At 34.0% G+C, this 60948-nt stretch overlaps 5 protein-coding genes across 5 annotated transcripts; 3 read left to right on the forward strand and 2 right to left on the reverse strand.

Annotated features, from left to right (window-relative positions):
* Positions 1–2225: 2225 nt before the first annotated feature.
* LOC120340496 (otogelin-like protein) lies at positions 2226–7257 on the reverse strand. The gene is made up of 6 exons (XM_039408773.2): positions 6881–7257; positions 6164–6274; positions 4380–4472; positions 3331–3641; positions 2760–2877; positions 2226–2522 (listed from the first exon to the last, which is right to left on the reverse strand). Exons 1-6 carry the CDS (start codon positions 6951–6953, stop codon positions 2506–2508), a joined length of 723 nt encoding a protein of 240 aa, XP_039264707.2. The 5' UTR covers positions 6954–7257; the 3' UTR covers positions 2226–2505.
* Positions 7258–10820: 3563 nt separating this feature from the next.
* Positions 10821–14532, forward strand: LOC120340491 (uncharacterized). Its single transcript, XM_039408768.2, has 6 exons — positions 10821–11031; positions 11242–11367; positions 11582–12293; positions 12699–12878; positions 13320–13448; positions 13647–14532. The coding sequence occupies exons 1-6, from the start codon at positions 10914–10916 to the stop codon at positions 13996–13998; spliced, it is 1617 nt and encodes a 538-aa protein (XP_039264702.2). The 5' UTR covers positions 10821–10913; the 3' UTR covers positions 13999–14532.
* Positions 14533–20320: 5788 nt separating this feature from the next.
* On the forward strand, positions 20321–29359 carry LOC120340486 (uncharacterized). The gene is made up of 16 exons (XM_039408762.2): positions 20321–20666; positions 21293–21435; positions 21677–21802; positions 22051–22224; positions 22439–22559; positions 23275–23358; positions 23648–23839; positions 24408–24480; positions 24949–25068; positions 25342–25478; positions 25953–26092; positions 26281–26416; positions 26932–27164; positions 27828–27962; positions 28276–28335; positions 28570–29359. Exons 1-16 carry the CDS (start codon positions 20594–20596, stop codon positions 29266–29268), a joined length of 2646 nt encoding a protein of 881 aa, XP_039264696.2. The 5' UTR covers positions 20321–20593; the 3' UTR covers positions 29269–29359.
* Positions 29360–30582: 1223 nt separating this feature from the next.
* LOC120340498 (uncharacterized) lies at positions 30583–32627 on the reverse strand. The gene is made up of 3 exons (XM_039408775.2): positions 32520–32627; positions 31984–32127; positions 30583–31440 (listed from the first exon to the last, which is right to left on the reverse strand). The coding sequence occupies exons 1-3, from the start codon at positions 32597–32599 to the stop codon at positions 31281–31283; spliced, it is 384 nt and encodes a 127-aa protein (XP_039264709.1). The 5' UTR covers positions 32600–32627; the 3' UTR covers positions 30583–31280.
* Positions 32628–39314: 6687 nt separating this feature from the next.
* On the forward strand, positions 39315–60299 carry LOC120340485 (meckelin-like). The gene is made up of 28 exons (XM_039408758.2): positions 39315–40365; positions 40767–40846; positions 41088–41184; positions 42181–42265; positions 42843–42969; positions 43842–43895; positions 44490–44629; positions 44982–45078; positions 45956–46042; positions 46566–46631; positions 46939–47101; positions 48554–48644; positions 50385–50499; positions 51184–51240; positions 51783–51881; positions 52470–52568; positions 54205–54297; positions 54367–54522; positions 54742–54798; positions 55264–55404; positions 56285–56365; positions 56884–57000; positions 57252–57368; positions 58026–58050; positions 58530–58618; positions 58879–58981; positions 59389–59531; positions 59629–60299. Exons 1-28 carry the CDS (start codon positions 40182–40184, stop codon positions 59707–59709), a joined length of 2844 nt encoding a protein of 947 aa, XP_039264692.2. The 5' UTR covers positions 39315–40181; the 3' UTR covers positions 59710–60299.
* The last annotated feature ends 649 nt before the right edge of the window (positions 60300–60948 follow it).

Genomic DNA, 60948 nt, shown 5'->3' on the forward strand with positions numbered 1-60948 from the left:
GTTAAAATATGTGTGTTTAATTTATGTTTTCATACAGACGTCACAATTTCAATCACCCATCAGTCAATTTATATTCTTGCTTACTGCTTTGACACACAGCATAAATCATCACACTGCAACTTTTTTGATACATTCCTTGACAAATCATCACTGTATTGAGTACCTATAAAGAACATTTACAACTTCTCTTTTTTATGCCGAACAATCGTAGCACAAAGCGGCTCTCTAGTAGACTACATCTACTCATGGGAGCTTTAAAGTATATTTAAAATCTTACTGTCAATGTGCTTTCGAGTGCTGAACCGGTGCTAGGGCCTTCCCACTCAATTGATTATTCTTCTATTTTGTTTTGTAATCTGCATTCTATCAGTTCTATAGTCAAGTAGACTATATCGTGTAATATTCCATGTGCACAACTAACTTGAATATTTATAAGTCACTCACTTAATCTTGACGCGAGACAGCGCCGTCAGAACACAGAAAACGCAGAAAGTCGCACGATGATTTTGAAGCAATAATAAACTGTCAGCACCAAGTCAAGCGTGACCAAATTTCAACACCGGGACCAAATTTCCGGAGTTACACGGGGTTGGTATAACGCCTCATAAAATACCATATTAAGCATGTCCCTGTGCATGCAATTATTATATGCGAGAAAGTCTACGTCTCTACCACATAATTTCATAGCTTTTTTTTTTTCATAGAAATTCATAATCTCATAGCAATCACTCTCCTGAAGCTTCCGTTTCATGGTTTCCGTTGGAACGTTTCGTGTTATTATCTTTTTTATTCAACCATTTATGGGTTTCGTGGTGGAGGTGGAGGCGTTGTAAACCTTGTCGGATTTATGGTCTATTTTGCCACAATATTTTCTTCCAGTCCTGCTAAAGCTCATAGATTTGTTGGTGATCAGTGAACCCATTTATCTGCATTCTGCTGTTGCATTGTTTTTATGTCAAGTTTATTTACGTATCTCTCTTCCTTATCCAGTTTAATTTTGGTCTAGATAATTTCCTATTTTAATATGAATAACATACAGTATTTAGAACGCCCAGTCTGTTTTGACCTTCGCACGTGTCGTCGAGATATGTTTAAGTTTCGGCCTGTCCTTGCTCGCAGGAATACCCGAATGGCATTTGGAATTCCAAGGTATGTGGGGCATGATAAAAATATGTGGGTAGTTGTATCTGGGGTTTGCTTACGAAGCTTGCAGTTCAGCTTTAGCGGTGGAAGTTTTCATTTTCACGTGTTAACCCGTATCTCAATTTTCTACGACCAAAATGATAGAACTTTTAGGGCCGTTGATGGATTGGCCAATTTACAAGAATGCATGTAAATTTAACCGGTGTGTTGGTATATTCCCTAGCTATGCTAGAAGGATCGCTACGTTTTGTAAAAAAAACTATCTCTTACCAGATACAGGCAGTGAGAGAAAATTAGACGAAGGATTTTTCAAAGCATGCCTTAATTGCGTAAGAGACGATAAGCTGTTTACAATCGAGTGTGATACATCTAATTTTGGCGCTCCAGAAGTATGTGCACCCAGATGGCGCACAACCTGAATCATAAACTGGTACACATACTATGTTCAGGTTGTGCGCCAAGATTTCTGGAGGTCCCTAATTTTGCCATATATATAATCTTAATTCAAGAGTAAAAGTTGACGCCCAGTAGTCTTGATGTCAAAAATATCCTCACTCATTTTGCCAAAAAGGCATGTTCTGTCACAGAAGCTAAATGGACACAATCTGTTACTTTTAGGTTAAACTTCTAAGAAAATTGGTGAAATAGAAAATTTAACTTTGCTGTCCTGAACTTGGTATTCTTAACTATAAGTCTAATACAGGTTTAGCAAACTATGTGGGCTCAACATATAGTTTGTGCATATCTCAGCAGAAGAATGGGAGTAAAAAGCGAAGTCCACAAAATTCTCAAAATATCTCGCTTGGCTCACAAAGCAAAAATCTTCCTCATTTCACGACCGACCTAAAAATGTGTGCAAATTTTGCAAGGTTTGTTCTGAACTAAACCCAAGATAATTCAAGCTTCTGTAAAATTCTTGAAAGTTTTTGAGGCATCACAAAATTTGATATGTATCCCAATGCCACGAATCAAAAGAATCACTCAAACTGCTGTGGTTTGTGGGGTTGAAGGTAGGCTAGGCTATATCACATTGTAATTTCTCCAATCGAACACATGGGCAACTTTGTAGAGAACACTTATATCTGGACATTCTTTTATTATTAAATCATTAAGACTCTCTCGGAGATAAATAACACAAAATAAGTTAAAATAAATTACCTTTCAAGATAAGAAATATAGTAATATGATTATATATAACAAAAGTGAATGTTAAAAATATAATAAAATGTCAACAAACAATCTGACTAAATATATATATATATAAAATGTAGAAAAGCAGTCAATTAATTCAATGTTGACAAATGTTTTTCTAGTCGTCTCGCCGATGGCCTTGTCAACTGATTCTCATACACTCTTAAAATATCACAGATCTCTTGTCCCTGTAACATAAAACGACACAAAATTTAAAAACAAAACGTCATTTGTGAATTTTTAAAGTATTCCGACGGGTTTATACTAAAATATGGACAAGAAAAGCAAAAATCTGAACACATGCTCTTGTATATGGTGACTATTGTACATCTATCAAAATGCATGATCAAGACTCCCGAGTTTAATGAATTCTATTAGGAATTGATGAGAGCAAATAATAATTGTTTAAGAAAAAAATAACTCACAAATGAAGCTCGCACACACTGTATCTTCTTTGTCGTCCACTTTAGATAGAACTATTTTTCTCGACTGATGTTTCAGAAAATAGCCTTGTTTCGTAAATGATTCGAAGGCTGCGTATCCCTGTTTGAAAAACAACGACACAATTATAATCATGGCAAATTTTGTGAAATCTCACGACCCAAGGATATAGGGTTGTGATGGCAAAATGAAATGACTTATATGAAACAATCATTTTTACATAACATTTATTTCCCCAGAAATTACATCAAAGTGAAAAAGCTGCGCTTGTTTGACATCATCGAGTTTGTATAATGTGGTCTATCTTTACTTGAGCAAAATGATACTTCCCACATATGCAATTAGTATTGAGCAACACCTCAATGCCAAATATGAAATAAACAATAAAATATACTGAAAAAATAAATTAGTAACTTTTTTGTTTTTATTAAAAAAACAAGCAACCCAAGAACACCGTGCGTCTCAGGGGATCAAAATTTCTTCATATTTCTCAAATTTAACGCTTAAAGCCTTCCAATATAACACTTCCAACGTAATATTCAGAACAAGTTTTACCCTGAAAAAGTGATTCTCTCGGAGCCAAAAAGTGGCACGATCTTGTTCCAAAGGAGTGTTTTCCAACATATCACCAGTGTACACATGCGTGCCGTTGGATTTGATATATTTGTTTCTATCGCCTTGCACGAGAATGGATACTGTGTTTTTCACGCCGTTAACTCCGGGAGATTTAACATATAGCGCCAAGTAATAATATGATTTCAGGGTCACTTGTTCACCAAAACCGACATGTATGACGTAGTTGGATGGGTCGTAAGAATGTAATAAATATGGTCCATTTTTTCCTTCTCTCAAGATCGGTGCGTCAGCTAAAATATGCAAAATGGAATTATTCAGTAAATTTCGTTTAACTAGCCAACTTAAAATGTAAAATAACAAGATACATAAAAAACACTTAAGATACACAAAAAATATTGTATGACGAACACAAATTTCAGAATAGGTTGGAATGACAGTACACGTATAATATTAGCTAAAGTCTATGATAATACTATACCGAATTCCTGCATAGATATTAATACTTTATCATTTACTACTTCACATGTAAAATTTGAACTGCACAAGAAAATTGATGGAATAATTTCTGGAATTGGGAGTGCTGAAATTTATTTCGTTTAAATTCAACGTATCTGCCAAATAATTTCATATCCTGAAAAGGCAATTATTCCAAAACATTTCAGGCTCATTGCGTGATCTATATAAAATTAGCAAAACACTTCAGCAGGATATATTCATATAGGCCAAAAAAATTTGATTTTCGTCATTTCAAGAAAACTAATGTGATTAAATAGAAGTCTATTTCTCCGTATTTACTGTACCCATTTCAACGTCCAACAGTTAAAACAATTAAATGTAGTGAATTAATCTATTCTATTTTTTTTCTTAAATTCGGTGTCCAATCTTTTAATATATACTTAGCGAAAATAACGAAAAACTGATGTATTTCTCAAGGTTAGCAAAAGACATGAATGTGTTGTCGAATTGAACGTGTTTCGTCATACAGATTTCACTTTTTGAACTTGCTTGAATGGTTGTACACCACTTACCTTCGCAGAATCCGATGGTGGCGTTATAATGAGGTTTTTGAGTTTCATAGTCAAAAACACATTTTGTAACTGTCGGTCCCCGGAGATGATATCCTGTTGAGGGAATAGTCAATTAATTTTTTTGTAATAATGATTATACTAATTACGTCATCCGACCTTTGGCATTTTGGTCAATTCCTGGGCACTAATATGGAAAAAATATCGTTTCACAAACAACGGATCGGATGTACTGATAATCTGTTTACTGATGTTTTTTTTTTCGAGTAAGTGTTTATTGTTCTGTAAAATTTAAATCACGATATCTCAATAAATCTGAAATTCCAATACTTTCGAGGAAAAATCTCTAGACTCTTAGTCAACGGCATTGTTTTCCTTTCTAAATATAAAATTATTGAATTAAATTTTATTACATATTATTATAAGTAAACATGTTTTGAACGTTTTAACATCCGCGAGTTCATGAGATTAATCCAAAGATAAAACCCACGGAGTTCAAGGTCCATATTGTCTTTCACGGATTTTCAAAATGAATGCACAAAAAACTCTCGTTAAATATAGATCATAGCTATGTAAATATATACAAAATACCCATTTTCATATTCGGTTTCCGATGTTTTATAATTCCTTAGGTGGTCGTCGTTAGTTTTCGACGTTTTTAACATAAAATTGACTGCCTTCGTGCCACCGCGAAGAAAGGGGGTGTGGCAAAATATGAGTGTTTGTGGAAATAACAATATAGTAAAATAAGAAAAACATGGTTTATTTATGGTATATGATAAGGATATTGTGAGTCATTTTAGAGAATAGCTTAATGTTATAATTACAACATTTATAATTGACAATTGTGAAAGTGATCGCGCCTAGAGGTATGTTTTTTCCGCGGTTTTATTTCATCGCACGACTGTTTTGTGGAATTTCTAACGGAAATGTTACGTCATCGATGATTGAGAATGCTGAGAGTGCCATTTTTATCGAGAATACTGTTCACAGCAAGGTCACGCGTACTCACTCAGAAATATAGGAGATATATCTCCGAGCAAAGTTACGGGCGATCACCGACGTTCGAAGAGAGAGAATTATAACGTAGAACTACATTTTTGGCGTTAGTGAATACCGATGAACAAATAGGATGTAGCATGTAGTAGTTCTCGAGCACTACAATGTAAGCCCGGCGTTGATGATAAGTTGGCGCCTGAATATTTTTACAAGCAAGCATTAAAGCTTGAATGACTATCATGTAGTTCACTACAGTGGTATCACTATACCCAGTGCGGTACTTCGGGTTTCGTTGAAGGTGGGGCAGGGGCATTTAAACTTTGTGACGTCATAGTATGATTCAAATTTTGTATTGTGTCTTACACCAAGACAAAATGCAGCGTTACATATAGTATTAGATTTCCCGAAACAGTCTTCATTACGCTACACGGGAAATTTATGTATGACATAGGATAAGATTTACATAGTCATCCCGAGGGAGAGGAAAGTCGATAACACGCCTTAATCATATGACGAACCACGGCCTCCTGTTCGATTACCAGTCCATGTCGGGTATGGGATTAGTTAGTTAGCCAGTTATTTGTTTTCAAATGCATGGACTTGATGTAAATAATAAATGAATTTTGAAACTTTAGCTTTGCTACAAAATTGCAGTTGGAAACAGGCGTTTTTGGTAATGACTTCAATCAAAAAAAATCAATCTGAAAACTTTTACCCCTGAGCATGATATGAACATGCGCAACAAAGTCAAACTTTTTATAGTAAAAAAAACACATTCCGGTTCTCACCTTTTACGCACGAAAACCAGCATATACTTCCTATCTCTGCTTGATGTCTTTCGAATAGGCACCATTTTGTTCCGTAAAGGGGTGTTTTCTGTGGTTCACAATTTTCGTTCCCTGTATTAAAATAATTATTTAAGGCATTGTAACTCTACACTCGATTTAAAATGCGCATTATCGTTTCTGATGTAAAAAAAAATAATGAATGGAACCATGTACGATTTATGGACTCAACCAAAATCCTGAAACAAATGATCTAATCAAATCATTAATATTATATACGTAATATTGGCGCTTCGATGTATAATCAACAAATTTTGAATTTTTCTAGCATTCTGACCCAAATCTTTATTCAAGCAAGCAAAAGGACGTCAGCAGTAAATTCTGATAGAGACATAGGAACATTGTCATTTCGATCTACGATTTCTGTTTCGCAGTTTATTAAAATTCTTAGTGAAATCAGAGGAAAAAATTGAGTTTTTTTGATAACTACTTTTATTCTCAAATAGCATAAAATATTTTTGTATTTTTGAAACTTTTTATGCCATTATTCGAGTTTAATTTTCAATTTAAATTCTTCATCATTTGCACCCCAGCAAGAAGATTGTCGAAGCATTTTCCGAATTAAAGTTGATATTGAAAAGTTTACGTCGTTAATTGTTCAAATTGACATAATTTAGTAACAAATCTTAAAAATACTTTAACGTCAAGTTCATCACTTACCTCTATGATGAGATGGAGCAGCGATTGAGCTGGAAAAGCAAAATGTTATCGAGACGAGATGAATAAGGTTCATTATGCTGTTTGCAATACACGGGTTCAATATACGATACAATTTATATTCTTTTCAGCTAAAATCTCTTGAAATGACATGAACTGTATGTTGGACGAAATTGGCAGAATTCCATGAAATTCCATTTATATATGAAGTGCTGAGTAACGTTTGGACCAACATGGAATGTGATGACTGATTGCATCACAAATTGCCCCAAAGGTAAAAGACACTGTTTTGAATTCGTGGTTTGGAGAAAGGTTCTGCGTGGCGATAATTTTTCTTAAAAGCGCCACTTGTATTGCTATATTGGTCATGCTTCGTTCACATTTTTATCCACAGAATTATCAACGTTGTATCATTTAGCTCTCTCGCGTTTTTCTCATGACTTTTGCTTTTGTTTTGAATTGTTTACTTGCATCTTCTTGTTATTTAATGTTATTCATGACTGAATTTGAGTAAACAGCGAAAAACTACTCATTGGTCGTACGAAAACAGACTGAAATATGATAATATAGTATTTTCCGATGATTCAGCCTGTCGACTAAGGATGACGTAAGCTGAAAAAACAAATAATTAGAACCATCAAGAAAATTTTTAAGTACCTTTTTTGAGATATTTACTTCTGAAATGTCGCGTGCTCACTTAAATAGTTATTACTTGGTGTCGGAATCGCGATGAAAAATCTATTTTTATTAGTTTTTTATTTTATTAAAATATTCGGCATAAACTGAACATCAATAGGTTTTGAGAGCCTTCAACATTTCAAAACAGAAATCGACCGCAAATTATTAACTTGAGTTGGCGACGCACTACTGTGAGCGATTTCGCATTATAGGCCAGTGCGTTTCATGATCTGCTATTAATTAGATTATATGCCAGCTGTAAGAGGCATCGGAACTGACAAATCGTACAGAAATTTTAAGCACATATCAGTATCTTCGAATACTGTTATGGGGATATTGGTAATTACTTGCCAAGCGAAGGTCATAATATAGCCTATTTTATAATACTACATGGTTTCATCAAGATACATTTCATTACGGCATAGTCAATTTGTTTAATCGGAAAGATGGCCTGTCCTCGCACACATTCCTACAGAAACAATAAGAAGAAATCGTGTATCAAGTTTGTTGAACTCAATAAATCATGCATTGACAATAGTGTTCTAAACAACAACAGCTGATTTGTTATATATTATATCGTGTTCTCATTTTCATTCATCGGTCTGTGATAACTTACCAAGCGAGTCCCTGCATATATTCCGCAGTTTTCCATTTCAATTTTTTTTTTATTAAACGTTATTTTAAGGAAAACTAATGTTTAGATCTCTATTGTTATAAATATGGGTTGTCACTGAAAAGGGTCTTGTACAATGTTGACTGTGATTTAAATCATTTACCTCAATACCCCACAAACCATCGTTATGAGGTGTATTTTTAGAATATAATATAAGTTTAGAATATTTAAAAAGCATAACATGTCGCTATAAAAAGGCAATGGTAACCTAAAATTTGCCTTTTATTTTGGTTACTTTAATTTTTTTCATACGTTCCTCCCTTTTTTCTGCATTTCTGTGTGCCACTGAGAGATTTTTTTTTCGACATCTTTCTGACAGCCTTCGTAATTTTGCCGGTGCGATCAAACAAACAACAAGACGCCGAAAATCGACGACTTCCTGGCATTGTTACGTAACAAAACAATTCGAGCAGAACTAACATCAACGTTATAAGATGTGCATTACGCGGGGGTTGCGGGGGTGGATGCTACGCCACTGCATCAAACTATTTCCTGGTATTACGTTACTGGTATAACACAGCACTCCGGGGTGAATTTATCAATTTATATATCCCTAGTGCACAAGGTCGTCTTCATACTCACTGTTTTTCAGTTAAGCATCAGGGAACATGCATAATAGACCCTTCGACCGGACTTCCGTCATCGTTACTATGTTCAGATTCGATACCACTCATTGTATTCAGATATGATTGCTGAGGACATAAAATGTCTAAATTAGTCCAGTTCAGCCTTCAGTCTACCCTAGTTGAAATAGCTGAGTACCGTAACTCGAATTTTTTTTATACCGCTCGAACTACTACCGTGTTTCCTCGAAAATAAAACCTACCCTGAAAATAAGCCCTAGTGGTATTTTTCGGAAGAAAATTGAAATAAGACTCAGTTATATTTTCGAGGAAACACATTAGTATTTCAGAACATTTTAATTTTGGAATACTCTGATGGTATACCGACAAGCGAAACAATTTATTAAGTTGCAGCGCTCGAGGAAGCCAGATTCTGGAGAGGAAATAAGGTTAGGCCCAAGATAAAAAAACATGAAGTAACAATAGACGATTTAGCAGCCGCTAAGACACTTTTGTCACTCTGACATATTTACAGGCATGGTTGTGTACATTGTTTCGTTTTTTAGTTTAGTTTTGTCAAAGGTCGGGGAAATATTCATCAACCAAGTAGATTACAAATTTTAAAGACTTCTAGACGACATTTTTGTTAGATCCAACTGGGGAGAAGAAATCAAATTACCGGGTTGTGGCAGTAATCACTGGGGAATATTCTAATCCGTATTTTCTTCGAAGATTTGGTATTTACGCCGGTATTGTTAAATACTCTTCCCTTTTATTATGCTATGTTTTAATTGGTAATTAAATTTGTGAAGACGATGAATTTTTTCCACTTTTCCAGCGAAGTCGTCTTAGGGTGTGATAGGAATTAAGCATTATTACATTATATTGGAATATTAATCAGAAAACACAACATAGTCTTGTGGGATGTCATTCGCATAAATCAGGTTAGATAATTAAGATTCAGCACTCAAAAGAATAGTTTATTGGGATCACTAAAACTATTTTTCATCGCGCATGATAAATATCAGCATTCGATCTCGGGATAATACTACGACCTGGTCATATTTAGAGTAATTTACTTTTGCAAAGTAGTCCCAGTCGTCTGTTTTCCGACAAACAACTTTAACTTACGTGTGTAAATACAGCATTGATAAAAGCAAAGGGAATACTCGTATATCAATATAGTCAAATGTTGGAGGGAGCGAATCAAAATGAATTAGATCAGGCTTGCCCAACCTTTTTGTGTCGCGGGCCACTTTCGCACGGCGAAGTTCATTGCGGGCCGCAAACGTATGTACCAAACTCTAATACCAGCTAAGTTTTGATCTACGTTAGCATTTACATAATACATAAAAGACAAGTTTATTAACATAAAATCAATGATGTTAATAAATAAATAATGATTACGGACTAGGGTTGGGAAAAATATTCGAATATGGTATCGAATATTATAATAGCAGTTTACTATTCACACCAAAATCACGAAACATATCCGAGCCTATATATATATATAAAATACTAAAAATTTTCGGTCACAAACTCATATAGGGCGGGCCGCATGGGGCCCCCGGGCTGGGCAGCCTCGAATTAGATTTTTTAAGATATCACAACTTAACTGTTTGATGTTTGTACGACGGCAATTCTACTAATTACTTCGACTGAATACGTTAATAAAAAGAAGTCGCGCAAAAATGTTGCAGTCTTACACTCTCAGACTTTAGAGAGCCAGCGTCATGCTTTGGATGATACCGACAACGCGCTTTTGCCCCAGGCTAAGTATAGTGCAAATGGTTTTGCTCGATAACCTCAAATACTATCCTAACTAAATAATCTTAAATATCAAACGTAAAGTCCAGGTAGTAATTGGAAGAATCAAGGCAATTACCTATATTTAAAGTATAGAATGTCCTATATCATGACAAATGGTGTATAATCCACTATAAAGACAGAGTGTAGGTCAATTTGAATCAGGGTGCAAAAGATAAATTAGATGAGTACAAAATATTATATTTATTTGCAATGACGTTGATAACCGATTACTATATGTTTTTAGATTCTCAAAAATGAGGTAGATAATAAAAACTGTATATACCGAAATATTTTGGTTTCATCGGTTCCTGCCATGTCACCGTTCGATATATTTCGCTTGATTATACCAAGTAATCCTCTGCTATCTGTGACACTGTTGCTGTGCTTTTTTAATTATTTATTACTTCTAATGAACTATAATTACAAGCAAGGTAAGTCTGAATATTTTTTAAACGAATAAATATAGTTAGGTCGTTTATACTTGTTTAAAAGTATATATGCCCAAAAGGTCTAACATTTGTCGAAATGTGTGTCCAAAAGCAAGAAAAGTTAAAATATCGAAACTGTTGAAAGCATTAACAAAGTAATAAATGATACGAATGTGTGTTACTTTCCAGCTGGTAAATCCTTTTTGTTCTTAGTTTGCTCAGACGAAACGTTTGCGTCTGAAGGGAGGAGCCGTCAAAGGAGAGGAGTAAACGACTTTGATCATTGGAATGTTCAAGAAAAAAATCAATTCTGGGTTGTGGAAATGGCAAAATATTCAAGTAGGTCGAAGGTTTATAGTTGCATATATATATATTAAGTTTGACATACGGTACAGAGTATGGCATGTAATACTACATACTCATACGGTACGACGGAAACTTACGTGAAACTTTTCCTAATTAAACTTCGACAAAGAGTAAAATTTTCAGTATTTTGATATATGCTATCAAAAAAAATAGCTTGAGAAATTGAATACAAATATTTCACATGTAGCTTTCAACTGGGAATCTGAGATGGAACGGCTTTTCGAAATTATACCAGTGATGGAAATGAGAACAGATAGCGTGACTCCAGATGATGCCGAAAGACAAATCCCTATTGATCCCAATGAGCCAACGCAATGGGGCCAAAATCTTTCAAAAAGTCACAAGTTGCCGCTTGTTACGGAATCTACTAACGAAGAGCTTATTGCTCTTGAAATGAAAAGAATTAATAGTAACTTTACAAATATATATCAAAATCTTAATAAACAGAGCAATTCAAAATGGCATTTGCTAAAAGAAAATGCGTTATTGAATGGTTTACTCAATTGCAGAGAAATTTCGCAGCTAGAGTATAGTCGAAAAGACCCGCGGATTAAATACAATTTCCGTAGTTTGTCAAAATGGAAAGGTGACATCAAAATTTCATCCACTGTAAGCGTTCCAATACTTCTAAGAAATTTCGTCAAAAAGAAAACTCCACCAGAATCATCTATAGAAAAGATGAATTATCCCACGATTGCAAGAAAAAGCGATAAACAGTATTTTGACAAAAGCTTTGAACGTGCTAAAACTAAACTTCTTAATCTGTTGAAAATGCAAGGATGGTATGGAATACCACGTTTGTATGGATTGTGTATCACGTCATCAAGTGGAGATGACGTTACAGACGCAATATTAAATCCAACTAAAGGAACGCCTATGAAGGTCTCGGATAAAATCAGGTATATTTTGAGCAAGCTTGCACAATGTATCATAATAAAAAAAACTCCAGACATTCATATATATTGCATCATCACGATTATTTTTGTGTGTTTACATCACCGATATGCATAAAAATCAGAATGGTGATAAAAACCTAATTCCCATCAGATATTTACTTATTCACTGGAATCCCTTGAGAAACTTTTGATAGACTAGAAAGATCAATTTAATAAACGATTTTATCTTAAATAAAGTATTATAAATTGTATCCAAAATCGACGACAGTGTGTAAATAAAACGAGTCACGTCTGAATTTTAATTCCGAGTAGGAATTTCCCTCCTCTTTGATGATGTATATACAAAACTCTACTTGAATCCACATCTTGCATTGGAGTTAGGCACTTATAATTCTTTATCTCTTTCAGATACATAGTTGCAAGACACGATGAAGGAACTCCACTTTGTGATTCCTATTATGCATCGTTTGAATGTCAGCGACTTCACCCAGTTATGAGGTTGACGAATACAATGGATAAACCGCCTCTGGCGGCAATAACTATAATGTACAATACCGCAAAGCTTTTTGAGCAATTTTGGAAACACGGGTAGGTCCAATGTAAAGAATACTTTTATTTTGTCCATGGCAGCACTGAAAACAGTGAAATTTAATATTTTGGGGCATAGAAACTTATACGATTTCCGTATTCCGACTATTCAACAATTTATAGAAAAGAGAATGTAACACAGAATGTCCTATTTGATGTAGAACGCTGCAACAAATAAATATAAGTATTCTACCTGGTTTATGTAATAAATTATATCAATTTTTTTGTTGTAAATAACAATCATTAAGATTTGTACAGTAACTTTACTGAAAATATTTGCAGTGAACAACGTGGTACTTGTCTTCCACTACCATCTCTAAAATTTAAGTAGTTTACAGAGAAAGTCCTACATTTAATGTGTCTATATCGACTATTTCAACAATTGTTTACCCAATAGCATATGAATGTTTCTTTATAATTATACTTCACCATCGTTTTCAGTGCTGTATTATATGATCTGCTCGGAACAGATTTCAAAATTGACTCGAATTTAGATGTCATGATAACGGATACTAGTTCAGTAAAATTTCTACCAAGAAATGAATGCTCAGAAAGTTCACATATACAGAGGTAAAGTATTTTTTCGAAATTAAATAGAGCGCGATGCCAGAGCAAAATAAATTAGACAGACTTGACAATTAATCATCTTGGGAGGACCCGCTTGCTCGTGGAAAGGCATGACACACTTGGTTCACAATTATATATATATTGGAGGTCATGTTTCCATTTATATATTTTTTCAATTATTCGACCTTTTTTATTTATCAGGTTGCTCTCGGATACAATATGTACTGAATCAACACAATGTGAACTAGTTTCTTGGCAAACAAACTCTATTTCTCTGAAACTCGGTATGCACTGTGGAGAAGTGAGAGGTTATTGTAAAAAGAACCGATGTTGGGGAATCGATTCACACGTGCATGCCTGTATATTATCAAGATGGTTTTTTACCAAACTTCATGCTGTAATTCCTACCTCTTGGTCACATGATGAGGACCTAAATAATCTTATTCAGTGTGGATCCAGTAACGCGCCAGATGAAAGATGTGATTGGACTCAACTAAAAACGGGCCTAAAACAGATATATGACATTGCAAAGAAAGAATGGGCTCCCAAATGAAGAAATCTGAAACGACGTGACTTCCATATACACGTCTTTTCATTAACACATTAAATAAAATTTCTTTCACGTATACGTAAGTTTTTCTAAAAGAAGATAGAAATGACAAACTCATAACAGAAACCACATACCATATATTTAAGTTATATACAAGCAAAATACTTCGTTAATTCGTGACTGTGTATAACATTAGGCGGTGTAACCTAATATTATAATTCAGCGTTATTTCAACGTTATCAAATCTATTGGCAGATAAGTTGATCATTATTGACAACGTATTTTTGGTGATGTATCTTGCTTCAATCACTCTTTCGCCAAATAAATAACTTTTGTCACTGCCGCACACTGTGTTTTAAGCAATTTAGCCATATATGAATGCTTTCTCATTAACTCATTAGTCTCTGATTGTATTCTAATTTATAATATATATTTATGATTTTTTTTTCTTGGAAGAAAAATGGGCGACAGGTACGACACGATTGTGCCATAAGTGCCGCAAGCATAATATAATATTGATAAGACAGACAATGTAAATGAAGTGAAGGTAACGTCTCTAATGAAAAACACCACGAAGACAATATCAACAGTAGTTAGTTTATGTCCCAGGAAGAAGTTGGTGAATTCCATGATTTGGGCCAATGATAGGGTAGTCGACTCTTGTGATAATATTTTACTCACGAAGGGAACAGAAAATTGCCCGACTTCTGCGGTTGTTAATAACTATAAATATACTTTGAAATTGATTGGGAGTTGGGCAGTGAAAGAAGAATATATCATAGTTCAAATCTGAAAATGAAAAATCCAAACAAAACAATATATACATCAATCAAATAACGAATAATAAATGTTTGAATAAGTTATATATATCTTGTTTTGTCTGAAGGTAGACCATGATATATTACGAACTTATTCTAATTAGACGCTGTAATCTGTTTCAAGCAGTCTTGTTGAAGCTACATACATAAGCAATTCACAATTTCCCAATATTCTCAGTTGCAATTTTTATTTGAGGATTGTTCGTTAAAGATAAGCTTTTACTTTCTACTACATAAGATTCACCGAATGTTAACCATTCAGTAGGGCCTATGAAATGTATTTACGTCCAAATTAGGAATTTCTGAAAGGAGTTTGAAACGTTGAAAATTACATCGTCATTCCCAAAATTCATTCTTTATCGTGGCTTTACATTGTCGTTTCTAGTTTCGATTGAGACAAATTTTTAGTAAGATATTTTTTGGACCAATACGTCAGTTTTTATTACCATCCAAGTATGGTGTGTGGGGACTGGCCGATTTTAATTTGAAGATTCAAATAACAAATTTGCCGGAACAGATTGACATTTTTTGAACAATTTATTGAAGCGAAGTAGCCTATATACAGTTGTCAGCCGAACATACATTCCACCTGACGAAATATTGCAAATGTGACTCATGTGAAAAGTAATGAATTTTCATGTTTGCTCGAAGCAAGCCCTATAGTACTCGCATAAAAGTAAAAATAGTTGCTGGCGAATGCTGACCCACCAACAGCTGTGAAGCTTCGTTCAGGCGACAGAGTTGTCAGTTCAAGCGGTAATGCTCCGGCCCTGCTTCTAGACACTTTTGAATTATATTTTGAAGTTTCTTCGCCTTCTAGACATCACTGTATACATATCGCGAATCAAGGTCTGTGATTTGTTGAAATAATTTTGATATGCCCAAATGACAAGACCGCACATATCCAAATCATGGAATTCGCTATACCCTAACCGTATATAGTCCAGCGTTTCCTAAACTTTTTTGGCCACGGAACACTTACACTTTTTATCTCGCCTTGCGGAACACCAAAAAATGAAAGAGTAAAAATGATAAAGAAAACTGGTGTAATGTAAACTGGTTCCCAGTGGGTTCTCGTGGCGAGTTGCTGAATGCGCCGCGAAAACTAACAGAATTGTGTTAATTAAACATACCTAAAATATGATTGAATATTTTACATAATGCATTTATTATAAATGTTTTTTTATTTTTTATTTAAATGCTGTGTATAAGAATCAATGCGTTTAGTTTACCATTCTATGTCGTTTACTTCCAATACGTAGTGTTTGCCTCTAAAGTTACGTCTAATGGAGGTAGAAGTACCCGCCGCAATTTTGCGAGCTGCAGACCTGCCGTTTATTTACCTACTGAATAGAGTTTAGCAAAAATAGGTAATTTTTCAGCATTTCAATGTAAAACCATCAGGCGGAGATGGAGGAAGAAGAGTTGATCTTTTGCCTTTATTCTTTAGAGTTTAGACCTACTTGTTTGCCTATAGCAAAATCAATATCATTGCAGTAAACTTGATAATGAACTTAACAGTCAACAAGCTAGGCCGATGGTTAACGAAAATACCACTACCCCACCCTAGTTAGTCCATTTTAGGCCTAATGTGACGCGATATCAAACGGTCAATTGGGCGACAACTTCACGTTCCATAGATCGCCATGACGACCCTTTTAGACGTATTTTTGATTCCTTTTCCACGGAACACTTCGAAGATGCTTTAGTGTTCCGCGGAACACAGTTTAGGAAACGCTGCATAGACAAACCAAAAACAGCCTTACATACGATAGATCAGGGTCGTCCAACCTTTTTGGCCGAAGGGCCACATGTAGTCTACTAATAACGGCGCAGCCCACTTAACATGGCAGTTATGTTCTAGTTTTGCTACACTAACTACAGGTTAATGAAAAAATGAACAATACCATCAAACCAAATTTTCACAATTGTTAGAACAATAAAACTGTTGTTTCCCAACCATTGATGGGGCGCCATCAGGGGTTATTCCCGAAAGTTTCGCCAAAGACAAGCCGAGACGCTTGATTACTTTTATCACAGCTCCCAACAAATCAATGCCTCTAATGCTAGTCGTACTCCTAATAGGGATAATGGCTGCAAGCTCTTCGGTAATTTCAAATCATCATCAACTCCACGCGAGAAGATCGCCAAGACATTTATACAGTGCGGGCCACTCGCAATGCTTCCGCGGGTCACATATGGCCCGCGGGTTGGACGACCCTGCGATAGATAGAACCACAGTCGAAACTAAACGCAATAGATGTTATGAAGTTGTTGAAAGCATGTTGCCCCATTTCCATTGAACAACTGAAAAGGGGAATATATGGGTCAACCGACTTCAAGTCTGTGATAAAGTTGTGTACTTGCAAAACAGTGTTCAATGATGGAGGGCACTTCCGAACAATCAGCTACATCTAACGGATCGACCCTAGAAGGCCTTATAATTGTTTAATTAGTTATTTGAACCTTGTCGGTGCCGCTGATTGATCTCCAGCTCTGGTTCCTCACGGCTCCCCTTCATCAATTTTCTTCTTTCGAATTTTACATGCTAGTTTCAGAATGAAAAAAAAAGTGAATTTGATCATGGCCAGAATCCATTTTGAAGTTGAAGTGATTGGCGATCAAGCAAGCAAGTTGTCTTATAGCACAAATGATTGTTAAATGAATGTGATGTTACCGTATATTGCTAATTTGTAGATTGTCTCAGAACTTGCAAGTCACCCGTTAACCCTTCAGCTTCAACGCCCACGTGAATGAAGATGCGTTAAAAATCTCTATATGTTTTTATTCGTATATTTCCACAACACACAGAATATAAATCTTATAACATTTATCCAGACTAGCTTAGAATGGTTTACATCGTCTTCTCTCACATCGTCCTCCTTCGAAAGATATCGGAGTCGTATTTATACGTCGATCGTACATCTAATTAAATACTGTAAACGTGAGCTCGTGATTCACGTTATAAACAGAAACTCCTATTATCTCAATAAGGGTAATTAGGTACATCGTACGGATGGGAACTTAGAGATAATTATTTCAATCAGTGTCAAAGGTCTTGAGAATATAAATTTTAATTTGATAATGAATGGATGGAACATGTTGTGGGTCATAAAACTGGCGTAATTTGATTCCTACGAAAGTCTTTGTTCGGATTTTGGGAAAAATTAACTTTGTTTTGATGATTTCAACATGAAATGGGGTACATTTGGGGGTTAGTTGCTATATTATCTCCCCATCTTACTAACTGGAAGTTTAAAGATTTGGCACCCTCAAATAAATTGAAAATGTATAGAAAAATACAATACACAATGCTAAAATTAATGATATAGGTCAAAAAAAAATATTTAAATGTATATGATCTATAATGAGACACGACATTGAAATGAAGAAGAGTTTATAGAAAGGGTAAAGGTTGTAAAGTAGAATTACAGAAGGATGGCGTATTTTCATTTTAAAAATTTTGGTTTGGACGGTTAAAACATATTTTCAATTTAATGTATTTCGCTAAGTTAAAATACTTATACTCGTTTTATCGCATTGTTACGATTTTGTAGACCTAGTTGGTCAATATATATATGCTTGTCCCATGTCGGGAAGAAAAAACGCATTTTTAAGTTTATGCCATCTCAGGGCTTTTTTGAAAAAATAACGCTTTTGGATACAATTTTTGTTTAACGAGCTTATTATTTCACCGTTCTATATGACGGCTTTGTAAATAATTAAAAGTATGACTCGCTCGAATCTACTTTTAGAAAGCATTTTAATTCTAACGAAATCTATTTAATCGAAAAGAAATGCTAACCACAAATATTCAATAATATAAATCTCTTGAAAGGTTTTGAAATCGGAATATTCAAAGTTGTTACCATCAATTAATTTATAAAAATTAAAAGTCGAATGAAACGCCATGTATATATAAGAAGAAAAAGAAGTACTTTACCTTAGTAATAGTGGAAGAATGAAAAATGTCTGTCTCAATGAGGAGAAAAACCTGCAAATCATGAAACAAATTGTAGAATAACATGCTCCTGATTTGTATATCCATTAGGTATGCGCGAAAATTCCTCTCTCTATTATTCGGAATAGAGCGCGTAATTTACCGTAAAACAGTCCATATAGTTCATTGTTTTCAACAGTTCGTTTTTGATTAGGTTTTTCACCTCGAACATATATCATGTTCTAAAAGAGTTCATTTCGATCGATGTTCAATACAGTCCATATTCATGATTTTAACGTTTCCAGAGTCCGTTACCATAGTTCAACTGTTTTCAATTGAGATTATTGTTTTATCATAATTTTCTTCATTATTTCGACTTGTCAGCAATTTGCTACTTCAATCGTTTTTCCAGGCAATTTGAATCTCCCCGACGTTCGTAAATTGGTCGAATTTGATTTTCGCCCGTATTGTAGAGACGGTCTCTCGGCAATTGTTGAAAACTTTCGCTTGGTCAGCTTTTTCGTTGATTCCGTCAAATTGTTGCCAGTCCTGATTGTTGTCCGTACTTGTGGTTGAACGCTGTTGATCTGCTCCGTTTCAGAAGGTTAATTCAAGTCGGCTTTGTCACCATTTATAGCACAAATGATTGTTAAATGAATGTGATGTTACCGTATATTGCTAATTTGTAGATTGTCTCAGAACTTGCAAGTCACCCGTTCACCCTTCAGCTTCAACGCCCACGTGAATGAAGATGCGTTAAAAATCTTTATATGTTTTTATTCGTATATTTCCACAACACACAGAATATAAATCTTATAACATTTATCCAGACTAGCTTAGAATGGTTTACATCGTCTTCTCTCACATCGTCCTCCTTCGAAAGATATCGGAGTCGTATTTATACGTCGATCGTACATCTAATTAAATACTGTAAACGTGAGCTCGTGATTCACGTTATAAACAGAAACTCCTATTATCTCAATAAGGGTAATTAGGTACATCGTACGGATGGGAACTTAGAGATAATTATTTCAATCAGTGTCAAAGGTCTTGAGAATATAAATTTTAATTTGATAATGAATGGATGGAACATGTTGTGGGTCATAAAACTGGCGTAATTTGATTCCTACGAAAGTCTTTGTTCGGATTTTGGGAAAAATTAACTTTGTTTTGATGATTTCAACATGAAATGGGGTACATTTGGGGGTTAGTTGCTATAGTCTCACTAATCGCTAAATTTGTTTTTGAAGGCCCATAACAGCATTGAGCTGAAGGGTTCAGATTAGATTTGAATAAATTTAGTGGTCATTACTTTGTTTCACCCTTGAATGGCACATGGAGGCACTATTTTCGAAATCTTTAAAATCATTAAATTGCCCCAAAATATGCAAGCAGTCGCCAGAACAAAATGAATTTAATTTTTTATTCATACCTAAATAACTTAACAATCCGTAACTAAAAGACAAATAATCTACAAGCAAATCTAAGAGCAATTAATTTACAAAAACTAGTTAATGTTTACAATCATGCTATCTGAGAGAAAGGGTGTATGGCAGACTGCTTAATATGAATTGTTACGTCACTGTTGAATTTTCCTGCTGATTATGCATTGTTACGGAAATAAACAAGGAAGTCTGTGCCCTGGAAATAAATATTGCAAATACAGTCGGTCCACTGTTAATATAACGCAGATAAATCTTTATGCTCAAATTGGACAATAGGTGAACAGTTACGGTACCATAGGTGTTTCTCGAGGCAGTAAGGTCAGAGGTCGGGGAACTATCGTAGTTTTTTTTATCTGGTGACCTTACGCATAACAGATCGAACCAGGAAATGAAAAATGGCGACCGAGGAAAGAGACGATCTAGCAGAAATCGAACAGCCCAAAAGCATCGATTTGTTACTGCGAGCAGGTATTTATAGTATAATTTGGGATTCAAACAAAGTTCCTTACTAATAGACGATGCTGTGAATACAGAATTGAAAGGAAATACAAACCCGGAAGCTGTGATTTTTACCGGTTCACGTCAGTTTTTTACCCGGAAAAGTTATGAACTTCCTGGTTTGAGATTGACGAATTACGCATACCGTAGTTGTAATTGGGTTCGTCTTGATCATTCATATGCACGATTTCATGTCCAAATTACAGAATTATTCTATATTCTGAAAGCACGGTACCGGTACTACATATTTTGCACAAAATTTGGAACAACAGAACTACCCATATTCTGATATTGCTGTACTGATGTACCGGTACGCTACCTTACTGCTGTACTGTACTTCCATACCTATATAATCACAGTACGGTATTCCATAAAATGTGAAGTACTTGAAAGTTGTGAATACGGCAGAAGAGTGCTGAAATTAGTTTTTGTTGGTATTATGATCAAAATGTTGAATTCTTTCCTGTCATGAATTAAAATAGCTTCTGGGCTTTGCAACTGAATTAATGCTCTTTACATCCAAACCTAACAATGCAGTCTAAATCTTCAATAAATATTTTGTTAACCATTCAGTTAATTTTACATTTTCTATTTAGTTCAAGTGAGCGCTGTCGATACAGGAAAAAGCAAGAACAGCAGGGAAAATCCAGTTTTAGCTAATGGAAGTAGGCCTACTTCTGCTGGTTATGGATTGATCACTACAGAAGAGTCTCATAATATAGAATTCCAAAACCTCACGGTATGAGTTTTTGATGAATGAATTGCTTATTTATAGAGCTTGATAATTAATCTCCAGAATGTCAAGACATTTCCAAATGATTGTAAAAGCTATGTCATACTTTTCTATGTAGTGATAAAACATTGGTTGAATGTAGTCGACTCATCTTGCTGTCTTGGGATTATTACATGCATATTCAATAATGAACCATTTCATTTTTTTTCACGTAGACATATAAACACATACAAATTTCACATTTCAGGTGAATGTAGAAGACTTCGCAGATGGCAATGCAACAGATGCCTTGTCATGCATTGGTCTTAGCGAAGATGTTGTCACAGATATCACCGAGTGTTCGGAATCAGAACTTGTACATCATGCTACCAATGTATTATGAAATTTGTATTTCAATAATAGGCTATCTCATTTATTTATGTCCAATGCATTTGGTTGTAAAATGCGACAGAACACCAAAAATGCCTACCATAATTTTGAGAATTTGAAAATCTTTAATGTGGCCTTTTGTAAGCTAAGTCACTTCATATAGTGGTAGGTGCTTGTATTATAATAATTTTTAAACTAAATTCCATTTCATTTTTAAAATTATTATTCATAAGTTATTTCACTTTTATTCAGGCATTTGAAACTTCTGGAAATGTTGAAGTAGTTGTTGATGAGAATCCTGCTGGCCAATATTCGGGCCGTTCTGCATCAGCTATTTTGGATGTTGATCCATTATCATGGTCCGAAGACGACGTTTATATCTGGATGCTTCTTGTTGCACAACTCTTTCATTTGGATAAAGCAAAGGTTGGATGAGTTCTTTGATGGTGTTATCAGATGAAGCTTGATTAAATGATAAATGAATTAATTAATAAAGTACATTGATTTACAATGTTCCTCATCCTGATATATTCCATCACATGAGGAGGTATATATTAAAAATTTAATCGTGAACACATAATGAATTATTAGAATACTACGCTCACTTCATTGGCTAAAGGTTTTTTCTTTATAATTTTAGGTAAAGAATCTTCACATAAATGGCAGAGAACTTGCAATGATAAGCAAACAGGAATTTATTGAACGTTTGCCTCATGGTGATGTATTGTGGGCTCACCTTGAATATTTGAGATTGCAACATGGTATGTCACTGCTCTGAACTCAATCTGTTACTTTTTGCATCCTTAATTCATAAAGACTAAGAGGATTTGGACACAAGTAGCCACTGATATATAATTAGCTATTGCAAATTTTAATAGGACGGGGATCTTTACAGCTAGGAATAGCCTACTCAGTGAAGTGGTGGTCATAAGGGTTGCAAGCCAACGCATGGTACTCATAGACCAGGCCATTACATCAAACGATAGTCGGTGGTATTTTGAATTTTTCACTTTACTTGTGCAAAATCATGCTATCTAGAGTAGGCCATATTGCTTTTTAGCTGTAGGTTCTGCCCAGATGTGGTGACATTAATAAAATTTTGAGTTGATGAAAAAAACTATTACAGAGTCAAGTTAAGAATACTTTTTGGGGTCAAAGAATTGTCTATTTCCAACAAGTATGGTTGTAGAATAGACTACAACACTCACTTTAAGATATTTAATGATAAAATTTTTCACCCACAAATAGATGATTGCTGGACTCCTCGCCGCCTTAGGGAGGTTCACGTATCCGCTGGCCGGGTATGGCTCCATGCCCCATCAAGTCCATGCATCTGAAACAAATAACTGGCTAATTAATCTCATATCTGACATGGACTGATAACCGGACCAGAGACCGTGGTTCACCATATGATAAAGCAGTCCTATTGGTTTTCCTCTCCCCCGGGATAAATATGTAAATCCTATCTTATTTTAGCGCCAGAAAGCACAACAGACAAGGGCAGAGCGAGAAATCGACAGAACATGAAGAGGTCTAATAAAAATAGTAAATCAAACACAGGTGAATCTTTAATTTATCTTTAAACAGATTTGTTATTTCAACCTATAATTAAGGATCTTGATATTTTTGGAAAGCATGATTGCCAGAAGTTGTTATTTACTGCTTAGTGTTAGTTAGTTTACTGTTAGTTACTGATTTTCAACATGTTACCTTTGTGAAAGAATTGTGATATATACTTTATTTAAAGCACAAAAATGCATGTTTCACTAATAAAACAGTATGGTATTAACGTAACAGTATACAGGATTTTCAAATTGAGCTCATCTTCTTCAATATATCTAATTATCAGCTCCAAAAACTAAATATTCAAAACAAGAACAGAAGAGACTTGCATTGGAAACATTGAATGCCATCACCCAAGATAAAATAAGCAAATTTTCGACTGAAGATTCAAAACTGAGTTTTGCTGACGATGGCATAACAGATGCAAAAAAGAGAAAAACGTCTGGAAATAAGATAAAAACAACAATGAGACATAAAAGTATGTTCACCCTCTCTTATTTTACAGCTTTTTTTTTAGGTGTTGCAACTGAGAACTCAGTTGTGTCATTCTTCTGATTTCTCCAAATCTTTTAAAATAGCTCATTTAGTTAGACTAGGCCACTCACTCAGGTCTCAGATAGGTAAATATTTTCTCCCCCCCCCCTCCCTGGCTATGCTCCTTCCTTTATTCATTTTGACTGTTTTTATTCAAATCAACAGCACATGATTCCTAATTCAATTCAACTTCATGCTGTAAGGTAACATGCCTAAAAATGTAGTAGTATTTCACATGTTTGCAAATTGTGATTGGTTTAGAGTGTGGAGTAGAACCATGGATAACACATTTAAAGGACTGTTGCAGAGGGATATTTAGAGAGCAAAGGAAATATTACTGATTGAATATTTATGATAAAGCAAAATGGGAATATCCCCCTCCATTACGCATTAACAAGTTTTATTGAGCAAAAGCAAATTTGCCAAGAGCCATATTGACGACTATTTGATGATTTTTGCATATTATTCTGTAAGTTTAGAGTTGTTTTGTAATTTTTTTGGTAAATTTTTAGGCTCAAGCTATTTTCTATGGCAATTCATGTTGGCTCTTCTTCAAGACCCGATCACTTGTCCTAGGTTCATCAGGTAAGAAAATTTGATTATATTCAAAACGTGTGTAACTGTATTCTGTATAGTGATATTTGTTTATTTTAGGTTAGTTTAATGCAGTGCTTGAAGCAGGGATGTCCAATGGTCACGTAATAACATTTGCGTTTTTCTGAATCAAAGAATAGTTTCAAGAGCAAATAATAAATTAATGCCTGCGAGGTTAGTGTCCTGTCAGACGCCCAGCAACTATCTGCCATCCTATTGGCCCGTTTGTTTGCTGCGAAACAATTTATACAAATATAATGTTCAAGTTTTCTGGGGACTAATTTGGGCATTTACAGGTAAAATGCGTCCCTATGTACGGGATTTTCAACTTACGAAGGGGCTTCCGGAACGAATTAATTTTGTAAATAGAGTTTCTACTGTATTTGCTAAATTAGAGTTTGCATTGTTTATTCAGCACTACTGTACCGTTCTTTTAAATCTTGATTTGTTGTTTTCAAGATGGATGGATGTATCGAAGGGAGTTTTCAAACTTGTTGATACAAAATCTGTTTCGTATTTGTGGGGAAAACTTAAAAATAAACCAAGCATGAATTACGAGTCACTGGGAAGGGCATTGAGGTAAATAAACATAAATATTATGTTATTTTGTTCATATTTTTATGTTAACTACCATGAGTTGGTATTGGTCGTAATATATTGTTTAATGAAAGAAACGTTATTTTGTGAGGCGAATTTGATTTTTTGTGTTAGTTGATTCTGCATGTCAATATTTAATGGAATATTGAAAAATTATTTTGTCTCGATATTCTTGACAAAGTAGTCACCCGTGTTCAAAGCCTTGTTTGAAGCTATCCAGGTCTGATTCTAATAATATTTTGAATTCTTTTTAAGGTACTATTATCAGAAAGGTATTATGAGAAAGGTTGATGGAATTCGGCTCGTTTATCAGTTTCGTTTTCTACCTAAAGTTTTGCAACTTGTTCCTGATGACATCGAACAACAATCACCAGAAACTGTTGATTTATCAAGTGAGGCCAATATACTATTTCGGCAACACACAACGGCATCAAAGTTTACACTATATCATACATTTAATATTAATAGAGGGGGTATTAGTTGCAACTTATGCTTTTAACAGTAATCATATGTTGTATTCAACTATAGAATGCTGTTTTCATTCAGTTCTAGGCATCATAGTTATGTCTACAAATTTCTTTTTACAGGATGACCCAAATAAACAGAGTCCAAGTCATTCGGAGCATATTCTAGAAAAGGAGTGGGGGGGGGGGGGGGCAAATTATGGACCACGGGTCGGGTCTGGCAAATAAGAGTTGAATAAATTTTCACTATAGTAAATAGAAATCTTTTTTGGGGTTGCCTAAACCTTGCTGTATTCAGTTGGAGTTCCTAATTTATGTTTCTAATCCCTTTCATTTTTTTTCTATTTTGGTGTTAGTTTTAGTAAATATCCATAAAAAATTGACGCAATGATTTTTTAACAGGGGTGACAGATTGGCCAGAAGCAGAAAAAGAATATGTCAAACATTTACTTGTCGATTACATCGTCCTACCCTTATCTGATGGAGCACCAGAATTATTGTCATATATTAGAATGCCCAGAATTCGACCACATGTTCAAAATGTATGTTGATTTAGGAATATTTGTAAATATTTTATGAAAATACCCCAAATTCATGAAGTTTTGTTCATGAGTTTTCTATGAAGAAGAAAAATTTCTTACCTGGAACTAGCTTACAAATTAAACAATTATTTTTTGAGGATAGTTGTGAAAAGTATGAATTTATTTGTACAATATCTTCTTTTTTTTAGCTTTCATCAAAACGTTCTTTCTGTACTGGAAATAATGCTGCAAATCTGCAACCCATCGCAAGTTCTGGAATGTTTTTGCAACCGAAAAACCAGTGGTATAAATTGGAAATTGATCCTACAAGTTCAATTAGTCAGGGTAATTATATTTACTTTACTAAACAGTTGTTGAATCTGAATCAAGACTTATTTTATTCTGAACACAAAATGCAATAGAGAGTATGATTTTTGTGTTTTGCCAACCAGAAGCTGATCATTCTGACAACAAAAACATAAAACACATATTTTTTTTGTAATGACAATCGGCAGTATCGAGAAATAGAAAGTGTTGAACTATTTCTTTCTACTCAAGTTCAGCGAGCCATATTGAATCGATTGAGTGGGCCATAATTGGCCCACGACCGCAGTCTAGGAACCACTGGATTAGAAAGAGTTACTATACAACCATATATAGTCATGAGATCAACTCCATTTATAAGTGTTGTTTTTACGCAGTTTGTAAAGTTGGATTTATAAATGTGATTCCATTTTTATATCAATAAATATATCATAAAGGCAGTGTGACGAGGTTTATTATAAATAGGGAATTTATGAAAATCTCATTGATCTGTGAAATTTCTTTTATCTTTTCGATAAATATAATTCTTTATTTAGATCAAGGGCGACAGGTTTTTTTGTGTCAGCCGGGTGGAGCTGGCATAAATGCATCTGCTGGAGCAAAGAAGGATAGTTTAGACCAAAGTACCATACCACCTCAGGTTCACATTCAAACTTCAACCTCCAGTCACCTTTGTCATATATCACTTGATAGTCAAGATAATAAAGTGACAGAATCATCAGTCAAGACTGCAGATGGAAAAAGGAAAGTTCATTCTGGATCAATCTGGGTTTGTCTTTTGCTCCATTTTTTTATCTGGTAAATTTACTAACTAATTTGATCCTTAAGAAGTAGATTCAACGGATGGAAAAGTAGAGAGTAAGAGTTTCAGTATGGGAAATTGTGTTCTGGTATAAAATGTCTAATGTCAAATTTATATTTCAAAAGGGTTCACAGAAATTTTTAATTAATTTGATATTTTCGTGTAATTCTAAACTGAATTGAATTATGGAATACTCAAACTCTGTGCGGTTAATGCCATGAACAAGATGTTGTCATTATAGGAATGGGTTGAGAATTTATCAATCTACCCACAGTTAAAATTTTATGGCCGTGAGTTTCTGAATTGACTTCCAAGTTTCTGTGTCTATATTAGGACGTGTCCCTTTCAATGGCTATGTTGTGAAATCTCTGAAAAATTCTTGCTCAACTTTATTAGCAGTACATGCTCTTCATATATTTATATCATAAAATATAATATTCTCTTCTTGTATCATCATCTCCAATTTTGAATAATTGCATTGTACCAAAAATTTGTTACCTTGTGCCTTGTTTTCAATGTTTTAATTTTATACCTGTAGAGGTGTACGTAAACGGTGTTGGTTATTCTCTGTTAAAATCAGTTTTTTTCATTCTATGCAATTTGCCTAGTTATTATTGTATTGATGATCAGGTGCCTGGAACTTGCATTATGAGAGAAATTGAATGGACAGACAAGACAAAGGAGCAGAATGCTGCATCTTTCTTGTTGTTACAAGCATCGTTAAAAGCAAAGAAGGATGTCAAATCTGACAATAAACCTCTGCAGGTATGAAAATATTAGGTTTTCTCTTGGTAATCGATCCGATGTGTCATTGGTAAATAGCCTACTAATTTATTTGATTGCAATCCTCCAGAAGGAAGTTGTTTTTCGAAATAGTATTTACCATTCGATTTTATCATTTACATTCAAAATGTTGCCTTTGGTGCTTGCCTATGTCACTTGTCACCCGTGTTTAATTTTTAAGTGCATTAAAAATGTGAAAATGCTTAATTTTGTGGATACAGTTTATTAAATTGTGAACTATGAATAATCTCGTTTCCCATTCTTTATTTCTAACATTTCTATATTACTCAACCAGGTTGAAGTTCTTACTACATCAGCAGAAACTGATAGCAGCTCTGAAGAGACTAGTTCAAAGGTATGCACCATTTTTGAAATTTAAAGTTCATATGATTGCCTAGCTCCTGGTACAAACCCTATGCTAAAGATAAAGTGTCGCAATACATTTACAAAATATTTGAAATATGATTTACATGGAATCTGCTCTCGAGCTATATACTTGACTGTTAGGGCACTGTTTAGCGTCGGATTGGTTTCATTCATATTATTCACATATATACAATGGTTGAATGGCCAATATCAATTTTTGCAGGGGAAAATGAATTCAGCACCAACAACGAGTGCAACCAATTTACCCAAGTTTGTAGGGGTTGTCAAACCGATTCCGGTTGTAGGAAAAGCAATTCCGATTGGCACAAAACCTTTAATCATAAATTCGATAGCTGGTACAAATGCAATATTACCAGAGAAGAAGCAAAATGTTTTATCAAAGGCAAATACAATAAATGTCGGCGTACAAAGTTCATCAATTAATAGTGGTAAGGCTGCTAAGACTATGCATGGATCTCAGTCGTGCAATGCAAGGCGAAGGCAACTATCTTCGGTTTTGCGGTTACCTGCAGCAGAGAAAAAGACAATTCACAAAACCCAGGACCGGGCGAAAGCTGTCACAAAGAATGGAACTCTTGCCAACGTCATCCATACTATTAAAAGTTCAGAATCAAACAATTTGGCAGGAGCGAGTAACAAAACATCTAATGCAGCATCGCCTAGACCGCCTTTACCCCTTTCCTTGGTGAATAAACTTAAATCTGCTGATTCCGTTGTGACGTTGCCACTGTCAACAACTGAAAGTGGAAAACATATTTTGACTCTTCCTGTGTCAGCTGCAGATGGTGAAGAATTGGGTGACAAGTCTGGTACTAAAAGCATTTCTTATCAGGTTACTATGTCTGATGATCAGATTATATTGACGTTAGATAACAGTGCTGAAAGCAGTGGGGAGTGGTGATAACTATTTGGGTTATTTATATGGATGTTCGTACTCTAGTTTTTTTTTGTTTAATATTATTCTTTCATGTTATAAACACTGTTGGAGTTTATATCTCAATTGAGTCTTGTCTGTGATGGTATGGGTTTGGGGCTATAGATCGGTGCATGGTTTATTTTGAGGGTACTTTATGTTAGCCCCTTGGCTTGTGGTGTGAGCTGAAGTCTACAGCGGATGGTCGGGTTTTCTCGCAGCAATGAATGCTATTAATCTAGCTTGTTAATTACACTCGCTTCATTATGAAAGTTGGCGGGAGTGTTGGGCAGTAGCGCTGAACGTTCCTCCTACTTAACTTGTGTTGGTAACCTGGAGTTTGCCTGACCTTTAGTATTAATGCCGGGCGTCTTCGACTATTGAAAAAATCATATAATGTTCGCAGACAATATGAATATATATGCTCTTACAAAATTGCCCTTTGGAAAACAGCGTATCCGCGCGTGTGATTTTACGGCAGCTACAGACTACTTGCGGCGTTCAATATTTTGAACATTTACATTTGAATGCATACTTTTGGAATGTAGCCTACCTTGTATTCGTTTGGGCGCTATATCTTGCTCACAAGCAAACGTGGAATAATCTGAGGCACTACACAGTTTTTTAAATTTTCCGATTTCGTATTATATATATTCTACTTTTAATTTGTTTATCTACCGTAGTCGTTGGGTATAAATCCATAACATGCCTTCAGGGCTGCCTGCAGGCAAGCCAGTAAATCAACATCTCCATTTACAAATCGACGTCTAAACGATTTGAAACAAATATGTAGTATACTTTTGTCCAGATTTCACATTTTTGACATTGCGACATTGATTGAAAAAATAGCGAATAAATTGGATTGATAAATTCCTATGAAAAGATGGCATTTCCCTCAATATTGTACAAAATACCAAATTGGCGACAACAGACTACTAACTTGACATCATTGTAAAGCGTAAAAAAGACTGGACTGTAACTGAGCGAAAGTCCATGGCTTTCCACTAGTTCGGACCACCTCACCGGTCATCCCAATGAAATAAATTAAAAAATCCTATCCTACCCGACCTGCAGATAGGTGCTAACTGGAAGAGGAATTGCTACAACGTGAGATCTTAATAATTGACGAGGTATGTTTACTGGGAGTTCATGACAACTGAATTGAAACACACAATCATAAAGAGGTTTGGGGCCATCAACAAAAGAACATGTTTAGAAACGTTTCTGTAGTTTACTATTCTTCGATGTTTGGTTTTTAAAAACTAAAAATGATGACTAAATATGTATTTATATACGTACATACAAGATTTACTTCGTAAACTTTATTGACTCAGGTAATTTCATAATTTAAAATGTACAATTGTGAAACAACTCAAAACATAGTGATCGTAAAAATACAAAGGGTCGAAACGAAAATAAATTTACCAACTGATATCAAAATAGGGATGTATTATTGTTCACATATATACTCCACAAAATATATATAGATATATTTAGTTTGCGTTGAAAAACGAACCATTACAATCTATAATTGATTTCAGGCAGTATATATATTTATGTAAGGGAGTAAGACAAACTATGCAAGGAAATAGATACGCGTTTCTATCGTTTCCCAGTATATATCACAAATACAGATAATATTAAAACTTGCTACGGGCCTCGGGACGCTGAAACTGATAAAATATTATATCCATTACTTTTCGTTTTACTAATATTACACATTTATCAATAAACATCATTCGTAGGACTCTATTTCCTGGATTTACAAAATGAAATGAAAAATATTGTTTAGAAGGCACGTTATCCAATAAATCTAATGGAAAAATTCATCAGTCTAGCTCTAGCAATACGAGATAAATTTTGCGGAAACCTTGACCTAAACGCAAACATTATGCAAGTTACCACAATTTTTAAACAATGTGAAGGATAAATTAATAATATTCAACAATGAAGCCATCAATTATACAACCAAGAAATAAAAACTCGACACGCAAAATAGTTCAGCTTATCACACAGTCAGCCATGCTGTCTTTGGCACTTTTCTTTTTCGATGAGTGAGCGGCTTGGTCTTTGGGAAGATATCGAGTTCCAACACGACGTTTCTCCATTTCAGCGAGGCGGTGAGCGATAATTAGATGTTGCTCTTTGTAATCTGACATGCTGCAATAAAAACGAAATGTCAGTTATTACCAAATTTCCGGTTCCACGCAGAGTAGAAAAACTGATATTCTTTATGTGTTTCTCGAAACAAGACCATACATATTTCGCGAACTCGAAGGTAGTAGAGTTAGACCATGTTACGTCAAAGAGAAATTACTGGAATTTGCAGTCCGAAATTAATGTTAACTTATTTCGAATAAGTTCTTAGAAATCCATAATAGTAAAAGGAGCATAATCACTGAGCTGTTCGGAAGTATAAGAGATATACCTAAAATCACGACAAAGAAATTTAACTGTTAGGGCCTACTCTAAAAAGTTGCTGATATATTCATTTATATCTTGTCAGACAAATGTTTGTTGAATCTATTCGTGTTTCACTTACTATTTGAATTACTGGTTTTACAGAAACATTTGTCAATTTAAGAATCACTAAAATATAATCACTAAAATATAAATTACGGGATTAGAAGTTATGAGTATGAACAACTGAACATTTGGGGATGATAAAAATATATAGTGTATAACTTATATAATATAACTTACGTTGTTGGTACATTTTTCTGCTTTCTTTTCTGTTGTCGAACATATCTGTAATCTTCGATGGGCATAGTTTCTTTCCATGCTACCAGTGTTCTCGATCGTGGATTTGTGTGGTGGGGTGAAGCACCCATACGCATCTTGAACATTCTAAAAACAAGTCAAATATTTTTTGCTTGCAGATTTAAGATATGAAATGTCCGTTGAAATCAAAATGTAACATTTGTTGGAATTCAGCCGGTTCGCATCGGTTCTATAGAACCGTCTCACGGAATATTATGAAATCAGCGAATCGGTTAGCATTACTGTCAATGACCTTTTGTAACAGAACCAGGTGAAAAATATGACTTTTGTGATTAACCCGGCTGACAAAAAAATTGAATCCCACCACTGAAAATGTTGTACCGCTATACATATTTTGTATGACGATTGGTGAGTATATTGATAATTAATATTCTACAAAATAATATTTATTTTTCAAATTTTCGATATTGAATTGATTCGATATTGTTCAATTATACGGTTATTTTGGTACGACTTACTCTTCTGTTGCTGGATCTTCATCTTGATCATCAGGATGCAGGGAGAGAGGTGGGGATGGAGATTTCTCTCGGATTGACATTGTTATTTTAATTGTATTTAACTTTATTCTATAATGAAATAAAAAAGGAAATTACAGTAATCCACATTGATAAGAGCTAGCATATAATATGATCTGGGAATACTCAAGAAATGAACAATGTGGACAAATCTCGGAAATAGAGCTCAGGCTAATTCATTAATTTAGTAGACTGCTCACGCGAATATCATGCGAATCTGCGTACTAAAATGTCGGAAATAAAAAGATATTGAAATGTTAACAGCAGTAATTTGCATAATTCCACGTACATATATGGCCAAAAATACTGTCAAAATGGCCTATAAAGCTTCGATATGCTCTTTCTCTTATATACAATTAGTTGATATTTACGGTGAAAATTAAAAAGATGGGTTTGTGGACGCCAAATACCGCTCCAAGACTTAATGCATACAGTATTTCCGACGTATACTTAGTATTTTGCGTAATACAAGTTTTCAATATTTTTCATATTGTAAAATTGTGGTATATCCCGATATCAAATTCTTGGCATGTCTTTCTCTCACTGAAAACTGATCTTCTATCATTGGCATTTTTGTTTCTAAATTAAATATACAGGTATTCTCACCTGAATGAAAACTAAATCATTCGTCTTGTGTCTCTAAGTTCAAATACCAAAAAGAGCTTCTTCTTTACAACAATCAACTCATAATGAAAAAAGTATTCAGTGACGGCGTCATCGCAACAGCGATAAATTTTATCACCAACCCCTGAGGCATTTTAACGCAAAGTTACGACTGGTCTTGCTAGTTTATCACGCGAGAAGTCGCGTGTCTTGTTATGTCGTTATTTCATTGGTTACAACATGATAAAGTTCCTAAATCACATTGACTGAACTGCCTAATTCTCGGTGGTTCCTGGTTCATTTGGATTATGGAACAAAATGACGAAAATGTTTAATTATTCCAATGCGAGAGTTTGGTGTATGACAAAGTTTTATCTCTATTATAAATTTTAAAATCATATATACAATAATTTTGTTTGGAATAATTATGTAATATCCGCAATTCAATCATACCGCATTCTTTTGTGTGAATATATATATAAAAGGCCATAAAAATCTCATATCCGGTCGCGTTCAAACTAATTGAATAATCAGTATTGAATTAATTTATGAAAAGTAGTAACCACAACATGCAGTTGCAACTGAATATTGAGGTCATTTTGTTCTACCAATAGTAATATATCTAGAGTAGCCACATAAAAAATATCTATTGAATACCATTAGTAAGTTGTAGACTACTTGAAATTTTTCCTATGAGAAACCAAAGAACGTTCACACAGTGATACCTGAAAACAACATAGTCATTGTAATACCATGATGCAATTTTCAGCGAAGATAAAGATTGTCCCATACAAAACTCAACTCCTTTTTTTTAAAGCTAGATAAAGTCAGTCATTTGTGTAAATGCCAAGACATAGGTAATATATACTTGACGAGAAACCAACAACATAAAGTTTCTTTTTTTAGAGATGAAAGTTGAAAGGTAAAAAGTCTAGCCAGTTTTTGGAGTTTTGTTGAGCTACCGAAGTCGGCATCAGATATTCAAATACTCTAAGCTCGAACAAGTCTGTAGATGAGCGGTCGGGCCATAATCGATGGCCTTCAGAAAGCCGAAACAAGCCTTGGATTCAAACAACAATTTGACAGTCAAACACCATCTTGCTGGTGGTGATGTTTGGCCAAATCTTCTTGACGACGAAGTTATGAGACGGTTGAGATGTTATCGGCCGTTCCATTGATCACTTTTAGTCAAGCTTGATCATGGCCAATATGCCGAGTAAGCAATACCTTGAACCTAAATGCTCATATTAGACATCATCGACATAAAAATATGTAAAAAGTAATGACAGGCAAAGTACAATAAGCACCCTAAAATTGTACCCAATGTCAAACAGTCAGTTATTTTATATCTGCCATTACAAAATAACAAGTGCACAATTGGCACAAAAACGTAGCCTACCACTTCTTTTAGCATCACCTTTTAATCTAAAACCTTACTTAAGGTTTTGTTTGCTCTCCTAATTCTATTATCAGTTTTATTCATTTTGTTTTTATCTGATATTTTATCGTCTATTATGCTGATTAGGGAGTCGAAATGAGCTTTTTTTATACCAGCAGTCCATGTCGGGCGTGGAATTAGTTAACCAGTTTTTCGTTTCAGGTGCATGAATTTTATGGCGCGAGAAAGCCGTACCAAACCGGCGGTTACACGAAAGACCCTACGGCGGTGAAGGGTACAGCAATCCTCTCGTACATAATTACCTCCTACGGGATTCTACCCCACGCAAGGTAATCAGGGGTGCGATTACAGAGCGTATTCCTAACTCTTTGTACGATACACCACACATGAGCAAATCGAGAGAGAGAGATTTATTTTTAATCAACCAGAAAAAATAGCAACAATAAAATACAATAACATATGCAAAGTTTTTCGGTATTGACTAGGAGGAGCGATACGACCGTACGGTCATCAGAGTCAACTCCCCCCATATTCACTATTTTAAATATGTATATAAGACTTATTAGGTTAGTGTATGGTGTAAATGGGAATAATTGTTGTAAAGTTGCCTGGTTTTCTACAAGATATATATATATATATATATATATTCAGGTTTGACTATATAATAGGGTGACCATATTTTCAATCCCTAAAAGGAGGACATATCGTTCGGTAGAACCACATCTCATCTGTGCCCGAGATATACATTATATATCTACTGAATTCTCTAGGATTAAAAATAGAAGTGACAATGGACGATGTGACGACAGTGAGTTGATGCATTTTTGTCTTTTTTAAAAAAACATCTGCGAAATAATCGATTTATTTTTCCTTAGCCCACAAGTATTTGGAAGTTCCTCTAATCCTCGTCAACATTGCTGCGTTATTTTGTGCAATATCGTAAAACTGGCTGCAAGAAATGTCGTTAAAATTGTAAACTAAAGTGAGTATGCTAGCAACGGACTCAAATAGAAAGTTTTCGCGTTCTTTCGACCACTGTGGTTGCATTAAAGAGAAAATGCGCGAAAACGTTGGCGTTATGCGAAATAATGCTGAAGTAATATTGTGCGATCTTTATCAGTTCGCTGTAAAAGTCCTGGTGCTGCAGGATTTGAAATATTCTGTCCATCTTTCATGTGCCATGAGTTTACAGTAAGAAACTGAATTGGAATGAAGTTGCTTTTCTACGAACTTGCATAAAGTTTGGAATTGGTCGAATAACTTGGCTTCATCAATCGAAACATTTTTTGCAAGCAGATACTCAACGCACGGTTCAACAATTCTCATCCAGTCAAAGCATTTGAATTCCTCAAACGAAGCTGTCCATTTTTCGAGGTATTGTACGCAAGACTCGTACAATAAAGCCACATCTGAGAGAAATACATCACATTCACGGCCTACGCAATTCAGATTTAATTTGGATTTGTATGAACGTGTGTTTTTTTCTCTCTTCAATCGTAGATTTAACAGTGCTAAGACAAGCTTTGATTTCAATAATTGAGGATTTTGAATGTTCAATATGCCTAATTTGGCCATTAAACACAGCAACAAACGATTGCAAATGTTTTAAATACAACTCACTCACAGGATTTTCATAAAATCTTTTTAGAGCAACAGGTGGCTTTTCAATAGACCGGAAATATGACTGCAGGGCAGGGTGCACCTGAATCATTCTAGATAAACTTGAATAAAGTGATAGCCACCTGGTCACGCAGTGGGGAAGTAGTTTTTTATACTGTGTATCCACAAAGTTACCATAATCCTTCAGTTGTTCTGTGCGTACAGTGTATATGCTGGAATATTGGTACGTTTTGTAAATAATATTTTCCACATCAATGCTCGTCTGATTGGTTTCATGGTGTAAACAGTTATTCAGAACATGTGCAGGGCATCCTACCCCAATCAAATTTGGCAGGTTGATTTGCAATCGAGAAAATACGTTATTGCCCTTTCTAAAAGCCAATCGGCCGAAGTTAGTATTACAGTTATCGGCAGTAAATGAAACACATTTCTTAAACAGATTCATTTTGGTCGAAGTTTCTTTAATATCATTCGCAATTGTTGAAGATTTCTCATTCGTGGTACTTTTAACTTCAAGCAACTTAGACTGCAACCCACCATTTTCCCAGTCATGATATTGTACAACTATCGCGAAAAGTTTTGTAGCGTTATGATTACTGCCGTCTGTCGCTACTCCGAGATACAAAATATCATGTTGTTGATTAGTATTTAAGGCATGTTGAACAGTCATCGGGGCTAGAATATTATTCACAATAGCTTCAACTTTTGTCCGACCACAAAAATATTTTTTTGAAATATTTGAATCTGGAAAAATCTTCTTCATTAGATTTGACGTACAATCGTTAGATCTGAAACTCTGGTGATGTTTCACACAGTGAAACGCCATTATAGCTTCGGCGACAGCGACATTTCCTTCTATTTGAGTCCCAGGCGCACAAAAGTAGTCGGTCACCTTGGCTGATGATGTCTCTCCTCTAACAGATGTTTTATGCTTGGAACTCTCAACGTGCAACTGTAAGCTGAGTTTGCCCTTATTCGCCACAGAAACGAAAGTACCGTAGCCACAAGAAATGCACTCCGCTTCGCTGTCAGTTCGACCTTTTCTAAAGCATGGGTACTTTTGCTTTAGTTCCTGAGAGAAAAAGGTTTTCCTTTTCTGCATAATTTACTGGGTTTACAAGCGCAAGGATCTGCCACAATCGAAACTTCACGGAATTGCGATATACAAAGTGAAGTGACGTAAAACAGAATTGCACAATAAATGCGATTTTTACGTCATAAACGATTGTGCAGATCAATTATGCATTTAACCTCTAGGCAGGCCTGCACAACATACGGCCCGCTAGATACTTCTGTGCGGCCCGCGGGTAATTTGGGAACACGCCACTTCTCAGGTCTAACAGCCTAAGCCGGCATTGTTATGCAAGCGCGCCGCTACTCCGATCGTACTCGAAATCGTGAGATTTATGTTTTGCACTAGTTTCAATAAATATCGAACGTTGTGTGAAATTGGTGTGCCCTCCGCGACCCTTGAAATTCGTCGCTCGATCTCTCGCCCCCTAGTTTGGGAAACCCTGATTTAGATATCTCAGTATTCAAACTGAATCACGCTTAAAACAATATCGATATACAATCACACACCTATTAGTGCATATTAGCAACCTATTAATAACTCGTTATTTTTTACTAGCAGGTTATGAAACTGAAGTTTCTTTTTGAATCAAATTTAGAACTTAAAAAAGAAATTCTCGCACAAAAGATATTGCTATTTACTGTAAAATTTCAAATAAATTGAAGCAGATTTTGTAAAAACAATGTAATTTAACAGTCAAAAAAGTACAACAGAGGAAGATCTATCTATTGCTACTAAACGGATTATTTGTCCAGCCTACAATGGAAATATCCAATAATGGTGGATATGACTAAATAAATTGTCATATATATATTTGGGACGATTTTACAAAACGGAACCTGAGTGAAATATTTTCCTGCAGTCAGTTTATACTGCAACACGCAATACCTAATTCTAATAAAAAAGAAATATTGAAAATGAAGGGTGGGTTTTCAAGGTAGATGAACCATTAAATACATATTTGCCATCTCATATGCAAAAATACTGTACCTTGTTTTTACTTAAGAAAATAAGATTCTTCATATTTTTAAGCTCCCCAGTAATGAAAGTGTTTCATTAAATTTAACTGTTTCACAATATTATTTTGATTTGTAGTTCATCTTGTGAAATATGTATGTGGCAAAGTTTGCGGCCCGCCGGGCCTTCAGATTTATGCTTCTGGCCCTCGTGGGAATTTGAGTTGTGCAGGCTTGCTCTAGAGTAACCCCGCATGTTAACATAACGCAATGCATTGCTTGTCAGTTGTCATATCCTGGTCATATCTAATGATGATTACAAGTCTATATTTACTTTTTTTAACACATCAAAAATTTTTGGTTATATATATCATAAGGAATTTTAAAATAGTTAATCCCGTCCAAAAGGAGGACATTTTGACGTTTCAGAGCGTCCTCGGAGGACGGAAAAATTTAAGCGGACAAATCCTCCAAAAGGAGGACGTATGGTCACCCTACTATATAATTGTTTGAGCTTTGTACCCAAATCGGTACCGTGTTAGCCTATATGATACAGATCTAGGGTTAAAATCCACACAAGGTCCATAGAGTTTTTTTTTTATTACAGAAGACTATCTAGCAATAAATTATGAGGAAGCAAACAACAAACGCGAAAAAAGGTGTACAACAAAGACAATTTGGAAAAACCATATACAAAATACAAAGCGAGAAGTAAATGAACTATTTTCACAGAAGTGAATCAGATAGCATTGTATTTCCCCGACAATTCGAGTGACAACGTCTGAAAACGGCATTTAGTCAGGCCACATCCTATTAACTGCAAAAGAAAATACTTATATCGCACAATGGACATAGACTTGCTACCGGGCTGGCAGGCCACTCAGGCGCAGGACCTTGGTCATGTTCGTCAGAAATGTTTTGTTGCGATATATTTATACTCATTACTAGGTGTCGCTAATGGGAAACCTCCTAATTATCGCGCCTCTCCACATTCCTTTAATTAAATCTGTTGTTGTTCTATTAATGGCTTTTTACTTTTAGGTTAATTTCATACATTGAATTGTTACTTCGCTATTTTGCAGCTAAAATTCAGTAGGCCTATCAAGTATTCGCTAAATGAATGGATGAAGATACCGCTATTAAAAAGAATCTACGATACCTGGAAATGTTATTTAGTATCTAATGTGTATTTGCACAATCAAATTCAGGTGCAACTTTGCTTGAATGCGTTTATTATATTAACCATTTTTATACCCAACCTGTATTATGTAGCCTACGTAATTCTACTTCTAGCAGAATTTTTCTTTGCCCAAAAAGTTGATGCCTAATCGAGCGTGGCAAGGCGTTACGTTATATCAAGCGGTTCAGCGAACACAACAACATTGTACTTTCAGATCTTTGGTGTATCAACAGAGGGACGAATAATACATTAAGGTGGAAGAGTTTACCCGGAAAGTATTATTTTCCACTGTCAACTCTTTGATATATATTTGCTCTGTTTATTTAAACAGAGCCATGGTTGGTTAGGACGATTAGGCTGATTCTAATATCGGTTTTTATTTAACTTATTTCGTTTTATTTATCACCTTATTATTTAGTTATAATTTTTTATTTTATTCGTTTTTTTATCAATTATTTTATCATTCGGTAAAAATAAAATGAGCTCGTGATGAACTTCTACTTGAATAAAATGAAATTTTTTTTTAACATGGACCACCACTTGTGATTAATTCAGTAATTGAAGTTTAGCTTCACAATATCAATCTGTAAATCTTCAGATTTTTGAATGGTCAGTGAGCCTGAGAGATATCTCTGGAAGAAAGGTTCGTAATGTTCAACAAGACTTTTCAATTACCGTATCTGTATATTCTAGAAAATAAACTATTACTATGTTTAACTGATCATTGTTTTTTTTATGAACCAGTGACAATTGTTAATACAACATTTCGAAGATAATGTTCAGTTTTTTCATCTATTCGATTTTTCTTCTGTATATCCAATTTCAATGTGTGAGATGTCAACAGTTTGGATTCATTTCCGTGCAACCATCAGCTTGCTCTACTGAACAATATTACAATTTTGGAATTTTACAATGTGGAAATTGCCAAGATCCAGTGGGGATGCTGCCAGATTCTTCAGGTGAATGCGAATAATCTTAAAAAGTATTTTCTTAGTTTTTTGCATATCTCAATATCTCGGCGGTGTTGCGCTTTGTGCTAAGCATTAAGAATATGCTTGCCACCGCACCCCTGTTTACCCTGTGTGGGTTCATAGGTACGAATCCTGTGGGGTAAAATTGCGATAGGACTGCTGGACTTCACGCTGTCATAGGGCGCTTCAAGTAACCGCTCGGTTACGTCTTTCTCTACCATCAAATTCATGCATCTGAAAAAATTAATTGGCTAACTAACCCCATACCAGGCATGGACTAGTAGCCGAATGGGAGTCCGTAGTTTCCCATGTGATATAGCTGCTTATTAACTTTCCTTTCCTATGGAATAAATATGTAAATCTTATATTATTGATTATATATTTTTCAGGTTACTCATGCACATGCAGACCAGGTTATAAAGCAGACATCAACAATGTCAGAGTTCTGTCTTGTCAAGCATGTTCAAGCGTAAGTTATTTTTTGTCTTCCTACTAATATGTCTATTCAAATATTTTTTTCACATTTACAGTTTTTTCTAGCAAGTTATATCAATACTAGATTTTTTAACTTTCATTTATTGATTTCATATAATGATAAATCATACTCCATCCAAAATTTTCGAGTCATTTGTTTTGATTGTTTAATAGTTTTTCACCTGTTAGTTGTGAGTAATTGAACATGAAATAATCCTTAATAATGTTGTAAACAGGGAATAACAACTCCAGATGGATATTTCTGTTCATCATGCTCAAATGGAACGGATGTAAATGGACAATGTACATGTGCAGTGGATCAACAATTGATTAGTAAGAAAAATGATTTTTATTTATTTACATACAGTAGTACTTGGCACATATTGAATAAAACAAAAATCTTTAGCTTAAGTTTTCATATTGTTTTTTTTCATAACTTTTCTGTAAAATGATTTTCATGTACTTTGGCCAAATCATACATATATGGGGTTTGCGGAATATTTTGAAATGACTCACACTTCACTGCATACGATAATTTCTTCAAGTAGGGCTGATTGCTATAAGAAAGTATTTCAAAGAATTGATAATGAACTAATAGAGTTTTGAATTCAGTTTGACATTGTAATAGGCAGTTTGACACCACAAGCTAACGAACGAACTAAACGACACTTTGTGTATTTCTGTTGTTATCATTGATATTCATTTATGTAATATGTTTATATATGAGCTACTTTATATGCTTCATTTCAATATTTGAGAATCTTTTAGGCTTATTGTGGCTTTTAAAATTGGTCATACATAGCGACACCCCTGTTTTGGTATTGCTGGAAAACCATTTTTCTCAAAAGTACTGTCATACTGTCAGTATATTATATTCAGGACAAACCAGAAAGCCCCATTCAATATTTTTACAATTATTTTTCTTGTGAAACACCTGATTTCATGTGAAACACCTGACTGATTTGATTAAGAAGTATCACACCTATTAGATTACCAAATTAGGTTTCATAATAGGCTCATTGTATCAAGTTTATCAGATCTCAGAAATCAAAGCATGATTCTGAAATATTCAATTAATATCAAATTACTTCTGTGTCAATTATTTAAGATTGTCCATCCATCCATGATCTTGGTGTATGTACAAATAGATAGTGCCATGAGTGTGCAATCACTAGTATTGAGTTATGCTTCTTTCATACAAATTTCATATAATAAACACACATATCATATTAACCACGAGTTTTGTTAATATGTTCTTACTTAAATGCTTATTATAAATCAGTTTCAATTTAGTAAAATGAGAAAAGTAAAATATAAAATTGTTTTCAGTACCTTCATATTCTTCAGTAGTAGATTCTGTTGGAACTTGTTCATCTTGTTCTTCAACTTCTTTGGTGAACACTGGAAATTTGAAGTGAGTTAAAAATAAATGAAATATTGGTTTTAATTGTAAAATATATATTCAGTAATTGTTGCTTTTACTTTCTTTTATTTCAATTCAATCATTACTTTCGTAAATTCTCTTACACTTACTTTGTTCTCTCATTTCTTCTATGATAAATAGATATGAATGAATATAAAGGTCAGCATTGGCAATGGATTTTATTGAGAGTTTTCCTTTTTTTGAATTCTTTTGAGCGTGTCATAATTTTTTTAATTTTTTTGAGATGGTTCAAAACATGTTGAAAAGTTTTTAAGATATACAGCCCTGCAAAAAATTGGTTAGGTATCGTTCAAAAGTTTTGTCAACAACATCTAAGCGAGATCTCGTGACCCTCAGGCCTCAACCCTTGCAGCTTCTTCTATTTAGAGGAAATAGTTGGCACATTATTCTAAGTGTTAGCAAAATCTTTGCAATTCTCATTACATTTGTAATTACTCTGCGTGGCTTTGCCCAGATCGTTATTCTGACTATATGCTGCCATAGTATTTAGTCATTTAAACGATTTTCCTTGCTTAAATTCATTCTTTTTATAATTTTTTTTTTGTAGCTGTGTGCCATGTCCGGAATGTTGTTTCAATATTACATCTGCAGCAGTGTTTGGAGGCCTTTGTTTTAATTCAACAACAGCAGGGAATCTCAATGGCATCAGTATACCAACAACAACTTCTGATACTGTAAGTTTTATCATTTTTATTAATTAATATGTCTTGTGTATTGTGAAAAATATATTGACTTTCTATGAATTATTGTTAAGTTCAGAGTTGTTCAAGTCTGGTGGTAGGTAAAGAATTGATAGTTTTTCTAATGAATGTAGTTGATTCTACGAGTTTAGTGAATTTGAGTTTTTAAAGTGGCTTGAGAGGGAATGTGAATCCATGCAGTATACATTAGCGAGGAGGTTTAATCAGTTCGAATTTTTCTTCCAAATATATTTAACTGTTGATGTGATGAATCAGTGTTCAAAAAAGTGAAGTTGTTAGACATGAAAATGCTTTCAATTCAGCTGTGTAGTATATCATCACATTGATTGAGATAGCAATAAAATCATTCAAATTGAGAAGGTACAGTAGTAATTCAATAGAATTGTTGTATCATTACTCTCTAATCTTTAGTCTTTCGTGCATGTGAGCATTTTCAAGTGAGCTAAAGGTATTAAGAAAGATTGTAGAAGATTATCAGGTGATTAAGCATTTCATTTTATATTCGAAAAAATTATAATTGATCCATTGTCAGAATGGACCAATTTTATACATGTTAATGTCAAAGAATAGCCTACCCTTTTTTTTGTCAAATTAAAAAGGTGTTTATAGGCATAATACATGATATTCTGAGGGTCTTCATTCATTTTGAACTATTTATAAAACAAACATGCACCAAAGAATATAAAAAAATACATCTTCTCACCTCCCAGTTGAATAGTTTGTAGCGGAATATGGGTGTTTTTTGCATAATCCATCTTTTTGAATTCATATCATCTTCTTCCACACAATTTACTATCACACAATCTATTCGATCTTCTAATTTGTGAAAAAAAAAATTTTTTCAGTCACCGTTCATTACATTGAATGTCAGAGCTGCATATGGAGCATGTGTTGCAGAGGTGAATATATCTATTGAAGTTTAAATTTTTCATTATTCAATTGTTTCTATCAAAATAAATAAAGATGAAAAGTAAAGAGTAAGTGCATATTGTGCAATGGATATCACAGTGTGTATCATCAAGTGTTTTATTATTATATTATATCTCAATATATGTGTGGTGACCCAGTGCGCAAAGTAGTGCATCAGGGTATACCTGATAGATAACTAACTGAATATAATACAAAAATTAACATTTTGAGTCTATGAAGTTAGGCATGATTTTTGGGAAACATTACACAAAAATCTATCTTTTGTAATGACTCTGACAGTCTGACCGCTTGACTTAATATTGGACCACCTTTTAAAACATTTTGTATGTATTTGTATTGTCACTTTCTACAATGAAATATTTTGGATTGGTATCAACAATAAAAGATGATCTTTTCGTTTCTAGATTTTTTATTATGGTATATTACCGTATGTTTCAGAGACACTGTTGTATTATTTTGCCGATACAAATTCTGAAAAGTAGCAGAATAAAAATTTTCTTTATCTGATATTTTCCTTTTTCATTGACAACTATTTCAAGTTTTGATTATTGAATATATTTCAGCCATCTATGCGTAATCAAACAGCATGTGAACAATTATCAAATATGTGTGTCATGGAACATTATTCACCTTCTGCAGTTTCATGTACACAATATTTTGAAGCTAATGGTCAATCCTTTGAAATAACTGATGGAGAAGCATGGTAAATATTATTTATCTTATAATTTTGAGTTGAATTATGTTTTAAATCTAGATTCTTTTCTAAATGGAGGTTTCGAAAGATGAAGCAATGGTAATATAACAATTCCAGGGTTTAACAATTCAAAGCAAAATGGCACAACAAAAAAATTATTTGAAAATATTGCAAAGAAAAATGTGCTATTTAAGGTGAACATTCGTTTTAGCCCACTTAGTTTTCAAGAGACGTGTGGGAATGGTAGCGACACCTTGCTGCAGAATAAAGGCACAAAAGGAGCTTTAAAACATTGCACATCTAATGCTATGTGCATCTGACTACTACCGAGAAAGAATAACCCTCCTTTTTTCATTTCTAGGCGGGCAAGTGGAATTCCGTGGCTTTACTATTCCCAAGATTTCAACTCTCAAATTCAAGAGGATACTGAAATAACCACAGGATTCTCTTATAATGGAGTGAGTTATAAATATAAAAAGGGCATATTTAATTTATGAAACCATTACAATACTTCCCACAGACTTTTTGCATTTCTTTGCAATCGCTAAGTAGTACATCCTATTATTACACCATGATATTAGTATCTATGCTTGCATTTGACAACAAGCTATACTTTGACAATACAGTATTTTTGTAACATGATTAAGGTTTCATATTTTAATTTTTTATATAAGATTATTTTGCAAATCAGAATGCAGGTAGATGCCAAATTAGGGTCCACTTTTTAGTATTTTCCCAATTTTATTTATAGGGTATGATAGTGTCCTATTAAATTACTCTTGAAATAGATAAAATATACCAGTAAACAGAGTAACAGTTACTGGCAGACAAAATGTGCAAATGTTTACAAGTACCATGTCAAATAATTTATATCAGGGTGGTCCAAGGTTGACGGCCTCGCGGGCCACAATATTGCCAAGAATTTGTAAACAGTGCAATACAAAACAAAACCTTTTATTGTCCAAACACATTAATCATTATTTGTCATTTATCAAGCTAAAACTTGCAAAAACCACCAAAAAAACTCACTGAAACGTGCAAATTTAGTGTAAGATTTTAAACTCGAAAAGTAGAAAATGCCGTTTTAGATTGTCACCGACACAACTTGTGGATACCCCGCGGGCCTGGGTTTGGACTACCCTGATTTATATCACCATTTTTCCTCACCTCATAAATCAGAATCACTTAAAATTTAGCCCTCTACAGCCAATGTTGAATTCAGGCATATTTTGCACTTGAATTATAAAGTCTGATATACCTTAATATCATTTTCTAGCAAAGTCTTTAGCTAAGAATTAGTTTCAAATTAAGATTAAATTGTACATTCCATTTCAGAATTCGAGGTTAGAATTATTTGTTGCACAATATAGAGCAAATGGTACGTTTCTTGGTATATCAAGTGTTGAAGATGGTTTGATACAGGTGTGTACTTCATATTTACATCAATTTTACGATTGATGTTATTGGCATACTGCTACATTTGGATATAAAAGATTGTACTATCTATTGCGAGCTCTTATTATCAAGGTTTCAACAGCATGGACAATCTTTGTCATTTTGTTTTTCTGTTATTCAGATTAAGGTTGAAATCTCATGGCTTGAATTTCAGATAAATTTTTCGCATACCTCAAAATATTTGGCAATCGTGAATATATGGATATGGATGGGGCTCGTAGCGGTTCCTTAAACTTGATTGTGTTTTTAACTTATATGTAGAAATTGAAAGCTGTGAATAATTATTTTATAACTTGACAAAATAGAAAAATATCCGTTTCTAACTATTTTCAATAATCGAATAATTTTTTTGGCATTATTTGTCTTCACTACTTGTTCAGCAAGCAAAATTCCTTGATCAACTTTGATCTGTTGTGTCAAATATTTATTGTCATTTTTCTCATATCAACTTAATGAAATCAAATCAACTAATAAATGATATGTTTTCTAGCTTTGCAAGGACAAACCAACAGCGATGAATACTGCTTATATATTTGGTACAACATTTCTGTCTTCGGTTAGTAAATCTTTAAATCACTCAAATTTACATTTCACAACTCTCACATTCTCTCCTTAAAAATTTATCCTTAATTCTATATATTTGTTCCAAATTTTTGACTTGTATCGTTTTCGTAGAATCGATTTATCTTGACATAAAATGAATTTAAACATAAATTGAATAGTTGGGTCTTGGTATTTACTTATTTTGACTCTTATTATCTCTTTTGGTAAAATTTATATGAGTTATTTATACAATACCATTATCTTTCTACTTGGTTGTTGTTTTGTTTTGGTAATAGTGACTTAACTATTGTCTGTTTCAGTGTACCCTTGATGCAAAATCATTATTCCTTGATGAAAATAATGCGAACATATATTTTGATATGTTTCTACAATATACATCAAATGCAGGAGAAATCATGTATTATCCAATACCGGTACTCATTGAAAATTACCTTGATGATAGAGGCAATGCTGTAAATTCAGGTATGGTAATAATATATATTGATATTAGGATGAGTTTATGAAGCATAATAGTCTTAAACAGAGGTTCTCAAACGGTGGGGCGCATCCCACAAGGGGGGCGTAGACAATTTTTTGAGGGGGTGTGAAGCTAATTAAAATAAAAATATTTGTTAGATGGGCTCGGCGGTGTGGCTCATCGTGCTAACCGTTAAGGAATACGCTTGCCACCGCATCTCTGATTACCCTTCGTGGGATCGCAGGTTTGAATCCCATGCGGGGATGATCATGTGCGAGAGGATTGCTGGACTCCTCGCCGTCGTAGGGTGGTTCACATAACGGCTGGTCGGTTACGGCTTCCTCCACCATTAAGTCCATGCTTCCGAAAACAAATAACTGGCTAACTAATCCCATACCCGACCTGGACTGCTAACCGGACGAGAGATCGTGGTTCGTCATATGATTAAGCCGTCTTATCGGCTTTCCTCTCCCCCGAGATAAATATGTAAATCCTATCCTATGTTAGATTTGATTTTGGTTCCACCAGTGTTTTTTTTTTTGAATAAAACATAGTTTCCCCTTTTTATCTGTTATTTGTAGCTTATTGTTAGCCAGTTATTTTTGAGGTGGGGTGCAAGACTTGACAAATTCTAAAAAGCGGGTGCGACCTAAAAAGTTTGAGAAAAACTGGTCTAGAATATTCTATTGAATAAATTAAAAACAAATAAATTAAATACCGTACTTGCTCGTTTTGTAGCCCGGGCCCATATTTTTTTAAACCAAACTCACTAACCGGGCGCTTATTCAAACCGGCCCTTATTCAAGCATGGGCGCTTGTTATTTTTAAAGTAAAATTATACACAAAAATTAGGGTAATTGGACGCCTAAGGCGTGAGTGTTATCTACCACCGCTTAAAATTCTACAGCGTTGTGACAAACGCGCTTCTTATTCCCTATTGTTCTCTACCACTGAAAAATCAGCATTTACATCGGGCGGGTATTCAAGCACCGGCCCTTATTTATTTTTATGTTCTGTTCACACGGGCGGCTATTCCAACAGGCCCCATAATCAAGATCGGGCAGTAAAACGAGCATATACAGTAAATTGAAAATATTTAGTGAATGCACAATACGGTATGTTGAAAGCAAACATGTATAAATTTTCAAATGTCTTTTCAAACACGCTTACTCAAGGCAATGGTTATGTCAAATGGTTGGCAAAATTAATTATTTGCTTTGTATTCCTATATTCTGTATATGAATAAGCCTGGAAAGGGAAGAATTTGCATTTGTACTTGTTTCTGCCATGATTTAATTATTGAATAAAATACTTTAGTTAACATCAGTAATTCACTGTTTTCATATAGAAGTTTCAAATAGAGCATTATTTAGAGCAGTGCATTCTCTTTTAACCTTATAATAAATTTATTTCTGCTTATTGTTATATTTATGAATGTATATACTGTGTACATCTAGGAACTGGGACTGGACAATTTACCAGAAGATTTTTCTTGATTGATAATGTGTACAGTGCAAATGCTCGTTATGCAAGCTCTATGCAGTTATTGTAAGTAAAACTAATACCTATGTAGGCCAAATAGTAATCATTCTTATGATGAATTGGCAAATTTATCTAGTACACAAATATCCATATTAGGAGAAGTTATGGGTTATAGATGATATGTTATATCCTACTATGCTACTTACTGTATTAAACAACTGTATATGTGATCTCTCACTCGTTCACTCATACCTGTCAGAAAATAAATATTATGCCTAATTTTTTTCCAAGATCTCAATTATGGAGTTGATTATGAAATCCACTACTTCATAAGTTGTTTTCTTTATGCTAATGACACAAACTGCTTTCTACACTAAATAGCTGCTGTATAGCAGTAGGTCTTGGCACTTAGTGGTTACTTGCATTAACCTTGCTCAGAGATTAATCTATATTTCCGAGTACACATGGCTTTGCTTTGAGCAAATTTGTTATAAAATAGAGCTCTATAGTTGGGTGTTATTACATATAACATTGTATAGAATACAACTGATACATCCTAGGTTGTGCAGTAAAATTTGACAATGAATAGATTTTGTTTTTTTATCAGGCTTGCACAAATATAATATTAAAACAGCATCTAAATGTCTTTAAAAAAAATACTGTTGAAGAAATATTGGATAAACTAATTTGCTAACTAATTGAACATTGCTATTCTCATCACACATAATTTAGGTTTGTTTTGAAAAGAATCTGACTAAATATCCTACTTCTAGCGTACTCGAAAAGCTTTTACTGATTAGGTTTTTTCGTTGTTAACAGTGATAACTATTATTTCTTTTTTTATACCATAAAACTGTTTTTTTCACATTTATTTATTTAACTTACCCGTTAAGCTTCAATATTTGGTTAAGTTTGAATTCTTTATTTCTTCTTAGCAAAGATTGGTTATTTGGTCATCATAGATATCTCGAGATTAATTGCTCTCTTTATTTATCTTTGTGCTTTTATGTTTTGGTAGTAAAACCTTTAATGACATCTTCAAAATTTATCTTTCTGAAAGACTATTCCTTTATTTTTGTCGGTCATACATGTTTTTTTTAAAAGTAAGCCGTATGCTTTGATCATGCAAAGCCGAATGTAATGTTCAATCTCCTGTAATTACCATTATTCCATGTTATGGTGCAAAAGATGAATTTAAATTTATCCCATGGTTAATAAATGATGAATTTGAAACCTAGAAAATGTTTCTGTTTATTCATCCGACTAAATATGTAAGGTGACCAGTTACTTGAATGGAAATTGGCGTAGGTAGAAAGAGTTAAATTTGGTTTCACATTCATTTGAAAGGAATTTAAAATTATTGAAAGGAAAGTATGATAGCAGAATGTTCAATAGTCTTCTGCATATTATGGTCATGGCTTATCATGACAAGTACGCTGCGCTTCAATAAAAATAGTTTTGCTTTTAATGTTTTCTATCAGTTAATTTTATTTGCCATGTTTATAAATAAAAAGGGTACTCCTGAAGTATGCGCACCAAGATGTCGCATAACCTGAACCCTAACCTGGTACACAACATAAGTTCAGGTTGTGCGCCATCTTGGTGCGCATACTTCAGGATCAATCAATTTTTCAAACAACTTATCAGTGTTGTAAATTGTATAAAGCCTGAGGAATGTTCCATGGCTATCCCAAATGTATTATGTGTGATGTCATAATATACTATAAATGTGAGAAAACAATTGTGCAGTAACATTAAATTCACACTTGAATGATTACAATGCTTGAAATTGAAATAATTTTACAGGATCAGGATAAGGCCTAATTCACCTGCTGGACTGATATATCCACCAATATTGAGAATGTCATATTCAACTGTTGATGCAAGTGTACTGACTGATAGTACAAACCCTACAGTGCCTGTAAGTCACATTTACTTTTTGATCGATAACCAGTGCAAGTAATGATCAACAGTGCTAAACCAGCACAATCTTATACTTGTTACCGGTAGTGCCAATAATCACAGGGGTTCAATTAGTGGCGTCTAAAGGGGGCCAAAGGGGCAGCTGCCCGGGCAGCATATTATAGGGGTGAGTTAAATACCAATATTTAAATAATAATATTACAAACATTTTACTCTTACTTGTCCTTAAAATTATTTATTATTGTGTATAACAAGTTAACAACATCTAGGCCTATAATTCATTATAAAATTATTTTTGAAGTTAGGTATAAGGGGCATCATTATCAGAAATCCGTCCCCGGCAGCAGAAAAGTTCGACACGCCACTGAGTTCAATACAATCGCTTTCAGTGTCATTAGAATCAATGTGATTTGGGGATGCGTGTTTGGTTGAATAACCTTGGCCCAATATGTAACTTAGTTGATCTGTTTGACTGCTACTAACACTAGCTTTCCTATTGAGTTTGGGCGCTTTCCGTTCTCTTTTCATTGTGCCTTACTCCTTTTGTGCATTGAATATTGTTTGTAAAATTAGCCAGTTTTTGATTGATTTTTCAAAACATTGTGTTTTATGCGAACATTTTTTTGCGTCACTCTTTTATTTCATAGTTTATAAATAATTATATATTACATATAAATTGCAGGCATCATTCACTGTAACATACAGTTCAAGTGTAGCTGATCAGAATGAAGCAATCAAGGTGAATTTTTTGATAAAGTTTTATTGTTGTGAATAAAAAATCATCGCAAATTTGCGATGTTGCATGTTTAATTAAGTCAATGACATAAATACTTTTAAAATGGAAGATCGACTAGTGGTTAATATATATTAATCTTCATTGTTTTGTCATATAATGAACTGAATTTTGCTTAGTTTTATCATGGATACGAGTTTTCAATTTCTATTACCGGTACCTATAATGTGTGGTAAGCATTATTGTGATAACTTTACGCATAATGCTAACTTCTAATCAGAACTACTCTTATCTCAAGTCCATAAAACAAATAACTAACTAATCACATTTGTGTAATAGTATGATTCTAAAAGCCAAACCTATAAATGGTCATCAGGCACTAACTAAAATCAAAACTAAGATGGGAACAGCTTTGAAACCCCGACATAAAAGATAGCTCCTGATCCAGAATAAAGAAGATCAAAATAAGTCAATTTCGGAAAAATATGACATTTGATATAAAACTGTTAGGACACTGATAAACATTTTATATTTCTTATTAATTTCAGATTACATTGTCTGTGTTTGGTGTTCTGGCATTCTTATATGCAGCAGTTGAAACTAGTGGATGGAGAAGAAGACAAGGGTTGCCTTATGTTGAATTGACGGTATGTGAAAAAAGTACCTTTTAACTAAGAAAATTATTTATAGTTTAAAGGATTTTACTCAAAATTGCGAAATGAGGAAAATATTCATTCTCGGCTTTAAACATCAAAATTTTTTATTGAAGTCTTTGGTGAGTATTTCTCATAATCATGATCAGACAGCTTCAAGAGCATTCATTTTTATGCAATTGCTTCAGAAGAATTTATTTTTCGAAATTTCAAAATTTGTCTTTTCGTGGTAAAACCCTTGATTTTAAAATTCCTTTCATTTTTTTAAAAGGATTTTTGGAAGTTATTAAAAAATTCATGTTTTGGGTGAATTAAGTATAAAAAGATTAAAATAAAAATAAATGCTAAGATTACATTTGTTTTATGTATATACATGCTAAACTAAATGCAAAAAATTTAGTCCTAAAAAGCTAATATTCGGTTTAATTTAGCATTTGATAAATGAAAATTTTAATATGAAAATCAACAGTTAGCTGTATTATTTTAGCAATTAATCTAGAATTGTCAGAAAATGCATAAAACGAATATTTAATAGTAAATGAAATAGAAATATTAAAAACCCTCTCAATGTGTTTCTTTCAGACACTGATTCAATTCATGCTGATCTTCATGGGAAATTTGGCAAATGTATTTTTCGTGTTTGAACTCGGATACACAACTGTTTTGTTGATATTTTTCAAGGTATTTTATTCATATTATCGTAATACTTTTGACTAATAAAATATCTCTTAAAAATTTTGAAAAATTGGGTAAAACATTTTTGGAACTAGATTATTGAATCAGTAAAAGAATGTTTAATTATTAATTCATCATAACACAAAGTTATATATTTTCGAGATTGTCATCGCCACATGAATGACTTCGTTACTAAAAGGTCTTATTTTTGTTGAACTTATTGTTTCATAATTATGATTTTCAACCGTATGCATAATTTTTTGGTGCATTTTATTTTTACAAATTCAACTGTATTTTTAATTGTATTTGACACTAATGTCGGTGATGATAAGTTTCAATGAAATGTCTGCATGTTGTAAAGCAGGGTCAGTCAACCTTTTTGGCCGACGGGCCACATTTAGTTTACTAATAATTGCGCGGGCCACTTAACATGGTAATTATTTTCTAAATTTGACAACTGACTAAAAGTTAATAGAAAAACAAGCATAAGGCAAAAAAACGAAGATACTGTGTAGAGTCAACAACGGTATTTCTACGCGTAGATATTTTGGTGTGAAGTTCGGCACTGTTTTTCGCTGACAGGTTTTCAATATTCACTGAAATGGACGATGTAGCAATGCGAAGCCAAATTTTCATATGACTGTAAGAAATTAGTGATCTCACAGGGGATTTGACATGGTTCATCTGTGAAAAAACTTGCTTGTACATGTAAGTGCTGACGAATAATGAGGTCATTAAAACTGCCATTCTGTGAATCCTTTGAAATTCTTTCTTTAGAGACTTATTTTCTGTAAAATTGAGTAATGGCAAGTCTTTAAATCAGACTGGTAATTGTACGTCATTCAAGCGCCAAAGCAATCCAAAGTTGTCAACTCATCAATATTGTGCTTCATTGTCAAAACATCAAGAATTTTATGCATGTACATACCACGCCTAAACACACAGCATTGGCAATTATCATTTATGCCCCCAGCAGATTTGACCAAGTAAAATTTGGTTGGTGCTATATTTGAACGAGAAACCACGTGATAAAATAAAAAAAGATTGTCTCACAGATGAGATAACTTTAAAGAGAGTAGTAAAAGACCCAAGTGTGTAAGCGACTATTCATGTATCGATATATCCCAGTTGGTTTCGAATTTCGATTCAAAATTGCACTCATTGCTCGTTTGAAAGGGCTAGCAGAGCCCATTTCAGGAAAATGAACAAATTTTTTGTATCAAATCTTTATATTAACTACATCACTTGAAAAATAGGAGTTTTACTCAAATTTTTCTTTTTCATTTATTTCCGAAAATACAGCAAGGGCCACTCGAAACTCCTAGGCGGGCCACATGTGGCCCGCGGGCCACGGGTTGGACAACCCTGTTGTAAAGTTTCAAATTGAGACTCATTTGTGTCTAATTTTTTTTCAAAAGTTCTAAGCTCTTTAAGAGGTTGGTTGATTGTTGTTTAACGTCACCTATTTCATGTTATGTTGAACAAAATTTGGAGTTCCAGAAGTATGTGCACCAAGATGGTGCACATCCTAAACATAGTATGTGTACCAGGTTAGGGTTCAGGTTGAGCGCCATCTTGGTGCACATACTTTGAGAGTGCCCAAAATTCATTTCTTTAATTAAGGAATTTAACTGATTTTCAGGGTCAAGATTCTGCAACATCATATGTACCATCTAATGATAGTTATCAGAATTATTTGTTCATCATTTTTATATCAGTTGCGTTTGCTTGCAAGGTAACAGTTTTATATTTTTGATTAGATTTTTGACAAAATTATGATTCATACTGAATTATTTTTATTTAGTTTCTTCAAGTTTTTGTCATGATATTCCAACAATCATCTGTTGATATATTTCTCATTGATTGGGAACGACCTCGTGCAAAAAGTGCGGACGATGGATCAAATAAAGTCAGCATATGGAGAACTTATTTTATTGCAAATGAATGGAATGAAATTCAGGTAGCAAGACATTTTCTTATTTCCTCAAATTTTCTGTGTCAATTCATGTCATAGCTTGTCTATATTATTGTATTGATATTGGATAGTTTTTGCTAATGAGGTGAAGTATTGAATTACCAAGTGGCAAATGCTCAAAAGTCTATTTGATCCTAAAAGCTGCGATCTCTTATTTGCGACTAATTATTTGACTTTACAATTTTACTGATTCTGTTTTTTCAGACATTCAGAAAAATCAACACATCGTTTCAGCTTTTATGTGTTTTGCTCTTCTTAGAGGTAAGATCATTTTAATCCTACAGTACGGATATTATCAGTTATTATCAGATTTTAAATTCCATGAGTGCTATCTGCTGTCAATTCCTTTTACTCAGAATTTACTTCCAAACCGACTGTGTTCATGATAATTTTAGGTTCAAGGCTACCGGTATATTTAGAAATGTACGTTTGTTTGATCTATGTATATGTCCCAGAACTTTTGCACTTGCCCGTATGCACTTGCCTGTATTATTGTTTCTTAAAAACTAATGAATACTTTTTGATGGAAGTGTGAAGTCCGCAACATGTTAAAAGTATTTTAAAAAAACTGATTATAGAATCAGGGGAGAAAATTAACCTAAGTATGGTTTACAGAATTTGAATTTAAAGAGTGTTGCCAAACGAATGCTAACCTTATTAAGTATTACTTCAATTCACACACATACAACTACAACATTTTTAATATTTGTTATTTTTATAATTAAGGTTGTTGGTTTTAAAAATCTGGCAACATTGGATTCCAGCAATGGTTTGAATCCACCATCAAATGGTTATGAAGCTCCAACTAGTAATTTGCTGAGGTTTGCTGTAGGAGGTCTAGTGTATGTTATCGTCGCATTAGTACAGGTAATTTTTTTTTTTAAATGTATACTGGTGGCTCGGAACATACATGCATCTATAATATAATTGTTTTGCACATCTCTCAAGCTGCATAATAGGCATATTGGTAAAATTTTAAAGAAGTTGGACATTGCTTAAAGCAGGGCTTTCCAAAATTTTAAGCTCGCTACCTCTTCCAATATATTAAAATTTTCCGTGACCCCTCTTAGGTCGGCATTGTCTGTTTCTCTGATCTCATGTATTCTTGCACTAGTCTTAATAGTTGTGTTCCGAAAGTCTAAAATAGTATTTTGCGTGAAATTGATAAATTCTTCGCGACCCCTAAAATTCGTTAGGGGTCCTCTGCGGGGTCGCAATACCCAGTTTGGGAAGCTCTGGCTGATAGTCATGCACTAGGGCTAGGAATAGTTTACCGGTTAATCGGCTAACTGTTTTTGGATGGTTAACAGTTATAATTAATTTTACCATTAACTTTCATCCAAGGTAGAACACCATTTTCTGCGTAAATTCCCGCTATAATTTTGCGCATAATTCTTTATTTTGTGACTTCAAAATTGACTTATGCCAGAAGTACAGCAAATACCTTCAAAAAATATCTCTGTTAGCAATAGAATCGTGTCAATACGAAAGCTGCATCTTTGACATCAACAGCGAGCGGTTAACCGGTCAGTTTTGCTTGATTAATGATCAAAAGTGTTGTCACTGAAATTCCCAGCCATAGTAAAAACACATTTTCATGGTTTCAACAAAAAGTAGATCAATTCAACATATTCACGTTTTCTAAAATAGTATCATTTTTCATAGTATGAGTACAGACATGCTTGAAACAAATGTTCACCTGAATCTGATTAAATTTCCTACTGAATAAAGTTTCTTCGTTATACAGGTTATCTATTTCAAATTGATCCATGAAAGATTCATCAGTGATAAAACTCGAGATTTTGTCGATCTTTGTTCTCTGTCTAATGTGAGTTTGTATTTTATTTTTATAATTTTACTGGAGAAGAGTTAAATGATGTACGAATGACTGGTGTCTTTATTTCTGTAATTCAAAACGCATCTTTAAAGTGCATCTTGGAGTCAAATTCAGGATCCAATTTAAATTCAAAATTATTTGTTTAAATAGATAGTAGATAAAGGAATTGAAGTAGTAGAATTAAAGTGAGTTAGAAAAAATTATTATTACAAGTATTATTAAGAAAATAAAGTCATGAACATATTACTAATTCATGTTCTCATAGAGGGTACCTTTTGGTAATATTGCTATTTGCCTTGGTTTTACAGGGGCCCCCTCAAAAGACCCCCTAAGTTTCTACCCCTTAATCTGGGTTGGGATCACCCTGTCTCGTGATGTATATCATGATTAGCGGAATGTAAAGAAATGAATTGATATAGATAGAAAAAATATTTGTCAAAAAATTATAGACATAATCATAGCATCTAAAATTAATTTATTTATACCGTAATTGTCAACTACTAAAACAGATCAGTGTATTTGTGTTGGCGCAACAAACATTTGGTTATTATATTCATGGAAGATCCGTGCATGGACGAGCTGACACTGACATGGCTGAAATGAATCAAATGCTAAAACGAGAAGAGGTTTGTAGTCAAAATGAAAACTTATTTTTTTATGATTTTATTTGAATTTGCTGTGAATGGTTGGACTGTATTTTGCATTGTATTTCCATTCGTGTGAAGGCCTTGCGAGGCAGCTGTACATTTAGGTTTTCAAATTTCACTCTTGTTTGTAGAATTGGATTATATGACCATAGCACTGGGGTCAAATGATCAGAATTTTTTTATCGAAAATGTTGTGTAGATGTAACTTTTATTTTTTATTATTTTTGCAGGAAAATTTGGTCAGTACCAGAGGTTTACTTGCAGGTAGTGAAGATCAAGTGTTCGAAATAATGATTCCATTGAAAATGAGACAGCAATATGATAAAATATATCAGCCACTACAATTGGTGAGTATTATTTACTGTGTTCATGCTTTAATCTGTAATCTGTAGTACCGTAATAGGCAATAGGGGATTTATCTGAACTTGCAGATGAAATATTGGCTTTTAATATTAACACTTAATATTAATATTTAATGAAAATAATTTACTCCAATGAAGAACAGTCATACTTGTCACGGGGTTGGGAACTTTGTGTTAGTGTACAAGCCATCAAATGTCGACTCGTAGATGAAGGATTTTTTTAATTTAATCCCCATCTCTGCACTACGATCTAAGGATGGGAAGAACTCCATTTGGGCAAAATATTCAGCCAAGTAGTGACATGTGAGATGTGACTGGTTGGTTATTTTTAAGTTTTAAAAAATTAATTAACTGAAAAAAATAATGATAAGATGCGAGCCTATATGTCACAGTTGTCAGGTCATGAACATAATGTGTTCAACCTTCAGAAATCAGCCTAGGCCTCGAATACTATTTTCATAAAAACAATCATTCATTTTCAACAATTTCCAGCTTTTTACAGTGAAGTTCTTTTTGGTAATTAGTTTGACAATAGTTCAGTCAAAGTATTATTTATTTTTACATATTTATTTGTCTGTTCATTTTATTGTATATTCTGATGGCTTTTTCATATGTTTATTTTTGTTATTCATTTATTTACAGATGAAATCACAACCTGCTGCAAGAGGTAAATATTTGTAACTGAAATGTTTATATCACTTAATTTTAATTGTTAGTAAAAAAAAAAAATTATATTAATATCATATATTATAACTATCCGCAAGGGTTACACGAGACTAACTCCCAATCCTTCCTCAATGCCTTTGAGCTAGTATATCCGTATGCATATAATGCAAGGATGCTGTAGCAGGAATAAACATAATATACTATGCAATTCAAGTCCTGCTGCACTAATATTATAATAGAATAATAATTATGAGTATTAGTCGAGTAATAAAAAATTTAAATTTATTGGGTCATTTCATATATTAAAGGTTTACCACTCCAACGCAAAATCCTGTTACGATTATATTTTATACATAATATATTATCACATTATTACTATGCTTCAAAAGTATTGAAAAAAAGACAAACATTAGACACTGAGACTAAGTTTTACACTTGTTCCTTGTATGCTGAATGTCTAGTCTAATTGTCCTATTCTAGGTGGTGGACAGAGCACAGGTGGCATTACTTCGGAAAGTATGAAAGCTTACAGCACTATGAGGACATTTTTGACATCGTTCATTAATCATGTAAGAATATTTTGTTAGAAATCATCAGCAAACTTTTTAACATGAAAATTCATAAAAACACTTCCTGCTTTATTGACAAATTAAATTTGGCTCTTGGTCACAGATGTATTCAATTAGTTGTCACTGTTTATTTATGTCGGTTAAACTTTGAAATTTGTGTATCATTTTTTACTGCTAATAGCAGTGTTATCTGGAAAAACCTTTTAAGCTTGACATTCATGGATTTCTAGGGTTAATAATATGAAACTTTGTTTTATTAGTCGCTACGTGATTTGGATTACAATGTCAGAGACAAGTTATTCCTGGAAAAACTTCTCAACATTGAGTTTCAAGAACCTATTGATAAAGCTTTTTTTACGATTGGTAAGTTTAATTGGCCAAAAGTACTGATATTCTTTGTGAAGAGCAGCAGATCATCCTATATCTGATATTCTTCAGTGACGCTAGTTCCAGCAATATCTTATTGCTTCCCTTCCTCGACAGAAGCAAAAGATTGATTAGATACTGTGTGACCAAAAAAACAGAACCCTAGTCATCTACGAATGTTAGAGCTGTAGTTCCCAACCTTTTATGGCTCTTGGCCCCCTCCTGGAGGCTTTTATCACTATTGGCCCCTGTTTATCAATCCAGTGGTATTGTGCTGGTATTTTGATTGGTAGATTCCAAATCCCATTATGTTCCAACAATTGTGAAGAAATTTATGAGTTTGTATTTAAAATCGAACATATGATACAGGTACATAACCTTCTTACTCTGTGTTTTTTTACCAGATGATGCTTACTCATTTGCTGATATCCTGTTTTATGGACATGAGTTTGCTTTACTTGTGTTTGATATTCTCCTATTTTCTCTGGTTGATTATGGATCTAAAAACTTTGTTCTTGCTGCTGTCATCACATACATTGTTGGTGGGGTGAGTTTACTTGAGCTTTATTGTTTATAATCAAAATTACTCAGATTCTCTTGAATGCAGATTAAATTTTACAATATATCACTATATTCATCTTTAGGTGTTCAAATCTCTTCGTGGAATACTTGGCAGATACAACTTAGCAAGAAAAACCTTGATTGACAAGAGGCTTCTGATTTAAAATCAAATCTGAGTCAAATCGAATTTATATTTTTTGATTAATTCATTGAATCTAGATTATTAGAGGCCAAAAACAGATTGGAAAGGGCAAAATGCAGCATGGGTATTGATTGTTGTTTTCCAATATTTAGTAATGATTAGTATTACTTACAACACAATGAAGCAGGTTATAGTTCACTCAACATTTACTAATCTTATTGGCCTTACTGCCAAAAACATTTAAAATTTGAGCATGAGGAGCAATAGTATAATAGCAGAAGATGCATTAGAAGTCAATCAACTCTAACTTCTTATTTTGGACTATCCATGTAAATTAGGTCACATGCTTGGTAAACATGTTTTCTCCACAACACATGTCTTGGCTATTAAAAATAATAAAAAAGTATTGCTTATATTGCTTCTGCTTATCAGCAAAAATGAGTTAATGATTTTGTTCGGAACTTTGATTTTATATTAAGGTAGATGTTGTGTTTGGCCAGCGGAGTGCAAAATCCAAAAATTTGATTTTGTTATTGGGGAACATGTTGTGAATTTTGTATTTTATGTAGTTGATGAACAACATACCTATTAATAAGAGTATTATCTGTTATTTTATTGTAGTGAGGCTATTTAGAAACTTTTGTGGTATAAAGTCTATTTTTTTCAAAAAATCTTCTTGTTTGTGTGAGTAATTGTTGTCTCACTAGTTCGTTCATTTGGGTTGGGTCAGGCAAGGTATTTAAAACATAACCACCTTACGGCGGCACTCGAATTTCGCCGTGCTTGTATATAATTTAAAAAACTTAATGCAATGTGTTTAAAGTGGTAATTGTCCCATTATCTTTACACCCACGTACATATACACACGTGAAATGCACCCGTACATTAACACTGGTGCAGGAATGGTGGAGGAATCTTCTCGCACATAACTATCCCCGCATGGGATTCGAACCTGCGGACCCACGCTGAGTAATCATAGGTGCGGTGGCGAGCGTATTCCTAAAGCTTAGCACGATGAGCCACACCGCCGCATATAGCGACAAACATTTATAATGTTAAACGCAGGACAATAGATGGTGCGATGAAACTCTAAGTCTAGAATAACGAAAAGTGTACATTTCGACTCCATAATCAGCATGACGGGCGATAAAATAATTGATAGAAATAAATTAAAAAAAAGCTGATTATAGAATCAGGCGAGCAAAAGCTTAAGGCAAGATTTTTTTTTATCCAAGTCTATTTTTGCATCTCTGCATAGTTT

This window comes from Styela clava, chromosome 14 (genome assembly GCF_964204865.1).
Source record: "Styela clava chromosome 14, kaStyClav1.hap1.2, whole genome shotgun sequence".
NCBI classification, from domain to species: Eukaryota; Metazoa; Chordata; class Ascidiacea; order Stolidobranchia; family Styelidae; genus Styela; species Styela clava.

Coding starts and splice junctions, on each gene's coding strand:
- LOC120340498 (XM_039408775.2), bottom strand. CDS start 32,599: ATGTCAATCCGAGAGAAATCTCCATCCCCACCTCTCTCCCTGCATCCT. Junction 32,128..32,519: donor GAAGATCCAGCAACAGAAGA/GTAAGTCGTACC, acceptor ACTTGTTTTTAG/AATGTTCAAGATGCGTATGG. Junction 31,441..31,983: donor CAGAAAAATGTACCAACAAC/GTAAGTTATATT, acceptor TTTTTATTGCAG/CATGTCAGATTACAAAGAGC.
- LOC120340485 (XM_039408758.2), top strand. CDS start 40,182: ATGTTCAGTTTTTTCATCTATTCGATTTTTCTTCTGTATATCCAATTT. Junction 43,896..44,489: donor ATGGAGCATGTGTTGCAGAG/GTGAATATATCT, acceptor AATATATTTCAG/CCATCTATGCGTAATCAAAC. Junction 50,500..51,183: donor GTACAAACCCTACAGTGCCT/GTAAGTCACATT, acceptor TATAAATTGCAG/GCATCATTCACTGTAACATA.
- LOC120340486 (XM_039408762.2), top strand. CDS start 20,594: ATGGCGACCGAGGAAAGAGACGATCTAGCAGAAATCGAACAGCCCAAA. Junction 20,667..21,292: donor CGATTTGTTACTGCGAGCAG/GTATTTATAGTA, acceptor TTTTCTATTTAG/TTCAAGTGAGCGCTGTCGAT. Junction 27,165..27,827: donor TTCATTCTGGATCAATCTGG/GTTTGTCTTTTG, acceptor ATTGATGATCAG/GTGCCTGGAACTTGCATTAT.
- LOC120340491 (XM_039408768.2), top strand. CDS start 10,914: ATGTCACCGTTCGATATATTTCGCTTGATTATACCAAGTAATCCTCTG. Junction 12,294..12,698: donor AAGGTCTCGGATAAAATCAG/GTATATTTTGAG, acceptor TATCTCTTTCAG/ATACATAGTTGCAAGACACG. Junction 12,879..13,319: donor GAGCAATTTTGGAAACACGG/GTAGGTCCAATG, acceptor CATCGTTTTCAG/TGCTGTATTATATGATCTGC.
- LOC120340496 (XM_039408773.2), bottom strand. CDS start 6,953: ATGAACCTTATTCATCTCGTCTCGATAACATTTTGCTTTTCCAGCTCA. Junction 6,275..6,880: donor TGCTCCATCTCATCATAGAG/GTAAGTGATGAA, acceptor ATTTTAATACAG/GGAACGAAAATTGTGAACCA. Junction 2,878..3,330: donor GAGAGAATCACTTTTTCAGG/GTAAAACTTGTT, acceptor TTTTTCAAACAG/GGATACGCAGCCTTCGAATC.